Source organism: Dipodomys merriami, unplaced genomic scaffold (genome assembly GCF_024711535.1).
Source record: "Dipodomys merriami isolate MVZ:Mamm:240054 unplaced genomic scaffold, mDipMer1.0.p SCAF_50, whole genome shotgun sequence".
In the NCBI taxonomy this organism is placed as follows: Eukaryota; Metazoa; Chordata; class Mammalia; order Rodentia; family Heteromyidae; genus Dipodomys; species Dipodomys merriami.
Window position 1 is genome coordinate 7,787,424 of NW_027206069.1, and position 70,785 is coordinate 7,858,208.

Sequence of the window (70,785 nt, forward strand, 5' to 3'; positions counted from 1 at the left end):
AAGAGTCTCATGGACTTTCCTGCCCAGGCTGGCTTTGAACCCTGATCCTCAGATCTCAGTCTCCTCAGTAGCTAGGATTACAGACATGAGCCACCTGCACCGGGCCTTTCCAAAGCTTTTCTTTCATTCCTAACTTCTTTTTTTTATACCCCTTTGCTGTAAGTTACTTTTTTTTGTCAGTACTCTGGGCCTGGGTGCTGTCCTTCAGCTCTGTAGCTCAAAGCTAGCACCCTACCACTTGAACCACAGTGCCACTTTGCCTTTTTTCTGCTTATGTGGTGCTGAGGAATCGAACCCAGGGCTTCATGCAGGTGAGGCAAACATTCTATCACTGAGCCAACTTCCTAGCCCTGCTTTAATTTACATTTTTAATAACTGTTTTAAAACCTTTTAACTAAAGTTCCTTTTAATGCAATGTAACAATCCTTTAAAACATTTGTTAACACCTATATCTGATGACCTTCTTTACAGTTTGAGTTTAAGTCTCCCCATTTTCTCCCTAACTTGGCTGCTGGTCACAAGCAACACAGATACTAGTTTAAAATGAAGTAAAAAAAAAAAAACAAATGATTTTAGAAAATATCAATACTAAAAACAAAATCACCATACAAAACTGAAAAGACTACTTTTTCTTACCTCATGCTGATAGTTTTTTGTATTAAAATACCAGATTATCTTGAACATATTTACCCATACACAAACACACACACACATACACACACACACACACACACACACTTGTGCATAAAGGTCTTAAAGAGCACTTAGGTTTTAAAAATGAATATTGGCTGTACGTTTTCTGGAATTCTAGTGACAAGATATTTTTGCTGTTAGCACTATAGAACCATATGGTCAGTGTTAGATAAACAAAAACTTAAAAACAAATACTTTGCCAACAAACAAACAGAATCTCTTACTCTTACTGATAACCAAGACCTGGATGTTTAGATAACTGTGCTAGCATGTCACATTAGCATACAAATTGGCCTTGAATACTTCATAGATGGGTGGAGGAGTAAGCTTGATGGAAGATTTGGGGTTGCATGAAACTGAACCTTCATTCTATTTTTCACCCATTTTTAGACTAAAGCATTTTACATATCAATTTACACTAGCATTTCCAAATCCCTGGGGGGATACGTTGGGAGGCAGTGTGCTTACTATGGGAAGAACCATTTTTCTAGAGACAGAGCCAAGTACAGTTGGTGCAGGCACTATAAGAGCAGAGTGAGACAAAGAAAAGCTAGTGCCACCATAGAAAGAGAGACTGCACAGAACACAGATGGACAAACAGACAAAATGACACCAGATGTCTTCCAGAGACCAGATGGATGTCCTTCTCTGGAGCACCTGACAAGAAACAATCCCCAAAAACCAAATTCAGGAAGACCAGACAAGTTATCTCACCATGAGTTAACTCAGCACAACTAAACCAAAACCCTCTACTGAGGTCTCAAGCCTTGAGGGCCTGTTGGGAGGGTAGTTATCACATCTCATCCCCTTCCACAACAGTGCAGGAAGATGGATCTCCAGAAACAGAAACAGAGAAAAGCAGAAACACAGACTTACCTCCAGAGGTCTCAGGCATGTCACCTGCTGTTGGAGTGGAGGAAGGGCTGCAGGGCCCTGGAATATCTCTGGTGGCACTCCTACAAAATTTCCCATTCTCTGGCAGCCCTACCACTGAGGCTGTCCACTGGTGGCTAAAGGAACCCAAGTGTCTGCCTTTGGTGCTAGGACCTCTCTGGTGCCTCCACATGTTATAGAGGAATTTGAACATGAGATACAGAGAAGTCACATTTTGGAAGTCTTTATTAGAAAGCTGGTGACTACAAGCCAACTTATGTCCCCCAAAAAACTTACAGCCTCAGATGCACTTAATACTGTTAGGATACTGAGCCCTGAGCGTACCAGAGAAAAGAAAGAGCAGAAAACAGTCTCAATAGACCAAATGAATTTTAATGGAGAGTTGAAGAGGGACACTCTGGTGACCTGAGGAGAGTCAGTAGACAAGGCATGGCACAATGGTGGCAGGGATCAAAGGGCCTAAATAGGGTCTTGGGTAGGGGCAGACAGGTAGCTAAAGACTTCCAGAAGTCTCTCTAGTTCATGGTTCAGGTCTCATGGGTCTGGAACCTATTGTGCAAGTCCCTCCCCATCTGCTTCTAAGAATTCAGGTGCCTGTCATCTGGGGGTGAGGGTGGGGAGGTGAATTTCACCTCTAATAGTTTTTGGGAAGTCCCCATCACTGACCAAGATGCTAAGATAGCCCCACTTAGACCCAGTATCCATATTTCAGTCTGTGGTCAAGGGCAAGAAAGTCAAGGCTTTGTCCAACTTTGTCCCTGGCCCTCTGGGTGGTCTTGGCCAGATCCCATCCCTCTCTGGGCCTCAGACCCTTCACTGAAAATAGAGGACAGCAGATAGGATGGGACCAGACCCTGGGAAGGTGGGCACGGGTGTAGTCACCCCAGCTGGAGCAGCCAAAAGGCCACAGGGCTCTGGAATAAATCAGCTGGCGCTTCTCCCATGGAGTTTCCCATTCTCTGGCAGCCCCACCGCTCAGGCTGTCCATCAGTAGCTTCTCCACCTCCCCCCCAGGCCAGCCATGCCTCCTTTCAGCCCAGCAGCCCCAGCAGGGGGCGCCACATCTCATAGCCTCAAAACATTCCACTCCAGCAAGCTGAGATACCCAACTTTGTCCATAAGGCCCTGGTCATTTAGGCCTCTCTGGGCCCAAGCCATACCACTGAGAACAGGGATGACTTGCTCAGAGCCTGGTGGACCGTAGTGGCCCAGTCCAGGTTAGAAGCCAGGATCACTCAAGGGGTCTTGTGCTCATTCTGTAACAAGACCAGCTCTCTGTGGTTAGCGAGCCCTGTGGAGGGAGGAACTTTCCACAGAGCCACACCAAAGTACAGATGGGCAGTAACAGAAATTAAAGAGAGGTGGAAAAATACAGAACTAAATTTAGCACCATCTCAGCTGGCTAGTTTAAGAGAAATATAAAAATGTATTACACAATATGTGGTCAACTCTTTGGGGATTATTAGAGACTTGAAAGCCAGCAAAAGAAGGAGGAAGAGGAGGAGGAGGAGGAGGAGGAGGAGGAGGACGAGGACGAGGACGAGGACAAGGAGAAGGAGGAGGACGAGGAGGAGAAGGAATGAGGAGGTGGAGGGGAAGGAGGGAGAGTAGGAAAGTGCTGGGAAGGAAACAGCTCTGTTCTTTGCTTCGTAGTCTTCCTGTAAAGAAACTTTTACCATATCCAGGTACAGACAAAACTGAACTCTCACTTTTTATCAACATTTTCCCTGTAGGTTATCACCGTCCTAATACTAGGGACCCATAGAAGTATTTAATATTAAGACCAAGATGGGGATTTTAGTTGTGTGAAAATAGTAAACGGTGGGCTACAGGCAATTCTCTGTCCCTCTTACCTCTGTTTCCCCATTGGTAAAGAGAGCAGGTTATAGCCAGGTAGTAGCAACTCATGCCTGCAAACTGAAGACCTGAGGATCCCACTCCAAGGCTATTCCATTCCAGAAAATTTGACAATTTTATCTAGACTTAACCACCAAAAAATTCTGGAGATGGAGCTGTGGATCAAGTGGTAAGTGCATCAGTGCACAGCAAAAAGAAAGAAAGGAAGAAAGGATGAAAGGAAAAAAGAAAGAAAGAAAGGAAAAAAAGAAAGAAAGAAAGAAAGAAAGAAAGGAAGGAAGGAAGGAAGGAAGGAAGGAAGGAAGGAAGGAAGGAAGGAAAGAAGGAAGGAAGGAAGGGAGGGAGGGAAGAAGGGAGGGAAGAAGGAAGGAAGGAAGGAAGAAGAAAATGCTAAGGGACAGTGCCCAGACCCTGTGTTCAAGTACCAGTACTGGTACCAAAAAATAAAAGTGTATGAGCCGGGCACTGATGGCTCATGCGTATAATCCTAGCTACTCAGGAAGTTAACTGAGGATCTCAGTTCAAAGCCAGCCTGGGCAGGAAACTCCTTGAGATTCTTATCTCCAATTAACCACCAGAAAACTGGAAGTGGTGTTGTGGCTCAAGTGGTAGAGCACTAGCCTGGAGCTAAAGAGCTTAGGGACAGCACCCAGGCCCAGGGTTCAAGCCCCACACCAACCAAGAAAAAAAGGGTATGTGTGTGTGTATAGGTGTGTATATGTTTGTCGGGAGGAGGGATAGAGACAGAGAAAAAGAGAGAGCGCAAGTCATATATATGTGGGTGCAGTCTGTGAATCAGGATGTGTTTGTATCTGAAGCAGAGGGAGTTTGTGGGACAAAGCTGACTGTGCTCCTGGTTGTGACCTTGACTGTGACCTTCCCAAGGCAGAGTTTGCTCTCAAAGGCTCAGCCACAGGCCATGCCACTCCTGAATGCCTCATCCCAGTTATGAGACACATTTCCTTCACCTGACTGCCCCTGCTGGTGGGTGTTCACCCATACCAGCCCCTGACACCAACCATAGCAGCCCTCTTGTGAAGATCTGGCTGAGTGCTCCCAGCTGGCCCCCTGGACACAGAGGCAGAAGGAAGACCAGGGAGTTTCCAGGACTGGTCCTGGATCAGCTTCCTCCTGTTTAAGCACAGGACAGTGCCAGGTTCCCCACAAGGCTGTGACAAGCATGGAGAACTCCAGTGTGATAGGGAAACAGAGTGGGGCAGGTAGCACTACTGCACATTGTCTATAGCTTGCCTCATCTTTGTTCAGTGGTGATAATGAGACCCAGGCAGGCTCCATCCAATGTCTGATGCACCGAGTTGCTCTTGGATGGTGTCAAGGAGCTGATGGGGTGATTGTGGCCCTGCCTTGGGGCTGAGTTCTTTTCTCTGTCCTGCAGGACAATGCCATCCTCTTTCTCCTGCTGCTGGCCAGCCTGTGCTGCTTGTTCCCCAGCTGCCTGACTGAAGATGTTCAGGAGACTGCTGCTTCCCAGCAGGACCAGGAACACCCAGCCTTTCACAGGATTGCTTTGAAGTTGGACATGTTTGCCTTCTGCCTGTACTGGAATCTATTCACGCAACCCAACGTAACAGATTTCTTCTTCTCTCCTGTGAACATCGCCGCAGCCTTGGCCATGCTCTCCCTGGGCACCAAGGATGCCACCCACTCTGAGATCCTGAGGGGCCTGGGCTTCAACATCACAGAGATGCCAGAGGCAGACGTCCATGCGGACTTCCTTCCAGAGCCTCCTCCACACCCTCAACAAGCCCAGCAACCAGCTCAAGCTGACCACGGGCAGCAGCCTATTCATCAACAAGAACCTGAAGCTCCTGGAGCCGTTTTCAACAGATGTCAAGAACCTGTACCAGTCAAAGGCCTTCACCGTTGACTTCACTGATCCTGAAGAAGCCAAGAAGCAGATCAACCAATACATGGAGAAGGGCACACAGGGGAAAATTGTGGATCTGGTGAAAGACTTGGACAAGGACACTGTGCTTGCCCTGGCGAATTACATTCTCTTTAAAGGTAAGGCTGCACAGCCAGCCCAGCTGGTTCCCATGGAAACACACCAGTCAGTGCCCCCAAAGGGTTAGTTGGGAGGCTGATTCACAGAGGAGAGGAGCCCCAGTGAGCAGGTGCCAAAATATGACTGGTAATCCAAACTCTCTTTGTAATGCTCCTCTTAATCATCATATATGCAAATGCAGGTGTCCCCTGATCAGCCAGGAGGGCAGCCTCCCATGTGACATAGAAATTCCATGTCTCCTCTTGTAGTAACTCAGTCCCTGGGGTGGTCAGGATGGCTAAGCCCAGGTCTCCTGTGCTTGACGCAGCTGAGCTCCAAGTCTCAACACAGACACCAGGGTCTCCTGGATCTCCTGCCCTCCCTTAATCTAAGCCCAGCCACCTGTGTTCCCATCCAATCCAGGCAAATGGGAGAAATTCAATGCGACGGAAGTCAGAGTCAAGGCGAATCCCCAGGTTAAACTGAAGACACAGTTCCTGGAGGGCTTAATGCAACTGCATTATTGCGACACGCTGTCCACCTGGGTGATGCTGACGGACTCCCTGGGTGATACTGCCACCGTCATCATCATGATGACAGAAAACAGCATGCAACGACTCATGGCCATGCTCCTTGTGGACAGAATTGACAAGTGTCTGAGGAGCACCATCGGAAGGTGACACCTCAGTCAGGGACCAGCCCCCAGCCCACAAGAGCACAGACCTCTTAGCCATGTCAGGGATGGTTGAACTCTCAGGACAGGACAAGGGAGGTATTGCCAGCCCTTGGCCCTAGCTAAGGGTGTGACCTTGTGCTGAAAGACAAAGCCAGTGCTCAGTTCAGAAGCAGCAGGGACCTGGGAAGAGACAGTGCCAAGAGTGGGGAGCCCGGGGCTGGGAAGGTGGCTCAGTGGTAGAGCGCTTGCCTTGCATGCACAAGGCTTTGGGTTCGATTTCTCAGCACCACATAAGCAGAAAAAGCCAGAGTAGCACTGTGGCTCAAATGGTAGAGCACTTGCCTTGAGCTGAAGAGCTGAGGGATAGTGCCCAGGCCCAGAGTTCAGGCCACATGACTGACAAAAAAAAAAACAAGAGTGGGAAGCCTGTGCTCTGTTCAGAGACGTCCTCCCCAGAGGACAGACCTTCCCCAGACCCACTGTCCAGTGCAGGGGCAGCACAGCAGAACAGGCCATAGCACCAAGGTCTGTGATGGGTTGAACTCTGGCACAGTGGACAGTGGACTAAGGCAGAGAGTCCGGGATGGCCATGGGAACGTCTGGCTGCAAAGGCCCAGAAGATGGAAGGCCAGCATGAGACAGTGCTGGACACTCAGGCAGGAGGCTCCACAGATCTGACCCCAGACCAGTGGTTTATCCACTCCTAGGTGTCCATCACCCTAGAGCCTGGCCCTCGGGTCAGCACACACTGGTGCATCAGCAGGGCCTGTTGCATGGAAGAGTGGTGAACGCTGTGAGACACAGAAGCACAGCAGACACAAGGCAAGGCCAACCTTGAGCAGAAGGGTCACCACTGCCTCAGAACCCGTTGTAGGGTCTGAGGGCCAGTAACTAACAGAGGCCAAGCCTTCAGCATCGGGGATCATTTTCTCTCCTAGATGAGAGGTGGACAGCACTCCGCTGTTTGTGCACAGGTCCCCAGGAGATGAAGTTCAGGAACGTCCCTGGCAGAGGACACAGGGCAGGATGGCCTTGACTCTAGGACATGAGGATTCCACTGGCATTGGGCATAGAAGAAACAAGATTGTAACACACTAAGGAGCTTCTATCCTGCTGTGGGTGGAACATGGGCACCGTGGGTAGAAAAGCTGGAAAAGAAGCCAGCCTCCCATGGCATTCCTGGCACATTGGGAGAGATGCTGAAATCCTCCTTTGTGATCTTGCCCTCATGGCAGAATTGAAGAAATGCGTTTGCCCAAACTGTCCATCTCTGGAACCTATGACCTGGAGCCAGTCCTGAGAGTGCTGGGCATCAGGACGGTCTTCAGCAACGGTGCTGACCTTTCCAAGGTCACCAAGGATGCCCCACTGAAGCCCTCCAAGGTGAGGTCACCCGATGAGGGCATTTTCCCAGGTGGCTTCTGGGTGTTAAGTGGATCTTGGGGTTCATAGCTGGGGCACAGGGCTGAGGAAGGGGCCACATCACCACTAAGGTCCAGGCTGAGCTCTGAGGGCTCGTGAGAGGGCGGGTGCAGGAGACAGTTGGGAAGGCGGCCTCCCATTTGGCTCATGTGCTGGGAAACTGCTCAGAGGTGTCTCTCAGACCCTCACGCTCTTCTTCACCCAGAACCCAGGAGTCCTTGGGGCTCATTTCTCCACTCAGTTTAGAATTACTGACCTCAGAGAATGTTCTAGAATTTTCCACAGGCACCATCTAGAAGGGCTGTTTCACTACCAAATCTAAATTAGAAACATCAGCTCCTCACAAAGCCTTTTTTTTTGTTCATGAAAGAGAAAATACCGAAAGACATGAGTGCAGCACGTCTGCACAAGGTGGGAACAGGGTCCTGTGAAGGTCACCTTCAGACCTGTCCAACGAGCTCCCAGCATTCAATGAGGGGGAGCCATGTGCAGGAGACATGGAGTGCAGGGCGTCTCCACTCTGAGCTCTGGGTGGGAGAGATGAAGGGAGCAGCCAGGTGAAGCTAGGGTTGGACAGACAGAGGCCTGTGTGACCAGTGGTGAGGGTGGGTGGGCAGCAGGACTTTCCTGCTGAGACGCTCTAGGGAGGCCGTCCCTGGAGCTGTCTGCAGCGTGGGTCTGGGCTGGGTGGTGTGCAGAGCATGAGAGCACAGGTCAGAACCCATCTGCACATCTCTCCTGCAGGCTGTGCACAAGGCTGTGCTGACCGTGGACGAGAAAGGAATCGAGGCCACAGCGGCCACCTTCTCAGAAGCCATTCCCTTGTCTCTTCCCCCTGAGGTGAATAATTCCCTGCCATTCTTCATTACAATCTATGATAAAAAGACTAAGATTCCTCTCTTCCTGGGCAAATATTCATACGCCCCAGGGCCGTGACCTCTCTAAGCAGGACCCTTCCTTGATGGCATTAAACACAGGCCAAGCTGGTCCAGGCCTCATTCAGCATAACCTTTGCATCTATCACGATGTGGTCTCTGTGTCGTCCTTTGCACCTGAGAGCTTGTGTGGATTCCAGGTCCCCAGTCCTTCACTGTCCTTCACATTCACGAGTCCCTGGGCTGGGCAGGCAGGACTGGCACAGGACCATGTCAGAGACCTCAGTCCATGGCCCTGAATCCATCTGAGCCTTATAACTGCATTTAATCTGGGAATTCTGGGGTCCTATGGCTCAGACACCAGCATTAGGCCCAGGATCCACCACGTCCCAAGTCCCTGTGGGAGTGCTCCCCACACCCACTCCCTCTCCACAGCCACTTCCATAGAGATGGCTGTGCCCACCCAATCCTACTCTCTCTGTTCCCGGAGCCTCCAGCCCATCCTTGGTATCCATGCTCCTGTCCAGCCCTGGCATCAGCGGCTGTCTCTTCTGCCCCTGAAGGGAGAGGACCCCATCCCTTCTCCTCCCCTTGTCATCTCAGTCCTGGCCTGGACTCCACATCTGTTAAGCATAGCCCAGGGAGGTGGGCAGAGCCTTCACTCAGCTCTGTCCTTGTGATCCAACTGGTGACACTCAGCTACTGAGGCTCTCACCTCTTCTCCCCTATGGCCTCTATCATGGCCACTGTCATACTACCAGCTAACTCAAGTCCCACTTGCCAGACAATTACCAATGGGGGCACATCGGCCATGGAAATGGCTGAGGACTGATAAGCCTCTAACAAGAAGAGAATCAGGGGATGGGAATAATTGAATTATTATTCAGTCTTTTACAGGAAGGAAGGCAGCAAAGGTTGGGTTATTGTTCTTATTTCAGGATAGAATTGTTCATTGCCATTTGACTGTTTGCTAGGGACTTCATTCTGTCTTCTATCTGGGAACAAACAACTGAGGGTGGAGTGGCCAACCAAGGCCATTGTGTGTGTGTGTGTGTGTGTGTGTGTGTGTGTGTGTGTGTGTGTGTGTGTGTGTGTGTGTCTGTGTCCTTGTCTGTGAATGTATAGGTGTGGTTGTAAGAGCATACTTGCCTGCTCTGTGTGTGTATAGGCGAAGGGGGTGAACAACAAGGAAAAAATAGGTCAGCTTTTTAAAGAACTTTAACTGCTATAGTTGTCTTTCCATAGAGCCTTTTAGAAATAAAAGGGAATGTCCAGGCTCCACCTTTCAAACTCTTTCAAAGCCTCAGAATACTTCATTCCCAGATAGTTGTATTCAAGTGCAGTTAAAAACAAACAAACAAAAAAACAAACAGCTCCTGCCCTGGAGGCCAGCCCAAGGCCTGATTTCACCAGGCTCATTTAGAAGCACTGCTCATTTCACCAAGCTCATTTATAACCAGTCATTTTGAAGACAACAACACTGAGGCACAGTGAGATTAAATGCAGCTCATTGCAATGCAAAGACACACCAGGACATGGGCAGTGCTCCTGCAGGTGCTGCTGACTTTGCAGCCTGAGAGGACTCAGTGGCAAACCCACTGGGGTAGGGAAGGAAGAGAAACGGAGAGGCAGAAGGGAGAATGAGGTAAGGGCTGGGGTTGCTCCCTAGGCAGGCAGGACTGTGAGCCCAGATGTGGTCCTACTCCATCTCCCCAGTGTACTGCAGATGTAGCCTTTGCCATGGAAACCCTGGCTTCATAGCAGCCCTCTCTGTCTCCTCTTCTCTGTGTCCCACAAGGTGGTGATTGACATGAATGAGAAAGGAATGGAGGCAGGGGCTGCCTCCGGCCTCCTCTCCCAGCCCTCGCCTCTGAATGTGACCTGGACACCACATGCCCACTTCAGCAGGCCTTTCTTGCTGCTCCTTTGGGAGGTGACCACCCAGAGTCTACTCTTTCTGGGGAAAGTGGTCAACCCGGCTGCAGGGTGACTGTGATGAGGGCCAGGGGTGTCTTTTCTACCCAACTGAACAGAAAAGCCAGCCCCCACCTGTGTGGCAGGACCCTTGCAGGCCAGAGCATCATGTTCCGATTCTAATAAAGCTGGCATTGGGTCTGTGAGCACTGAGGATCTGCGCTGAGGAGGAGGGCGCTCCCCAGAGCCGCTTCTCGCCATTCGCCCCAGCACCACCTCACCCCTGGCACTAGCTGAGACGAGGAAACACTCATGTCCCAGTCCTCTTGCAGATATCTGCTGAGTGTCCTTTGAGTAAGGGACACTGTAAAGACACCGGGGACCTGAGGACAAATGAGCAAATGCACTCTTCTATGGTGTCATCACCAAGACGTTGAGAACTAGATCACTGTGCTGGGTCAGACTAGTGCACTCCTGGGGCAGCTAAGGCAAATGAGAAAAGAGCATCAGAGCATCAGAGCTGAGTCACTCTAAAACCAAGGGAAGTGTGAGGCCAGAAGGATGATAAACGTAGGACAGAATGTGGTTGGTGGGTGCATTTGGGGCTGTGTTCTGTGAAGATGGAGCCCCCTTCAGAAAACAGAAGTTCAGCACCCCCACACATGCATCTGTAATGAGTCGGGGCACGGGTGCCAACTTAGTCATGTCGCATATGCACGCATCTGACACCTGACACGCACCTGAAATCTCCCCTGTGAAAATGACCCCGGGAGCAAAGGGTTGCTAGCTGTATGCTGGATCTTTGAGTGTGGAGAAGAGGAGATTTTATTCACTGAGTGTTCAAAACCAGGATGTTGTTCAGATTCTAATAGAACAGGAATCTGGAAGCAGACATGCCATACTCCAGTTCAGACCCCAATCTCTCCAGCAGTTCTCCAATGGTAGTACACATAAGAACTGTGTGCTAAAAGAACATGGATGACCAAGGTTGGTGAGTGTTGGCTGTGACTTTGAACCAAGATCCTTCACGAAACCCTGTTCACTTGAGTAGGGGTCCTTGATGCGACAGACCAGCTCGGTCGGAGCACTGGGACCAACGGGACAGGGATCTCGGGATAGCTGGGCAAGGAGTTGGCGAAGTGACAAACAGACACAGACTCAAATGAGTTGCATCTGAGTGTATTTTTATTGAGGAGAATTAACATTTTTATACAGTGTGTGACTGTGATATAAATTTTTTTGTTTATTTAAGCACGTAATCAATTTTTTAAAAAGGCAAAGCATTGATGAATTACATGAAAATTGATGACTATGCCACCAATTGTTTGAGCTAAGTGGAGCGAAACAAGTCTAGCATATTGTTTAATAGAATGCGTCATCTATTCAGCCTTTTTATGTTTAATCATTAAACCTAAGACAGGGCTGTACTTATATTGTACTCTTTTTATTTTTTCATATATTTTCAAGTCCCTTTGAAACCATCCTAAAAACCACTTTTAGGTTAAGTCAGGCATTCTTCATTTCCTATTATTTTAATCCCAATATTTATACACATAAATTTCTAATTGTTGTTTTAAACTATCTTATTGTTGTTTAAATAATAAACACCATAATAATCTAGATCTACCTAATCTTTGTACAAAATCTAATGAGTTTCAAAATACTCTTTTTTTTCTTTTACATTTATCCAACTATTTTTATCTTTATAAGCTCCTGTATAAGGAAATGGTTCGTCGGTGGTTCAGGAAATGTGATGTTACTAACTTTACATTTTGTGTGAAACCACCATCTATTCCCTATAACGTAAGTTGGACTAAACTTAATCATAACTGATGGGGAAATCTTTCTTTTTTTTATAATCAGAGGTCCCCTTTTTTTTTATAACTCTCTGAACTACTGGGATAACTCTTTCTAACTTAGTTTAATTCATTGATTTTGTCTGTTGTGACATATCTGGAAATTTTAAGTCTCTATATTTACTATGCGTGAGCCGCAAAACCGCTTGTGAAAGTTGTAGGAGTTTTTGGAGGCAGCGTCACATCAGATGATAGATTGATTGGGGGATTGCCCACATTTAATCTTTGGTCCTAGTCTTTATTACTTAGAGAAGCCGTCTCTATTGGACTGGAAAGATACAACATGCTCTGTTTGCGGATCAATAGAAAAATAGCCATATCGAGAATAAAGGCATCGAATGTACAGCCAAAAAGAATATAATAAGAATAAAGGTAGAGGCTATAAAGGTGCAGCCAAGTGTATGGGAAGCCTGCAGGCATGCTTCCTTGAAGCTCTTTGTCTAACGTGTCTCTCACGCAGACTCCGCGGGAGGTGGCATGGCACCTTGACATAAACCAGGGACCCAAGAATCCTATTGCTCTAAAGTCCAAATGCAAACATTGGGTCTTAACACCAAGATGTGACCCCACACAAAAGCCAGTGGCAGGTGGGAGATGAGGGGAGGTAAGGAGAGGGAGATGTGGGAGAAAACAGAAAGAGATTATGGTTACCCCACACCCACACTGCAGGAGCTGTGGTCCAGGTGAGAAAGAAAGCTCTCCCCAGGGATCTAGACAGACAGACCTACTAATGTCAGGAAGCAATTAGCCAACTGCACTTCACCCAGAGATGGGGCAGAGACTTGCACTGACATTTTAACCCTCTGAGTCTGTAAAGTTCCCAAATCTGTGTTGCTAGCACAGCTGTGGGCCAGTAGTGTGACTGTCTACAAATAATGAAATAACACCAGGGTGGCCTGGGCTGGGAAGTGCCTTGGCTTCCACATGCCCGTTACAGAGTTATTAACGAAACAACATTGAAACTCAGATTCTGCCATCTGCCTTCCCAGCCTCATATCTAAGACGAGGCATGCTCCTCACAGCCATTCAAATCCAGATAACAGGAACCCTCACCTACCTTTTACCACACACCTTTTACCTGGAGAGAAGCCTTGAGAGGAAAAGATGTCGGCCTTCCCCAGAGTCAGGCGCCCTCTGCTGGGTACAGAGTGGCATTGACCTATCCCTCTCCTTGTAGACTGAGTTTTAAAAAGGCTTAAAATAGTCAGATATAAGACAAAGCATCTGTAACCCTAGCTACTACTCAGGAGGCTGAGATCCAAGGATCACAGTTCAAAGCCAGCCCAGGCATAAAGGTCTGTGAGACTCTTATTTCCAATAAACTACTCAGAAAAAGCTGTGGATGAAGTGGTAGAGTGCTAGCTTTGAGCCAAAGAAGCTCAGAATCAGCTCCCAGTCCCTGAGTTCAAGTCCTAGGACACACACACACACACACACACACACACACACACACACACACATGCGATTTTATTTTATACTAGAAGTATACAAACATGTTGCCATTTACTTAATATTTAAACTATCAGGGTTATTCTGTGGTTTTACTTACTCTATTTGGAGCCCAGGGAGGCATACTTTTCTTTTCGTGGATTAGAAGGAAGAAAGTTACATGATGCTGAAGAATAGGCCAGCCAGCATCATGGTAGAGGGAGGAGTATTCAGAAAGAAGTTGTGAGCTAGATCCTTGTGTCTACGACATGAACAAATCCTAAGGAGCTTCGTGGGGAATTAGAAACGTGGCTCAGTTGTCCCAGTGTCCAGGTGGGCATGCAACCTCTTGCCACACTGTGGGTGAGGCCCCAGCTGATCACAGAGGTAGGACGGGCCCAGCGAGGCCTGGCCCAGAACTGCACAGCTGGTTGTCTCTTGTTTGGAACCACTAATGTGGAAGGAAGGCGTGATGCAGCAAAAGGTAACAGAGGCAATCGTGGGTTTGCCTCAAGAAGGCTGTGCTGAGATCACATGACACATTGCCGTTCCCGAGTGCCATGTCCTGGCAGGTCCACCCTCACTGTTCTCCCCAAGGTCTGAAGGAACAAGTGTTGGGGTACCTACTCAGGTCAAGGGACCCTGTAGGCCTAAAGGGCTCCGGAACTGGGAATGATAGAATTACATATGAGGTGAATGCTGATGGCTCACACCTGTAACCCTAGCTACTCAGGTGGCTGGGATCTGAGGACCATGGTTTAAAGCCAGCCCAGACAGGAAAGCCACCAAAAAATGGGAAGTGGATTTGTGGCTTAAGAAGTAGAGCACTCACCTTGAACAAAAACACACAGAGACAGTGCCCAGGCCCTGAGTTCGAGCCCTAAGACAGCCCACACACAAAAAAATGAGGTGTGGATCTTGGTGAAGGTAATTCACCCATTGTCCCACAACCTGGAAGCAGAGAGAAGAAACCAGTTTTCTGGTTCAGCACCAACTTAGTGGCTTCATGGTGGGTCCAGGAGCTAAAAGTTCCTCAGGCTGGTTCAGTCATGGTGGGTGTGCTTTAAGGACAGGGCCGTGTTAAGGAGGGCAGCTTCCCAATCCACCCTACAAAATCTGCTCCTGTTAATGTTTAAATTACAACAGATAGTAACAATAGGGGCTGGGAATGTGGCTTAGTGGTAGAGTGCTTGCCTAGCATGCACCAAGCTTGGGTTTGATTCCTCAGCACCACATAAACAGAAAGAGTAACAGATACAAGAATGGACATCAGAACACTGGTAACAGCAAACACAGGCGAGGATGAGTGAAGCCACCATTTCCAGTGGGGTGCAAACTGGTACAGCCACCTTAGGGACAGTTTGGCAATCATCAGGGTCCCTGAGAGACCAGGCAGAGACTTCTGTGTGAATCAAGCCCAGGACTCCATGCATGCTAAGATATCTCTACCACTGAGCTCTGCACTGTTTCCGAGGGTTGCCAGTCCCACAGCAGGGCATTCTATCCACTTCATCTCATATATTATGTTCCAATATTCTCCATAGAGGGGGCTCAGGAGGGTCCTTCATAGAGGAAATGATTGCTTCCAATATCCTGGAATTTAAAAAAGAGAAAGGTTAAAAAAAAAACTCTGCCTGTGGGTCATGAAAATTATAAGAAGAATGAGAATTCCAATGGCTTTTCCTCCACTTCTAATAATATGAGAAGTAGTTGGAAATAACTCAGAACCACTAAGAATTCTGGGAAGCATATTGCTTCAACTTTTCAGTGTCTGCCTTGTGACTTGCAGAGCTGAGCAATGATTTGGGACATAGCTCTAACTGTGATCTTTATAGTTCATTAGTCTGAGTGCCACAGAAGCTATTACCACAGGTCGGGTGTGCATGGGGACCGTTTTGCCATTATCTCTGGAAAACTGACTGTCACATACTCATCAGCCCAAGACAAGCCCCTCTATGCCCTCCCATTGTCCTCCAACTCTTCATTCTAATGTTAATTTGTGTCACTAGGCCTATCAGTTAGAAACAGCAGAAATCTATCTGTCTGTCTGTTGTCTAGATGTTAAATCCAATCTCTACAACTTTCTGAGTGACTTAAGTGAATTATTTAAACTAAGCCTCAGTTGCCCTATGGCAAAATGGGGATATGAATATCTTTGTTTTGTCTGAATACCTGTCTCCTAAGTGTGCTAACTTAGCACACACTTTGCACATACCAACCCATGGAACCATACCATAACCTTTAACACATTTGCAATCAGCACCTTTCTTTTACACATAAAAGAATGGCAGCGCTGAACTATTCAGGAGCTTTTAGCTGTAATTTGGGTTCTTGAAAACCCCACTCTGAGACTTTACATAAACAGGCTATTAGAGAATGCTCTCTGGAACTGGTGTGAAGCAGCAAGCAAACCAGGCTTGGACAGATAAAGAATTTCAGTGTAAACTACAATGGCTGAATGCTAGGCCCTGCAAGGATGTTCAACCAGGAAAATGGAAGTCACTGATTTCTGGAGAATTCTGTTTATTCTTGCCCAGCCATTTCACTATGATTTAATTACTACCTGTATATCTTTAAAATAAGTTTGAAAGGCAAAAGGAACGGGATGTGATATTTGTCAAGTTAGTGTTTCATAATTAGAAACTTGCTCAATCCTCACCACGGCCCCAGGAATAGGGGGTCGGGATCCCCACCTCCAGTCCACAGGAAAAAGACCCACTTCTGGTCCCAGGGTCTCAGTATGGCAGATCCAGGAGGTGTCCAACATCTGTCTGACTTTGTCTCCACTGTAGTCAGGAAAGCAGGAGAGGAAAGGCCCAGAAGAGAGAGCCACCCCTTTTCCAAAGAAGCATACTTCACCCTATAACTAGCATTTCACCCAAGAGAAAAAAAGTGCATTCATGTATGCAAAGACTTGCACACTAAAATGCACAAATACTCTTGGAAGCTTCAGTCAGAACAGTCTAAATGAGACCCAACCCAGCTGCCCATCAATAAAGAACTGGATGTGGGATCCCCCCCATAGATCAGGCCTCAGCAAAAGCAGAGAGAATTCTGAGGCATACGATTGTTACGTGAGCCACAATAACACCATGCAGGATGAAGTAGCCAGACAAAAAAAGCACATGCTAGCCACCCAACAAACAAGTTGGGTGACACAGCCACTGTTTGCAGAGTAGCCTCAGGTTATGGACATAGGGCCTTGGACAGAGGATTGTTCCCGGTCTTGCTCAGCGTGCGGGTACACTAATGTACACCAGTGTAGAAACGCATTGGACAACACTTTTAGGATTTGGACTTCTACCATATGTGTACCTAAGTTAAGATCAAGCAATATGAAGTAAAGGAAGTAAAGAGACCCTGGCATGTAGAAATGTGGCAGGGGCGGTGTGGAGAGGCACAAGGTCTTCCTGGGGGCTGATCTTCTATGCCCCCTCTGGCACTCAGCCACCCAGGAGATGTGCCAAGTCCTCTTTACGGAGCTGTGTACACAGATTGGCCAAGAGGGTGCCAGGAAGCAATCAGAATTCAGGTTGCTTTTCTGGGAATAGGTGGGGCAAGGAGGTCTAGGTGAGAGGCCAGGTCCTGGCCAAGGGGAGCCCTAAGGGACCACCAGAGATTGGGAGGAGGAGCAGGTACAATGCAATGGGGGCTTCTGGTCATCACAGCTCAGCTTTCCCTCTGTTTCCTCACCAGGACCTGCTTCCCTTTCCTCAGTGGGAAAAGGGGAAGGGCAGTACTAGGTGTGGTGGAAGCTACCGACCTGCCTGCCCTCCTCGCTCCAGTCTTCTCTTCCAGCTCACAAACAAAGCAACTGAGTTTGTTTTCTTTCTTGTATTGTCTTTCCTTCCTTCCTTCCTTCTTTCCTTCCTTCTTTCTTTCTTTCTTTCGTTCTCTCTCTTTCTTTCTCTCTCTTTCTTTCTGTCTTTCTCTCTTTCTTTTTTTTTGGGGGGGGGGTCCAGTCGTGGGGCCTGAACTCTGGGCCTGGGCGCTGTCCCTCAGCTCTTCAGCTCAAGGCGAGCACTCTACCACTTGAGCCACAGCGCCACTTCTGGCTTTTTTTCTTTTTGCTTATGTGGTGCTGAGGAATCGAACCCAGGGCCTCAGACATGCAAGGCAAGCCCTCTACCACTGAGCCACCTCCCCAGCCCCTCTTTCTTTCTTTCCTTCCTTCCTTCTTTCTTTTTAATCTTTTTACTGAGTTTTGGTCTCACCATAAGCCCTGTAGTTACCTGCAGTCTAGGAATGTAGCCAAGCTTTGGGGTCATATGCTACTCCACCTGATCCCCCAATGTCACAAAGCCTGGTTAGAATTTCCCTCCATTGAATATCAATACCAAATTTCAAACTCTACTACAAAGCCATAGTAATCAAAACAGCTTGGTACTGGCATAAGAACAGACCTCAGGACCAATGGAATAGAATTGAAAACCCAGAAATGAGCCTACAGACCCAAAGCCATCTAATCTTCGATAAGGGAGCTAAAAAAAATAGAATGGAAGAAAGACAGCCTCTTCAGTAAATGGTGCTGGCAAAATTGGTTAACTACTTGTAGAAAACTAAAGCTAGATCCTTATATATCACCCTGCACCAGAATTAACTCCAAATGGATCAAAGACCTCAGAGTCAAAGCAGACACTCTGAAAACATTACAGTATGGAATAGGAGAAACCCTAGGTCTCCTTGGCACAGGCCGAAATTTTCTTAATAGAGACCCAGAAACACAACAAATCAAAGAAAGGTTGGGCAAATGGGATTGCATGAAATTGCAGAGCTTCTGCATGGCAAAGGACATAGCTAGCAATATGAATAGAAAGCCCACGGATTGGGAGAAGATCTTCACTAGAAATACAACAGACAAGGGTCTCATATCTAAAATATACCTGGAACTCAAAAAATTAAACCCCCCAACAACAAATCTTCAAAGAAACAACTGCCCAATAAATAAGTGGGCTAAAGACTTAAAGAGAAACTTCTCTGAAGAGGAAAGAAGGATGGCCAATAGACACATGAAGAAATGCTCAACCTCCCTAGCCATAAAAGAAATGCAAATCAAAACAACATTGAGATACCACCTCACCCCAGTTAGAATGACTATAACCAAGAACTCTAATAACAACAGATGCTGGAGGGAATGTGGACAGAAGGGAAACTTACTGCATTGTTGGTGGGAGTGTAAACTTGTTCAACCACTTTGGAAAGCAGTATGGAAGTTCCTCAAAAGACTCCACATAGAGCTCTCCTATGACCCAGCAATCCCACTTTTGGGCATTTACCCAAATGTTCACAAACAAGATCACACTAAATCTACCAGCACGACTGTTTATTGCAGCATTATTTACCATAGCTAAGATATGGAACCAACCCAGATGCCCCTCAGTAGATGAATGGATCAAGAAATTGTGGTATATATACACAATGGAATTCTATGCCTCCATCAGAAAGAATGACATTGCCTCATTTGTTAGGCAATGGGAAGACTTGGAAAAAATTATATTAAGTGAAATAAGCCAAACCCAAAGAAACATAGGTCCCATGGTTTCTCTTATTTGCAATAACTAGTATATGTCTGAGTCAAGTAGAAAAGGTCAGATAAGTTGATGTTAGGGAAATGAACCCTAAGATATGTATTCAAATGTTTTTTTTTTCATGCAATTGTTTCTAACACATTTATAAGAGTATTTCTTTGTTGCTTTGTATATCCCTCCCCCATGGTATAACACTTGCTTTCACTGTATTTGATGTCACTATAATTTGTGGATGGGAAGGGGAAAAAACAAATCGTTTAAATAGAGATACGGGTGGACCCATTGCAACAATGAGACGTACAAGTTGTTATTTCAAAAACGAACTTTACAGCTTTGGGGGGGGGGAGGATGGGAAGGGATGGGAAGGGGAAACAAAGGAGGAGGCAACAATTCTTGATAAGAAATGTACTCATTATCTTGCCCATGCAATTGCAATCCCTCTGTAGAGTATTTTCACACTAAAAAGAATGTCTCTCCATCCTTTATCAGCTTTGTGGTGGCCTAGTGCTCATTGCTTGGCCCCCTAAGATCCTTCTTTGACTTGTCTAATCACTAAAGTATGAAATTCAGAGGTGCCATGTAAGGAGAACAATGACAGTGTGTTACATGCTCAGAGTCAAGTAGAGCAGGTGCCAAGTGTGCAAGGACATCGGCTGTCACTGTCACGTTAACAGAGGTGGTGTGTGCAAATAGCTGTGATACATCAAACATGGAGGAAGGGAGGGAGGTGAGAAGGGAGGAGGATACGATCAGCATCATGCTAACTTGCTAGGCCTCAGTGTCACTAACATCAAAATCAAAATGGATGTAGAAAGGCTAAGAAAGAATAAGGGATCATGTCTGGAATTGAAGCTTCCTTCTGCACAATCTTATACCTTGAAAGGTTTGAGAAAGCCTGGACAACCATAAGCTTGACTCCAGTGCTGTGTGTTGGGCTCCAATCACTGCAGCTGTATCTGTTTTCCCTGCCCCAAAGAAGGCTCTTTTTCCATAAAGGCCTGGGTCCTGATTCATCTTGTGGAGCTCAGCCTACTTCCAACTCCCATTCTCCTACGTGCTCTGTACCCTATTGTCCTGCCCCTCCCCCACCCTCATGAAACTCTGTTTTCTCCAAAGCTTGTTGGTGTTTGTGGTATGCCACAAACCCTCTTGGCCAATTTGTACCTGGGTGTACTGTGCTGGGTTAGTGGATCCAACTACATCCTTTAGAACCTAGCAGGCAGTACGTGATTTGGACAAGTCTGTGAGGATCGAAGAGGTGACGCCAGTGTTGGAGTGTGTGTTGGAAATGACAGCAGTGGAGGACTCAGAGAAGACAAGCAAACAGAAATGCTCTGGTAAACAAGAAAAGTCTACAGGGCCAATGGATCCACCTCCTGCCAGCCTCTGAGCTGGGCAAGTTCCGGGAAGCACAGCTCTGTGGTGTGACCCACCTCCCCAGGGCTGAGCTATGGACAACAAGGCCCAGAGGCCTGCTGCCTGCCCTCAGCGCTGGGGCCAGGGGAGTCCTGCTCGCCCAGCCAGCCCTGCCTGCGCTTCCCTGAGGTCCTGGCCACCCCCTGATGTTTTTCTTCCCAATAGGAGCTCAGCACCCCATGTCCTGGGATGGGAGAGGATGGGGGTGGGGTAGGCAGTGTCAGTGCCATTGATGGAGGGGAAAAAGGCAACAGGAACCTCCGCAGGTGGAAAGAGCCCACTCAACAGGGCAAAGTGACAAACTGTCCAGAACGTTCATCCTGGGTAGAGTGAAATGGGACAGGTTGACTCTTAACCTTTGCCAGATTCACGATGTCCTTCCTGCTCAGAATATGAAAAGAGCAGAGATAAAGCAAGGTGCAAGGAAGGACCATGCCAAGAAGAGGTTCCCTACCTCCATGTGGAAGGGGCGGAGCTGAGCTTCATCTTCCCTGCCTCTGTTCACCCTGTTGCTGGCCACAGCCCACAGACTCCCCTTCTTTGCTCTAGCTGGGGAAGCATGTGTGGTGACATGATGCAGCGATGAGTAGGCATATTGTTCCAGAACATGCTGGAACTGTCCCCACACAGGAAACCACCCCACAGGTCACCCACAACCAGGATGTTGCAAAGGGGGGATTGGCAAGAGCCAAGTAGGAGGGAAGAAGATGGTGCCACACAGTTCCTCTCCCAGAAGACAGAGGCTGAAGCAGCAGGCTGGAGAAGGGGCACAGGGTGGCCACCGTGCCAACGTCAGAGACTCTGTGTGAAACTTCCCCCAGACCTTTTCTCCATCTGCCTCATAGCAGTGTGAGAAAGAAGCCCATTGCTTGCTGCCTTACAGATGGGGAAGCGGAGCCTCAGAGAGGGGAAGGAAGATCTTCTCTGAATGTGTGTCTTCGTGCTCAAGGGTGCCACATGGCCCTAGTACATCACTGGAGCTCAGGAAGATACGAAGCACACCCAGCCCACATCCTCAGGGAGTGAAATGGGCAGGAGTCCTCTGAAAGGGGAACGGGCGCCATTTTGGAGAAGTAGAACCTTGATCTGAGGAGAATGCTGCTCCTCTAGCTGGGGCCAAACACAGACTTCACTGTGCTGAGCCCCATCAGGAAGACTTCCCAGGTCCATCACCCACCAAGACCACGGGTAGTTAGCAAGATTGTCAGCCATGATGGGCCAGAGGCTGCCTGAATCCATGCCACCTTGTCACCTCCCCATCCCACAGGAGGAGTGGCCCTTATGGCCCTATTCATAGAGAGGACAACTCTGTAACAGAGTTTAGGTGTCTTGACTAAGAGCTCACAAAAAGGTAGTGGAATGGGACTTGAACCAAAGAGCCTCAGCCACTGAAGACAGCTTTGCTCTGTTTGCGTGTTTATCAGGTAGATTGTGGTCTCCTGGGACAGCCTCCCTTGAGCACCTAGCGCATCCATCTGTCCTTCCTGTTGCCACGTCACAGTTCGTGCTCAGCACTGTGACCTCACACCACATGGCTCCTGTCTCTAGGCTAAGGGGGGTCACTAGCCTATGGGATGTCCCCAGGATGCGTTCACTGTGGGAAATCAGCTCAGAAGACAAAGTAGATGATGTCAGAAAGTAGTGGCAAGATGTCCCCAGTGAGGCCTGTTTTGTGGGTCAACCCCTATAGTATGGGCCCCATCATCTGTGAGACCCATCACATCTTGCATCCTTGCTCATTTCCCCAGATCATCAGAGCCCTCGATGAGCCAGGGGAGAGTGAGGGCTGAGCATGCAGCCCTTGACTACACAGATCAAGCCAGTTCCTCACCCTTCCCAACTCCCAGCTGCCTCGACTCTGTGTCCTTCTACCTCCCAATGCCTCAGCGCCAACCTGTGACCCTCTCTGCACTCAGCCAGGGCCCCCCTGGCACACACAGCACACAGCCCCTTGCCAGATGCAGGGGCTGCTGCTGGGCACTGCAGGGCAAGGCAGGCTTCTTCTCTCTGCAGCTGGCCAGGAAACCTTGCCAAGGTGCTGGGCGGGGTTCTGTGCCAGAAGGCAAAGCCTGTTATTCTAGAGATCTGAGCAAGTGCCATTGTTCCTCTAACGGAGGTTGGGGAACAGTTCCTCTTAGAAGTCAGTGTGGGCAGCCATCTTTCCGGGTCACACAGCTCAGACACGGCAGGTCCTGAAGGTGGCCCAGAGGCCTGCCAGGGCCAGGAAGAGCTGGTTTCCTGTGCACCTGCAGAGGGAGGTCCCTTCCTCTCTCAGCTCCTGGCCTTTCCTGGACCACGTCCCTGGGCCATGCTGGCAGAAGAGGAAGCTGGGAGCTTGGGTGGTGCGTGGCCCTCACTGCAGCCCTGGGAGTGCTGATCTGACCTGCCCAGCTCTGAGGAGAGGTCTGGGCTACAGGCAGCTTCGACAGAGACACCAGGAATTCCAGGTAGGGGATCTTCCAGCACCTCTAGGCCACTCACCTACCTGCAGGTGCTGAGTGTGGGAAAACAGGACACACAGGGCACCTGTGGCTGCCCACCTAGCACAGATGGGAGGCGCAGCCGGGCTTCCAGAGAGGCCATTATAAGATGGGAAACTGGAGGCCCAAGATGAGAGGGGGGGTGAGGAGCAGAGAGTAGGGGCCAGCCTGCAGCCCAGCCTCAGCCTGGCTTCCCAAGCCTGAGTGCACGCAGGGACAGAGCCTTGACAAAGACTAGAAGCCAGTGATGGGGGCCTCATGGGAGAGAGAGCAAGGAGAATCGCTGAGGCCAGTGTCCCTTTTCCTGCAAGGGGAGTGGGGTGCAGAGTCTCCCACAGAGTCACTGGGGACACCCACACAGAGTGTGCCTAGAGGAAGCACCTCAACCCCACCCACCACCAGGCGCCATCACAAAGGACTGCCTGAGCGCCCTGGGCACCAGGCTCTGGGCGGCCTTGAACTCTGCATCCAGGCCTCCCACAGACCACCAAGGTACCTACTGTCATGGTCCCCGTTTTACAGATGGGGACACGGAGGCACAGAGAGGTCTCAGAAATACCCGAAGTCTCTCCCACAATGAGTAGGTCCCCACCATGGAACTGGACAGCCCCATGATCCCCCTGGCAGAGCTCACCATGGAGGGATTGCCATGCTGGTGAGAGAGAGGAGTGTGAAATGCTCCAGGGTCCACCCCACACCTGCATAGCTGCCCTGGCCATGGGCCAGCCCGGGTCTACACAGGAGAGTCAGGCCCCCATCCAGGGTTTACAAAAGTCCACCATCAGTGAAGTCCCACTGGCTCTGACCTTGGACTGCAAAGCCACCAGCCCTGCCCTGGATGAGGTCTCCATCCCAGGAAACAGTCAGGTGGCCAATGCATCTCACTGGGCTTCCCAGAGGCAGAAACAGGCCAGGACAGGGGACATGGCACCTCATCCTGCTCAGAGCTGCTGGATGGCAGCGTGGACAGCGCCTGGACCGACCCAATCAAAGCCCCTCCCCCACACAGGGGGCCCTGTACTCAAGTTCTGTGTATGTCCTGACCAGCACATTGTGAATATGGGACCTCAGCCAAAAACACAGGGGGAACGGGTCACACAGGCAAAGCCATATCATTTCCCGGAGGCCATCTAACTAGTGCCACCCACTCCACCTTGGGCCCAGGAAGATATGGACATTGGCCAGGGTGTCACAACTCCCCATGGCTGTGGGGCCCAGGGCCAGGCACTGTCCATGGGATGACAGCAGTGTGGGCGGGCACGAGGCTCAGCACTTAGCCAATGGACTTAGTCCATAAGTCTGTTTGCTCTTCTGCTACTTGGGGTGACCTGGGTTAATATTCACTAGCAGCCTCCCCAGACCCCTCTCCATCCCCTGCTTAAATACAGCTGAGGACAGGGCTGTGTTCCTCAGCATCTGTCTCTGACACCCCTGGCACAGTGAGCCGTAAGTATGCCCGCCCTCGGGGAGAGCTCAATGGGCCCCCGGGTCCCAGCAGGCAGCAGACCTGGGCCCCAGGGAGGCAGATGGGATAGGGCTGGCTGCAGCCAGGCGAGGTGGTCATGGTAACGCAGGCCCTGTGGTCCTGCCCTCTTCCCAGACCTCCCAGTTCCTGGGCAGTCTCCTGGTGAGGCATAGGCTTGGCAGGAGATGCCCTGTCCCCAGGCCAGGGAAGCCAAGACTGGGCCACAGCAGTGCCTGGGTTTAAAGGTGCCTCTTGCTACTGACACCACTTCTGGGATGCAGGGAGGTGGGAGGGCGGGGGTTGCTCTGTGTACAGATAGGGTAAGGCCAGAGGGGACGCCAGGGGCCCAGGCTCATCCCTATCTCATGAGGAAGACCCCCATGGGGCCTCTGCCTGCAGGCCTCCATGGCTCCCAGGTGCCTGGCCTGTCATGTTTACCACAGCGGCCCTGTCATTCTTCCTGCAACCAGGTCACCCCCAAGCCTTGCTGTCCACGTCTTCTGACTCCACCTTAGCGTACAGAGAAGGTGGAGTGCTAGGTTCTAGAATTTAATTTCTAGGATAAAGTCCTAGCTCTACGCCACTTGGCTCTGTCGTGAGTTACTAAACCTGCTTGGCCTCAGTGTTTCCTCCTAGAAGACTGTATGATGAGAGCTTGGATGTCCCGGGGTGAGCGCTGAGGGAGGACTGGATGGAGGCACACAGGGCACTCGGGGTGGTGGCAGCGCTGGTGCTCCACATGAGCTTCGCCTGGGGTCAGGAGGCAGACAGGAAATGTTCTTGTGTGGGGAATGTTTCGGGCTCAGGGGTGGTCCACTGCTCAGCAGGAGCTGGTTTATGCCAAGGGGAACGGTGTAGGTATCCAGGAAGCAATTGGCTGGGTCTCGGGTGAGCGTTCACGCCAGGGGTAGAGGCCTCCGCACGTGTCTGTGCCCGCCTGGTCAGGGTCTTGTTTGTGCTGCTGCTCTTCCTTCAGAGGTTCTCCTCCCACAGTGGAGTCAGAGGCTCAGGGAGGCTCTGCCCAGGGGCCAGCAGTGAGAGGCAGGGCGGGCCCACACCAGCGCTTGTTCAGTGCCTGGATGCAAATGATCTCGCTGTGGCCTGGTTTCAGCAGCAGGGCTCAATCCTGCCGCCTGGTCTGTGGTCAAGGGCAGGACAGACAAAGCTTTGTCCTGCTTTGTCTCTGGCCCTCTGGGTAGATGTGACCAGACCTGACCCTCTCTGGGTCACAGACCCTTCACTGAGAATAGAGGGCAGCAGAGAGGATGGGACAGGACGTGGTTAGGTGGGTGGAGGTGCAGTCACCCTTTCTCCTCCTCCCCCAGCCCAGAAGCTCCAGCAGGGGCTCCACAGCTCAGTTCTTTAAAGATTCTGCTCAGGAAACTGAGATAACCCAACTTTGTTCATAAGGACCTGTATGATTTAGGCCTCTCTGAGCTCTGAATCACATAGCTAAGGACAGGGATGACCAAGGACAGTGCTAGCTCAGAGCAGTGGTCTGGTCCAGGTTTGAAGCCAGGGTAACTCAAGGGGTCTTTTCCCCATCTGGGGTATTTGACCTCCCCATGGTCACTAGGCCTGTGAAGGGAGGAACTTTCCAGAGAGCTGTGCCACAGTGCAGACAGAAATCTAAAAGAGGTGGAAAAACACAGAACTAAATTTATCACCATCTCCACTGGCTAGTTTAAGAGAAATGCCAAAATGTCAAGATGTATTATGCAATATGTGGTTCAGCTCTTTGGGGGTTATTTAGAGACTTGAAGGCCAGCAAAAAACAACAGCAGAGTTCTGGGAAGAAAGCAGCTCTGTGCCAGGACCATGTGTAGTATTTAGTATTAGGACCAAGATGGGAATTTTAGTTGTGTGAAAATAGTAAATGGTAGGCTACAGGCACTCTTCCCTCTGTTTGTCCATCTGGAAAGAGAGCAGGTTATAGCCAGGCAGAGGTGGCTCACGCCTCTAAACTGGGACCCTGAGGATCCCGACTTAAAGCTATTCCAGGCAGGAAAATCCCAGACACTTTTATCTCCAGTTAACCACCAAAAAATTCTAGAAGTGGAGCTATGGTTCAAGTGGTAAGAGCAAAAACCAAAGCAACAAAAAACAAAAACAAAAACTAAGTGATAGCATCCAGGCCTTGAGTTTAAGCACCAGTACCAATACAAAACAGTGTGTGTGTGTGGAGGAGGGAGGAGAGACAGAGAGACAGAGAGAGCGCACAGGTCATATAAATGTGGGTGCACTGGGTTCAGGATGTTTGAAGCAGAGGGAGTTTGTGGGAAAAAACTGACTGTGCTCCTAGGTGTGACCTTGACTGTGACCTTCCCAAGGCAGAGTTTGCTCTCAAAGGCTCAGCCAAAGACCATGCCACTCCTTCATGCGTCATCCCAATCTTGAGATACACTTCCTTCACCTGACTGCCCCTGCTGGTGGGTGTTCACCCCATGCCAGCTCCTGAGACCATCCATGGCAGGGCTCCTGTGAAGACCTAGCTAAGTCCTAGCCAGTCTGCTGTGCAGGCAGAAGGAGGACCAAGGAGTTTCCAGGACTGGTCCTGGCTCTGCTTCCTCCTATGTAAGCACAGGACAGGGGCTGAGACAAGCAGAGAGCTTCAGTGTGACAAAGGAACAGGGCTGGGCAGCAGGCACTATTGTACCTCATCTATAGCTTGACTCATTTTTGTTCGGTGGCAAAAACACAGCACAGGGCTTTGATGCTCATGCATGGTGAGGAACCGATGGGATGATTGTGGCCCTGCCTTGGGGCTGTGTCCCTTTCTCTGTCCTGCAGGACAATGCCGTCCTCTTTCTCCTGGGGCTTCCTGTTGCTGGCCAGCCTGTGCTGCTTATTTCCCGGCCACTTGGCTGAAAATGTTCAGGAGACTGCTGCTTCCCAGCAGGAGCTGAAACACCCAGCCTTTCACAGGATCACCCCAAATCTGGCTGACTTCGCCTTCAGCCTTTACCGGGAACTGGCTAAGCAATCCAATACCACCAATATCTTCTTCTCTCCTGTGAACATTGCCGCCGCCTTTGCCATGCTCTCCCTGGGCACCAAGGGTCCCACCCACTCAGAGATCCTGGAGGGCCTGGGCTTCAACATCACAGAGATGCCAGAGGCAGACATCCACGCAGGCTTCCAGAGCCTCCTCCACACCCTCAACAAGCCCAGCAACGAGCTCAAGCTGACCACAGGCAGTGGCTTGTTTATCCATGAGAGCCTGAAACTCCTGGGGCCATTTTCGATGGATGTCAAGAACCTGTACCAGTCAGAGGCCTTCACCGTTGACTTCACTGACCCCGAAGAAGCCAAGAAGCAGATCAACAAATACGTAGAGAAGGGCACACAGGGGAAAATTGTGGATCTGGTGAAAGACCTGGACAAAGACACCGTGCTCGCCCTGGTGAATTACATTCTCTTTAAAGGTAAGGCTGCACAGCCAGCCCAGCTGGTTCCCATGGACACATACCAGTCAGTGCCCCAAAGGGTTAATTGGGAGGCAGATTCACAGAGGAGAGGAGCCTCAGTGAGCAGGTGCCAAAATATGACTGATAATCCAAACTCTCTTTGTGATGCTCCTCTTAATAATCATATATGCAAATGCAGGTGTCCCCTGATCAGTCAGGAGGGCGGCCTCCCATGTGACACAGAAATTCCCTATCTCCTCTCATCACTGAGTCCCCGGGGTGGCCAGGACAGCTGAGCCCAGACAGATCTCCTGTGCTTGACACAGCTGAGCTCCAAGTCTCACCACAGACACCAGAGTCTCCTGGATCCCCTGGCCTCCCTAAACCTAAGCCCAATCACCTGTGTCCCCCTCCAATCCAGGCAAGTGGGACAAACCTTTCAACCCAGAGCAAACCAGCGAGGGGGACTTCCATGTGGATGAGGACACCGTGGTGAAGGTGCCCATGATGCACCGGCTGGGCATGTTCCGAGTCCATTACTACAGCGAGCTGTCCAGCTGGGTCCTACTGATGGACTACCAGGGCAATGCCACCGCCATCTTCTTCCTGCCAGACCAGGGCAAGATGCCACACCTGGAGGCCACACTTACCACATGCATCATTAAACAGTTCCTGTGCAATACTGACATAAGGTGACACCTCAGGCGGGGACTAGCCCAAGAGCCCAAACCTCTGAGCCATGTCACGGCTGACCATCAGGACAGGACAGGAGGGCGGGAGGTGGGGGAGCAGCTCTTAGCCCTAGCCAACTGTGTGACCTTGGCCTGAAAGACACAGAGTGTGCTCAGTTCAGGGAGAAGCAGCAGGGGCTTGGGAAGAGACAGTGCTCAGAGTGGGGAGCCCGCACACTGTTTGGGGACGTCCTCCCCAGAGGACAGACCTTCCCCATCCCCAGTGTCCAGTGCAGGGACAGCACAGCAGAACAGGCCACAGCACCAAGGCCTGTGATGGGTCGAACTCTGGCACAGTGGACAGTGGATTAAGGTGGAGGGTCCAGGATGGCCATGGGAAGGTTTGAATTTAAGGTCCAGAACAGTGAAGGCCAGCATGAGACAGTGATGGACACTCAGGCAGGAAGCTCCATGGCTCTGACCCCAGACCAGTGGTTTATCCACTTCTAGGTGTCCATCACCCTAGAGCCTGGCCCTCGGGTCAGGACACACTGGGGCATCAGCAGTGAGCAGGGCCTGCTACACAGAAGAGTGGTGAACGCTGTGAGACACAGAAACACAGCAGACACAAGGCAAGGCCGACCGTGAGCAGAGGGGTCACCACTCCACTCCAGCTGACTCCTCTTAAGACCCAGAACCAGGCTGTGCACAGACCACAAGGTCAGGCCAAGGCCAGAACCAGTTGCAGAGCCTGAGGGCCAGACACTAACAGAGGCCCAGCCTTCAGCATCAGGGGACATTTTCTCTCCTTGAAGAGAGGTGGACAGCACTCTGCTGCTTGTGCACAGATGAAGTCCAGGTGTGTCCCTTGCAGAGGTCAGATGACCAACCACACAGGACAGGATGTCTCTGAGTCCAGGAGCTCACTCTGCATCTGCCTGCAGAGCGTCTGGAAGAGGCAATTCAGCCTCTTCCAGGACATGGGGAATCCACTGATATTAAACTCCACTGTCACTGGGCATAGAAGAAACAAGAGTGTAACACACTAAGGAGCGTCTATCCTGCTGTGGGTGGAGCATGGGCAAGGTGGATGGAAAAGCCAGAAAAGAAGCCAGCCTCCCATGGCATTTCTGGCACATTGGGAAAGATGCTGAAATCGTTATTTGTGATCTTTCCCTCATGGCAGCTCTGCAGATATATACTTCCCCAAACTGTCCATCTCTGGAACCTACGACCTGGAGCCAGTCCTGAGAGCACTGGGCATCACCACGGTCTTCAGCAACAATGCTGACCTTTCCAAGGTCACCGAGGATGCCCCACTGAAGGTCTCCAAGGTGAGGTCACCCAATGAGGGCATTTTCCCAGGTGGCTTCTGGGTGTTAAGTGGATCTTGGGCTTCATAGCTGGGGCATGGGGCTGAGGAAGGGGCCACATCACCACTAAGGTCCAGGCTGAGCTCTGAGGGCTCGTGAGAGGGCGGGTGCAGGAGACAGTGGGGAAGGCGGCCTCCCATTTGGCTTATGTGCTGGGAAACTGCTCAGAGGTGTCTCTCAGACCCTCACTCTCTACTTCACCCAGAACCCAGGAGTCCTTGGGGCTCATTTCTCCACTCAGTTTAGAATTACTGACCTCAGAGAATGTTCTAGAGTTTTCCACAGGCACCATCTAGAAGGGCTGTTTCACTACCAAATCTAAATTAGGAACATCAGTTCCTCCCAAAGCCTTTTGTTCACGAAAGAGAAAATACTGAAAAACATGAGTGCAGCACGTCTGCACACGGTGGGAACAGGGTCCTGTGAAGGTCACCTTCAGACCTGTCCAACGAGCTCCCAGCATTCAATGAGGGGGAGCCATGTGCAGGAGACATGGAGTGCAGGGCGTCTCCACTCTGAGCTCTGGGTGGGAGAGACGAAGGAAGCAGCCAGGTGAAGCTAGGGTTGGACAGACAGAGGCCTGTGTGGCCAGTGGTGAGGGTGGGTGGGCAGCAGGACTTTCCTGCTGAGACGCTCTAGGGAGGCCGTCCCTGGAGCTGTCTGCAGCGTGGGTCTGGACTGGGTGGTGTGCGAGGTGTGAGACACAGGTCAGAACCCATGTCCACATCTCTCCTTAGGCTGTGCACAAGGCTGTGCTGACCCTGGACGAGAAAGGAACCGAGGCTGCAGGGGCCACCGTTTTGGAAGCCATTCCCATGTCTCTTCCCCCTGAGGTGGTATTTAACCGCCCATTCCTTGCCCTATTCATTGATATCGAGACTGAGATTCCCCTCTTTGTGGGCAAAGTGGTGAACCCCACACAGCAGTGACTTCTCTGGGCAGGTCCCTTCCTTGATGGCATTAAACACAGGCCAAGCTGGCCCATTCAGCGTAACCTTCGCATCTGTCTCCATGTGGTCTCTGTGACGTCCTTAGCACCCAGGAGCATGTGTGGACTCCAGGTCCCAGTGTCCCTCACTGTCCTTCACATTCACGAGTCCCTGGGCTGGGCAGGCAGGACTGGCACAGGACCCTGGTAGGGACCTCAGTCCATGGCCCTGAATCCATCTGAACCCTAGAACTGCATTTGGTCTGGGAATTCTGGGGTCCTATGGCTCAGACACCAGCATTAGGCCCAGGATCTACCACGTCCCAAGTCCCTGTGGGAGTGCTCCCCACACCCACTCCCTCCCCACAGCCACTCCCGCAGAGATGGCTGTGCCCACCCAATGCTGCCTTCTCTGTTCCCGGAGCCTCCAGCCCAGCCTTGGTATCCATGCTCTTGTCTAGCCCTGGCATCATCGGCTGCCTCTCCTGCCCCTGAATTGGAGAGGACCCCATCCTCTTTCCTCCCCTTGTCAGCTCAGTCCTGGCCTGGACTCCACATCTGCCTGAGACTCACTGAGCATAGCCCAGGGAGGTCGAGTGGAGCTTTCCTGCATGGGCAGCTGTGGACACCCAGCTCTGTCCTTGTGATCCAGCCAATGCCTCCCCTCTCCCACTGAGCAGGAAGATGCAATCTCAGCCTCTGTCTCCTCCTCAAACTCTACCACCAACTCAAGGCCACTTCCAATGTGTCTCTTTCTCTTCCCTGGTGTTGGGAACTGGGCAGTGCCCTAGATGCTTCTAGAAGGTCAGTCCCAAGGGCTCCTGGGCTATAGGAGAGGAAGGCCAGCAGCTGAGGCCCTGCCCTGGGCAGAGCCACCCTGGGCTGCCCATGGCCCCCCTCATGGTCTTCAGGACAACCCAGGTTTTCTGTCATGCAGGAGGCTGTGCTGGAGCAGCCCTTGTCATGGGACAGGCAGGGGAGGAGGAGGTCAGCATGTCCACCACACACCCTATGCAGACCCCTGAGGCACACCCAACAAACATCCATCACGTAGCGTGTCTCCACACTCCCTGCAGCAACAGTGCTGCTCCTGCTCCTGCTCAACCTCAGAGGGCACAGGGCATGGGTGCAGGGCTGAGCTTGCTCCTCTGCCTGTGTCCAACAGGGGAGATGAGGAGATAAGTCACTGGTGGGAAGGAGGGAAGACTAAAGGGCATGAGAGTCCACCCACTGCTGCACAAAGTCTGACTCCACAGGCTGGACGTTTTCATTTCCCTGCCTGCCCACCCCTCTCCCAGGCAGTGAGCTCTGAGAGAAAGGAGCTCTGGGCAGTGGGCAAAGCTGTGTCTTCCTGAGCTCAGCTCCCTCCTTAACCTGCTTGGGGCAACTTCTGTCCCTCCATGAGAAAGCCAGAGGCCCATGAGGGCTTTCCCACAACCCAAACCCACGCTTGCTACTGAAAGCCAAGGATAGGTTCACCTGAAGCTGCAGGGGAGGTCCCTGTTTGGGGGGCAGGGCGGGGGGAGGATTGGTGCCTTCTTGTGGTGGCACACCAAACTGCAGGCCCTGACCCAGCACTGGCTTTGAGGTGGGGTTGGGGGGGGGGCGCTCCCTCAGGACAGGTTCCTAGACCACCCATCCCACCCCTGTCCAGGGTTCTGAATCAGAAGAATGACCAGGAAATCCTGTGATTCTCCCCTCCCCAAAACCTCTCTTCTGGAGACTCCAGGGCCATACTTGTAAGAAGACTGGTTTCTCACAAAAAGCAGGTGAATCCTTCTTGTCCCAGCACCTCTGAGACCTCATGGGGCCTGCTGTGCTGTGCGTATCAGGGTAGCACAGGCCGGAGCAGCTCAGAGATGGGCCTGGTAGCATCATGGGGACGGCAGCCCATCATGCAGCAGCCGGGCCTGGCACGCCGACCCTGGGAGGGCCGAGGCCAGCGTTGGGTGCCCGCTGCCTGAGGCAGCCTGGACTGCTGCACACCACCCTGCCCCTGCTTCACCCACCCTGCTGCGCTCCTGCTGTGTTCAGAGCGCACGCTGCCCCTGGAGCAGAGCCTCGGGTCTCCTCACCCACCGTCACTGCCAACTTCTGCTGGGCGCCTTCTCGGGGCCAGGCTGTCCTCAGACGGGGCGGAGGGGCTGGCAGTGACAGCACTCCTCATCCCCTGGGACCCACGGTGATGGCGGGGACGCCCTCCACATCACACAGCTTCTCACTGCTGAAGTGCAGAGACTCCATCCTCTCTCGGTACTTGGCTCTTGTCTACAAGAAAAACGAGCTTTGGAGCCCAAATAGCACCGAGTGCAGCTTCCAGTGTGGCGGGAACAGTGGCAGACACATGCTCACCAACTGTGACCCTCACAGAGGCAGGCAGTGTGGATAAAACCACAGCCTCCCCCAGCAGCCTGTGAGGTTGGCTGGATGGCCACGAGGATCCCGCCCTCTGCCCTCCTCGCTTCCTGATGGCCCTGTCCCGCTGGTCCCACTGGCTTCAAACACTGCAGAGAACAGCCAGACCCATAAGTGACAGCACTCGGCACACTGGCACCTGACTAGATTTGGGGCTTATTTCTAGAGCAGTGAATCTCTAGGGATGTAGGAAATGATGCCCCCACACTCTTCACATGTCCCCAAGACATGAGCTCGAGAGACAGTCAGTGCTGTGCAGTTCCCTGGTCTTGGCGACACAGGCCAGGAGCTGGCCCTGGCTCACTGATAGAGCCACCATTGCTGGGCTCGCGTGTGTCCAGAGTCCCTCATCTGAAGCACCTCAGTCTTTAACAACAGTAACTACCAACTTTGCTCTCATATCTATTCATACCTGGAATCCTTCAAAGCATGAAGAACTTCTGGAACAAGGATTACCCTGCGCCCTGAGGCCGCCCTTAGAAGTTCCATCTGCTCAACAAGACACAGAAGCACACAGACACGAGGCCAAACTGTGCAGAACTGTCACCACCAGGTGGTTCTAGACCCACCCCCAGCCTGGTACCTGCACCAGGGGCCAAGCAGCTGAGATGGGCCGGGTCACTGAGCGCAAGGTCGGTCCTTCCCTCTACACAGACTCACCCCACGGCCCCACCTTGACCCCAGAAATCCACAGCTGTGCCCCATCCCGGAGGCCATGCTGGCCTTCATGGAGCAGATGTCCCTGAGTTGTCCTAGCAAAGCTTCCCTGGGGTTGGCTGATCCTGAGGAGAGGATGACGCAGCCTCCTGAGGACTCAGGCAGCCAAATGGGTGTCATGGGAGGTGACCTTCTAAGGGACTTCAGGACAAGGTGCTGCTGGGATGTTTGAGTTCTTGTCACCGAGAGCTTCTTTCTCGTCTTTCCTGAATAACTGGTCAGTCGTTTTGCATCTACCCATGTGGTCCACTTCTGACGTGTGTAGGTCATCTGAGCACGCCAGGCGGCACCAATGTCCTCACAGCCAGGGCCTGTATCAGGGGTCAGAAACAGAGATCCTCAGGCTTTCCAGGCCAGCTTGGCCTGGAAATTATTATACAGCATGCTGCACTTGACTGTAACCACCTTTCCTAATCAAAACGAACAGGATTTGAGATCCCAATGTAAAAGTTTCTAGGGCAGGGACCATGATGGAGATCTGGTCTGTGATCTCAGCAGGTGGCAATTCTTAGAGGCCCCCACAGTGCATTTATCACACTAGGCTCTTGACATGAGCGAATCCGTTCAGCGGCTTTCTGAGGTAGAGATTGAAGGGCCATAGACCTTCCATCCTCCATGCTTCAAGATGGCCTGGCACCACATACTGTTCAGGGAAGAATGGCCAGGCCCTGGGGTCACAGCAGCACATGCACACAGACATCTGGTCAGGTGCGGGTTGGGGGGAGATTCAGGTTCATTTCCTGTTTGCATAGGAATTGAGGGAGGAAGTTGGCCATTCAGTTGACCGTTCATCCCAAGACCTCCAGGTGTCCTCTGTAGGCTCTGCTCAGTGAGTCATTCTCCACTGGGCTCCTGCTGAGCTGTGGACCTTCCCTGGGAGGCTGAGAATTCTATCTCCATAGAGGGGAAACTAAGGCAGCTAGTTGCTCTTGTGCAGGCAGTCACAGAGCCCAGGTTCAGTCCAGACCCAGGCTGAGCTTTAACCAGCCTGCTGGTCATAGCCACAACATAAAGTAAGGGTCCCTAGGCCCCTAGGCACTGGTGCCCCCATCTCCCTCCCATGTTCTCCACAGTCCCATGGCAAAAGTGTGAGAGGTCAGTGCTGCTGTCCAGCCCAAGATCCCCTCAGTGAGTCCTTCTCCATCCACCTCCTGCTGAGCTGTTCAGGTCGGTGCTGAGAGCTGCCGGCCAGGCTCAGCATCCCCACTCCACACAGGGGAATAGAAGCACCCGTATGCTGCTCTTGTGGGCAGAACCAGAAACCAAGCATGTGGGGCTTGGCTGGCCTGCTATTCCAGACAGAGCCTGGAAGAAGAGCCTTGCCCTACACTCCCAGCACACAGTAGGTCCTCAGGGTGAGCACTGAGTAGGGCTGATCTGGTGGGCCTGTTCCTCCTTGTCTTTTCCTCCCAAGCCTGAGCTGTCGCGGGGTCTTCAGTGTGGATCTGATCTCTCCCTGCAGAGGCTGAGGAGCCCCCCCCAGGGCCAGGCCTGCCCCCTCTTCTTTCCCAGCATGGACCCAGCCTCAGGTTCCTTCTATGGGTCTCAGTCCCTTTGGAGGTCAGCCTTAGTGATAGAGCCAGGCCTTGGGCCATGGATCCTTAACCCCTTCCCCATTCACTTAAGGAGAGAAGGGAGCCCTATGAACTCTAGCCTTTAGTACTGTTCCCTAGAATTTTAGAGCTCTGTCTATGGGAGTTCCCTCTGCTTGCCCCAGCCACCTACCCTTGAGAACTTGGATCCCTGGTCTCCTGCTAGGACCTCCAGGCCTGCCAGGGAGAGGTGTGTTCATTAACTCCTCACATAACCCTGCTGCCCTCCTGTGCCCTCCTCCCTCCTGCTTATCTGGGTTCAGGCCCTAGACGCCCTTTCAGTCCCTTGCTGTCCAAAAGGCAACAAGTCTGCAAACCTCCCCTGCAAGCTGACCTCTCAGGTCATACCAGTGGGTGGGAGGGAGTGAGGGGGGACACATTTTGACCTGGGGGCGGGGATTTTGATGTGCACGTTTATTGCCTTCAATTCTATAACATCTTCCTTAAAAAAAATAAGGCTTAGAGAACATTAAATATTTACTGTGAATCATAAGGTGTCACACAGCCCAGGTTAGAAACCCAGTCTCTGTCCCTCTCTTTGTACCCCCCACAGCCATTTTTTGCAGTTTCTCCCTTCAAGGCTGGGCTTGCATGGATTATTTGAGCTGCCTAGAGACCTCAGACCATGTGCCGAGGGACATAGATCCCTGCTGTCTTCAGTGCCCCTGCTCCAGCCTCAGCTAGCTCCCACCCAGCCTTAGAGGAAACATTATCACAAGGAGCACCTAGCAGCAACACAGAACAGAGACCTGCCCGGCCCCAGCCCCGCTGCCTCTGCTAGCCAGGCTGCCTTGAGCCAGCCACTGAACCATGCTGAACCTCATTTTTTTGTTCCATCCTGTAAAACAGCGGTTGAGACACCTTGAGACCAAAGTTGAGGGCTATAAATATGGCAGACATCCTGGCTGTCTGATAGTTGCTGCTGCTGCTGCTCTTCTTCTTTTTCTTCTTCTTCTTTTTCTTCTTCTTCTTCGTCTTCTTCGTCTTCTGCTTCTTCTGCTTCTTCTGCTTCTGCTTCTTCTGCTTCTGCTTCTTCTGCTTCTGCTTCTTCTGCTTCTTCTGCTTCTGCTTCTTCTTTGTTTTTTGTTTGTTTGGTTGGTTGGTTTTTGTTTTTGTTTTTATTTGGTCATGGGCCTGAACTCTAGGCCTGGACTCTGTCCCTCAGCTCAAGGCTGGCATTCTACCACTTAAGCCACAGCACCACTTCCAGCTTTTTCTGCTCATGTGGTGCTGAGGAATTGAACCCAGGGCCTCATGCGTGCGAGGCAAGCACTCTACCACTGAGCCACCTTCCCAGGCCTTGGTCAAATAGCCCCTGGGTCCAGAATTTTACAGATGCCAACAAAAATCTAATTCACATCAAAATGAGCACCGTGAAAGCTGAGGGGAGACACATGAAGTATGTGCCTAGTGTGGACTAAGGCAGGCTAGGGTCCTCACAGCAGCTCCGGGCTTGGGGTTCCTCCTCAGTGAGTCCAAGATGGTGACAGTTCCCCCTTAGGACTGTCGGAAGAAACTGAGGAATCCTTTCATGTAAGGAAAGTGCTAGGTAGATAGTGTGTTGCCTGTATGCATTACTGTCTTGAATTTGGACATAGGATACTCAATGAACTGATGTTGTTCCATGAAGCCAGTCATTGTTTAGTGGGTTTTAACTCAGGGGTTGGATTTCCTTCTCTGTCGTGCAAGGCAATGCTATCTTCTACTTCTCATGCTCTTGCTCGTAGGCCTGTGCTGCCTCATGCTGCCTTGTTCACAGGTCCCAGGCTGAGGATCGCTAAAAATAAGATGCAATCCACCCCACCTTCCAGCACAGAGGGCATCCAGGCTGCCAGAGTATCTCAGACGGTACTTACCCAGTCATCCTGCAACTTCCTTCAAGAGTTACCTCATTGCTCAAAACCCACCCTCATCTTCTTAGCCCCAGGGAATATCAGTGCTGTCCCTGAGGACCAAGAGAGACTCACATCCAGATCCAGAAGCAACTGAGTCTCAGACCCACAAAATCCTTCCAGCACCTTCTCCACACTGCAACCTGCACCAGCTGACCACAGGCAGCAGCCTATCCGCTGACCAGTGTCTGGAGCTCATAGACACAGATCATCAAGCTGGTGGGTACAGATCATCAAGAAGCTGTGTCGCTCAGAAGCTGTCTCTACAATCTTCAGGTACCTCAAGGGAGCTGGGCAGCAGAACAACCACCATGTGAAGAGGGAATTCAAGGGTAAGAGGGAAACACTGGCCTTCCCTGGGCCCAGCAAATAATGTACACGTGTTCCAGCTTCCACTGCCTCATCTTTTTGACCCCACAAACAGGAATGGTGTAGAGCATCCCAACCTGGGCTCCTTCAATGCTTTCCTCAGATGTAATCCAATGATTATCATGAATCATTAATGTTAATGGATGGTTAAGCTAAAACCAATTATATTAGCTGGGCACTGAGGCCCAGGCTTGTCCCCCTGCTATTTTAGGGAAGCTGAGTTAGAAAGGATTAAGGCTCTGGGCCAGCCCAGAAGAAGCTGAGTGTGATGGTGTGTGCCTGTCATCCCAGGGATGGCAGGTTACCCAGAATGGGAGGATTGAGGTCCAGACACTGACCTGGACCAAAAGTGAGGCTCCATTTCAAAATAACTAGTGTAAGAAAAGGACTAGAGGTTTGACTTAGTAGCACACCATCTGCCCAGCAGGCATGAAGAGTTCAAACCATAGTGCATAGGGGAAAAAAATCAATTATTCCGTTTTCTGTGCCAAAACTAACAAATCCTTCACTATATTAATGCTCATTGGACATCTCTAAAAGGAAAGCAATATAAAATGAAATGTTTCCAAACTGCATGAATTATTGCAGAGTAAATAAGGCAAAAATTTTTATGGAATGCATGGAGAAAGGTCAGTGTCAAGAGAGTGTTAGTTTGGGGTCTGGACACAGTCTCTGTCATCTGCCTCTGCACATTGAATAAGCCAGATCCTTTCTTTTGAGTCACTATCCTCTTACTGTGGACAGAGCTATACCTTTGGTGTCTCATTATGAATGAATTCACAGTTACTTATAGGACTTAGTGAGGCCATATTGCTTAGCTAACTTTGATCCTTAGCCAGCCTGGCAAGCCTGAGTACCTAGATTCAAAGCCACGCTGACACATACCAACTAGGTGGCCCAAGATATGTTTTCTAACCAGGGGGAAGTGATTGGAGGTATTCGTGTGGTCTAGTAGTGCCCCTGGAGTACCCCCTTTGCACAAGAGTCTCAGGGAAGTGCTTCTTCAATATTCCTTTCACCATGCTCAGAATCCCAGGCTCTCAGCGGCCATTGTAGCCATGGCTCAATAGGCCTAGCTATCACTGGAGCTGTTGGCTGAGTTTGGAGTCGTGGATGTGACATTGGTTTTGCAGGAATACAGAAATCAAGTGTTGTCAGAGCACTGAGGCTGGGAGGCCAGCAAAGTGTGTCAGGGTCAGCAACTCCACAAGGAACCCCAGCGAGGACAATGAAGGAGTATGTGAGGGTGAAGCTGAAGCCTAAGATGTAATGGAGATCCCAGCTTAGGTCAATGTAGATTCCATGCCAAGGAAAGCCAGGAACAATGAGCCTACGTAGTCAGCTCAAGAGAGGGTGTGGTCTGTAATACAGCAAGCCCACAGAGGGAGATTTCACCATCCACGGGAGCTCAGATCACAACACCAAGTGCCAGATATGGAGCAACAGCATTTAAGTTTTATCCTGCTATGTTTTAGTCCTGCCTTGGTCCGATGCTTCTTTCCTGTGATGTGTTCCTTCCTTTCAGAGTGAGAATGCTTCCCCTGGGCTGTGGTATATTGGAAGTATGTAGTTTTTCTTTGGGGTTTTACATGGGCTTAAGCTAAGAGTTTGCCTTGAGTCTCTAAGAAGATTTTGAATTTGGATATTTGGACATTTGGACAATGTTGGCACTGTTAATGTTACACAGACTCTTGAAGCTGGACTGAATGTATTTTGTATTAGGAGATGGACATGAGCATCTTGGGGTCTAGGAGTTGAATGTGGGTTAAAGTGATATACACTTGGGCACCATGTTGACGATGGTTGGATGTATGATGGTTGATCTTGATCGTCATTCTGATTAGATTAAGAAACAACCAGTAGTTTCACACTTCTAGGTGTGTCTCTGAAGGTGTTTCTGGGTACAATTAGGTCCTGGAGATTCTGAGGGTTCTGACTGGATGAATGGCTTAATCCAAGGGTAGGTTCAACATTTAAACCAACTACTGAGATTGGTATAACTGCAGAAGGTGGAGCTAGGTTGGAGGAAGCAGGTCACGTGGGGGTTTGGTCTTGAAAGTGATCATTTGCTCTAGTTATCATTTGGTCTTGATGCTCTGCTCACCTTCCTGTCCACTGTGGTACAAGTTGCTGCTTTGCAATCCCCGCCCCTTCCATGATAGACGAAGCCACCAAAAATGGAGAATAAAATAAAAGCAAATCCTCCCTTTCAATTGCTTCTCTCAAATATTCTGTCATGGTGAAGAGAAAACGGACTAACAGACACACAGGCATCTGGAAGGTGCCTAAGATCCAACACATAGTGTCCCTGGGTACCTAGAGACAGAGGAACAGAGTGTCCTCATGACCTTTGGATAGAATCTAAGACCTGAAGGCATGAGAGTGAGTAGGACGGTTGGCAGGTACTCTATAGTGAGCCCTTCTCCTGAGCTGAAGGGAAGGTGCTGTGAGCTCCCAGTCTGGCTGAGCATCTCTATTCCACAGAAGAGAAACCAAAGCACCCAACTGCTGCTCTTAATGGGTAGAGCTCAAAGCTGAGCCTAGGTAACTGGGTCTTGGCCAGCTTGCTAGGCAGAGACAGAGTCAGAGAAGAGCCTCACTCTGCGCTCCCACCGTATCGTAGGTCTACAGGGTGAGCACTAGGCATGGATTCTTCTTGCTGTGGCCTCCCAGGTCTGGGTTGGCACGCGGCCTCCTGCCCCCATCTGCTCTTGCAGGAACAAAAGCTAACCTTAAGTAGCACCTGCTCTTTTTCCCCAGCATGGAGTTGGCCTTTCTCTTCCTATTCAGGTCCTTTGGAACTTGAGCACTAGCCACTGACCCAAGCTTTGTTTTTGTTTTTGCTTTTGTTAGATTTAAAGAAAATCCTTCTTAGGGAGAGAGTGAGGTCCTTTTAGTCCTGGCTCTTTAAAACCTGTTTCCCAGAATCCCACAGCATGGTCTAGCGTCCTTTCTTTTTGCTTCTTGGCCTCACTGTCCTGCCCCCAGAGACCCTTAGCGTTTGATCTCTTGATTGAAATTCCTGATCCCCAAGGAAGCGGTATATTCATTAACTCCTCAGATAACCTGGCTGCCCTGTGCCCTCCTCCCTCTTTCTTTCTTATCTGGGTTCATGACCCTACTCCTTTACCTACTGGTACCTCACTGACTCTCTTCCCCATGACCCCTGCCCTTTTGCTCACCTAATGTGAAGAGTAGTTATTTCCAAGCACGACTCTCTGTGATAGGAGAGCCAGCAACGGTAGGAAAGAGTCTCTCCGGAGGCATCTACACCTTGTGAGGTACCATGCAGAGGGGAGAATACTCCAAGTTAAATTCAAAGTGAACGATGTTCTTTGGACCTCTAGAAGGACAAACATTAAAATATAGAAAACATAAACGTGTCCGACAAAAGCATGGACTAATTTCTAAACAAGTCAATAAAAAAAGAAGTCATAAAAGCAAGAACTGATATATTTGTTTTTGTAAATGTAAACAGCATAGAAAAAAGTGTCAATCAACTTACCAAGAAGAAATAGCAATTATAAATATAATTACACCAAACATCAGAGCTCCTAAACACATGAAGCAAATATAATGTTAAACCAATAGCAAGAAAACCTATTCCAACAGTAGAAGAATTTACTATACTGCTTTATATCAAGAGGTGATCAGACAGAAGGCCACAGACCAGTTAGACCCAGACACACCTAAAGCATACAACTAAACAGTAGCATTGTACATGTTGTCTCCAAGTGCACATGGGTTATTCAAGGCAGGCCTTAAAACATCTCTTTACTCATTTAAAAACAACCATATCATCTAAAAAATCTGTCTTGATTGCAACTGAAATAAACTGAAAATCAAGAGCAGAAGAAAAACTAGAAAAATCAACAAATACAAGCAAACTGTTCTCTTAAACAGCTAACGAGACAGAAAATACTAGTATATAAGGTTGAAAATTCCTGAGCCAAATGAAAATCAAAATACAATCAGAACATACTGGATGTGGCAAACGCAGTGCTAAGAACACTTGCTCACAAATCAAAGTCTGACAAACACTTAAGAATTAGACAAAAAGAGGACAAACTAAAACCAAAGCTCATAGTTGAAATGAAACTGAAAATTAGAGCCAAGATCTACAAAAACAGATGATTTTTCATGAGAATGTCAATAATAGATGATTAGGAGACAATGGAGAATAGCATTAAAAAGCAATAAAATCAAGTTATTCTTCCAAAAGAAGATTGACAACTCCTTTGCTGAGTTGAATAAAACAAAAAGAAAAGAATTTGTACCAATCCTCCTTAAGCTCTTCCAAAAAATTAAAGAGAAGGGAACAATTTCTATCTTATTCTATGAAACCATGATTACCTTGATGGCAAAACCAAATAAAAACAAGAAAACTAGATATTAATGTGAGCACTGGAGAAGCTGAGACCAGAAGATGGTGAGCTCAAACCCAGCCTGGGCTTTCACATAGTGAAATGCTGCTATCCCCTCACCACCACCCCTCAAAAAAAAAACCCAAGTGAGCACATGATTCATGGTCTAGAAAATGAGTGACTTTGATACCTGGACATCTAGCCCCCATGACTGGGGACATGTCTTGTGACAATAGGGCTGAAGGTCTCCTATTGATACCTGGCAGCATTCAGAATGCTGCCATACATCCTTTCCCACACAGCACACAGGTCAGCCCTATGCACACAAAAAAAGACACTATAGCCTGTAATGTATCAGGTTTGAGAAGACAAGGCCAGGATAAAGGATCAAGGGGAGAGATGGGTGAGTATGTGGATGATAGATAGATGAATGATGGACGGATGATTGGATGGATGGGTAAATAGATGAGTAGATGGGTCAGTATGTGGATGATGGGTAGGAGTTTCTTTAAAATACTGAAAATTGAATTACTGTTTGCTCCAATGATTCAACTTCCGATCCAAAACAGTTGAGGGAAGAATCTTGAAGAGACACTTGAACACTCATGTGTTTTTACATTTGTTGCTTATACACATTCCTATGGGATAAATACCCAGTAGTAGGCTTCCTGAGATGAAAAGTGTATTTTCAGGTGAGATGGAACTCAGTGGTCCAGTGCTCACTCGGCACGGGATACACCATGGTGCTCAGTATTACCTCCCAAAATATGTAAGATTGCTTTTCTGTTAACTTTGATAGATGTTAACAAATGGTCTTCTGATGACAATGTACCAATTTAGACTCCTTCACGTAATATGTGAGTGTTTCTCATATAAGTTTGATGGGTAGAAAATGGCACTCTAAATTCAATTTGCATTTCTTCAAATTATAAATGAAACTTAGAATTCTTGAACATTTCCATTGTACATTTTTATTTATTTCCTTCTCTCTTTTCCTGTAGACTATCTGCTTAAATCCTTGGCTGATTTTGTATTGGATCACTTATTGCTTTCTTTTATTATTTGTTTATCTACAAACATGTCTACTCATGCGTACAGTGCATCTTGATAAGTCACCTCTTTCCTCATGCTCCCTTTTTCGCCCACCTACCCCTCCCCCACCAGTCACATCCTTTCCAGATATATGCTTCGGGGATTGTGACTCCATTCATCTACCATTCCCTTTTCCAGACATCTACCTCCTTCCACTAAAATCTCCCACAATTCATGACATATGTCAACAACCCAATATCATTTTGTTAAAACTGCATTAATTGCTCAAAAGGTTTACGCCATGGAGTTTCACTCCTGCATATACTATATTTTATTCAACTTGGTCATTTTCTATGCAGATGTTCCTGTATGTGTTTACATGGGAAGTTGTAATTTGAGATGTAACATCCACATATAAGAGAAAACATGTGTCCCCAGCCCCATTTTTTTCTAGATTGATCCATTTTCCTACAAAGGAAATAATAAAAATTATGTTCTTTTTCATGGTAGCATTATTTGAAAAGTAAACATAAATAAGAGGGACTCTATTTAACAGATATAAGTTATATAAATCTAATCCTACCGTGGAGCAATCATGCAGCCTTTAAAAAGGTTCAATGTGAGTCAGGCACTGGTGGCTCATGCCTGTAATCCTAGTTACCCAGAAGACTGAGATCTGAGGATTGCGGTTCAAAGCCAGCTTGGGAAGAAAAGTCCTCATGAGACTCTTATCTCCTATAAACTACTCAAAAAAGCCAGAAGTAGCACTGTAGCTCAAGTAGTAGAGCGCTAGCCTTGTAGCACAGAAAGGCTCAGGGATAGCTCCCAGGTGCTGAGTTCAAGTCCCAGGACCAGCAAAAACAAACAAACAAACAAATAAGGTTCAATGTGAGCTGGTATGGAAAGAGATTTAACAGTGAAAGCTATAATGAAAAGGAAATATGGAATCGAATTCCTATATGATTCCTATGAACATGCAGGTTCCTTCATGGGTATTCATAGTTTACTAGGTATGTATTTTTTCCAAGCACTACCATGAAGCTGTAAACAAAGCAGACAAGATAGCTGCCTACAGCAGTGCCTTGAGAACTGCACTGTGACTCACCAGCTAAGTCAACCCACGCGCACCATAGGAGAGGTGATGACTTCTATAGTAAGAAGTGTACAGTGATAGGAGAAGGGAGTCCTAGGGTACAAGGCTCTCTGCGGAATGGTGGTCAGGAAGGACCACTTCTTTGCAGTTACTTTAACCACTGAGAAGATAGCATCTGAGTCCCAAGTCCCAAGAAAATACCATTCAGGTATTGAAAGAAGACAATCTAGGCAAGGTGAACCAGAACCTTGGGCATGAGATGTGTTTGACCAGGTAAAGGGAAGTCAGGAGGCAGTGTGCTCAGAGCAGTAGAGAGGGGGAGGAAGAGGTCGGAAGGGGAGAAAAAGCAAGAGGTTGGGAAGGATAGGTGCGAAGGTTGAAAGAGGTGACATTGATTAAGGGGCATTGCATTCACAAACTGTTTCAGCAACTCCTTTGTACAACTGACTTAGGTTTTTAACAGGATCATACAAGTCAATATATATGTATATTTTCATTAATAAATATACATATTTCATAAAATAACTCATGGAGGCTTTCAGCAGGGTGGAATCATAGACCATTTAATTTTCTTCTTTGTAGTTTTCTGTTTTAAAAAGTATACCAACTTATAATTGAACAATTGAATGACAGGAAGTACTGGGGATGAGAGAGGATAGGTTGACCCGTACACACCAAAAGCAGTTGTATCCTTAGATGGGGTCCAGGGCTTAAAGGAGCACGTCCATTCAATGAATTTCCCTGGTGGGAGCTAGTTTGTGTTAGAGGAGAATGGATTTGGGAAAAATCTGGTCACATCTTTACTGCAGAACTTCTCAGATCTTTTTACATATTACCATGCAAGTAGAAGAAACAAGATTCAATGTTTTGACCACGGAGCCTGCCTGTCCACAAACCATCTGTCACACACAGCGGAATACACTCTGCACAGGCTGCTGTAGGTGAAGAAGCTCTTAAAAGGGACTGGTGAGGGCAGATCCAAAGACAGGCAGCTCACTTCAGCAGGGGTGAGGGGAATCTGCTGGAGGGGTAGGGGGGCAAGATCAGCACAGACAATTGCAGGGATTACTTTTCCATCATGCTCCTCTGTTGCCCTTCTGAACTGGCATGCCTTTGCCCTCAGAGCAGTGACGCAGATGCCCTCAGTTGTCTACCTGAGACGCAATGGCATGTACTGAAAAGGCTCACAGGGCAACGTGGAGTTGGATCTACTTGGTTAACCATGACGTTCCAGCAGCAAGTGGTATGACTATTTCCCAGAGTCCCAGACCATTTGCTTCCTTTCTGGGCATTAGCCAGAAAGCAACTAAGGCACAAGAGATGAGAGCGAGTGATTGTGGGGAGAGGTGGCCAGACTCAACGATTGCACAAGCCCACATTACCTTGGGCCTGTTAATATTAACTCAACCTTCAGCTGGGGAAAGCATCAACCCCAGAGTCACTGCCCAAACAAGTTGTTTTGCTCATCTGGTTGGCAGAAATCAACAAGGCTCCTCATTTGGGACCCGAACAAGGCCCTCATTAATACAGCTTTCATCTGCCACTACCTGTTGGGGAGATGGTTCACTGGAGTGCAGGCACTGGTAGAAAACTGAGTGGGGCAGAAATCCAGGCAAAACATGAACTGTCAACCCCATGGCTTCCAAATGGTCACCATCTTCATTCATCTCAATAACTGATCCCTCAACACGCATTCTAGTAATATCTTTCTTCCTCCTGGGCATTCCTGTATGAGGTATCGAGAAATATGTTTTGATTGCTAGTCATTGTTCCCAGAAATTAGGCTGATGTGAGTTCAACCAATTAATCATTTGTTCAACCATCTTATAGTGAGTGAACTTTTATTCACGAATCATCTTATACTATGTACCTCCTTCCCCCGCATTCCAGTTGAGGGCTACACATCGTGCGATGTGTGGGTTCCATCTACGTTCAGTGAACACTATTTAAATGAGATGCTTCTTTGTAAAGGAATCGGGGGCTTTGTAGTTAGGTACTTTGTTGTTCAGTCACTGATTCTGAGGACTGTCGGAGGGCACAATGTGGACAGTAGAACAGGTGGTGCAGAACAACATGTGTGCACAGCAGAGGACTTGGAATCCAAACCATAGTCAGCTTGCTCAGTGGCACACCTATCGTATGGCAGCATCTATCTGGTCAAAGAAGAATGTCTTGTTGCTGCTGTTTGTTATTGCTAGTGGTTTATGTTCTTAGCACAAACATGCCAGCCATCTAGAGTCTGGAACAAAACAAGCAGTTAAAATGTGAATGGCAGAATCGACATGGTAAATTTAGTGTGTCCACTGTAAAAAAATATTTAAACTTGGGTAGGTGTTTCATTTTTTTCTTCCATAGTAAAAATTCAGAGGGGTAGGGAGCGTTCAACATCCCTTGTCATGTCACAAATGGGCTCAGAAAGGACGATTGGATTTTCTTCTTCCAAATTCATGTTGAAATCTTAACTCTAATAGCTCAGAATGTGACCATATATTTCGGAGGTAGTGTCCTTAATAGAGATAAACAAGCTCAAATAAGATGATTGGGGTGATAGCCTTAAACACACAGAATGTGACCATATTATGGAGGTTGTATCCTTAAAGAGAGATCAAGCTCAAATAAGATGATTTGGGTGATAGCCTTACACACAAGATGGAATGACATGAATGTGGAGGAGCATTGTGTGAAGCTGCAGAGATACCAGGTGCACCTGAAGAAGGTGATCTCTAAGCTAAGGGGAGTGGTCTGGACTAAATCCTTTGCTCAGATCTCTCAGAAGGAACCAACTCTGCCAACAGAACTTCTTGCCTTCTAAATTTCAAGATAATACATTCCAGTTGTTTAGTTTGTGGCATTCAATCTGGAAGCACTAGTAAACTAGTATAGTGTAATCTGTACTAAAGCAGGCATATGATGTCTTAAGGTGTCCTGATCACATCCTTGAACTTGAACTTGAGTTCTTCTTGTAAGGAAGACTTTTGGTAGAGTTCCCATTGCCTTTGGGAGCATGGCACATGTGCTTGTGGAAATGAGCATGGACTAATGTTTGCCTTTGGAAGAAGAGAGTAAATGGGTGGAGTGGTTGTTTATTGGGACCTAACGCCCAGCTAAATGTCCAATAAGGAAGCTTTATACATAGTGTTTGCCCTTGTTGACTTTTGATGCTCAATGAATTTTTCTGAATACAGTATCAGATAAGATCATTTAAAACCTCAACAATCTGTCACAGCAACCAATTTGTTGGCATTTGGCTTCCATTAATTAATCAGTCACTAATCAATTTTGGTAAGCCCTCGAACTCTACTATTTCTCAACAAAGGCATGGGTAATCCTCAGTTGTTTATAGGATTGTTGGGAGGATTAAATAATCATCCAATTAAATAATCCTCCATTAAATAACTGCTCCAAGGTCACAGCAGTTGCTCAAGAAATGGAAATGAGAATCCTGAAGCTGGGCTGGATAAGCTTCATAAAGATTAGTAAACAGGCTCAAAGGCTTGTTTGTTCAATAAACAGGTCACCAATGGTGAAGGTCAGAATCAATATTCAGCTGATAGCAGATGTTTATCCCCATGAGAACTGTGAAATCATAAGGAATAAGACAGAATACTGACTCTCACTCTGCTTTAGCTTTAGCTAGGAATAGCTTTTGGTAAATCTTTTGGTAAATCTTTCTTGGTAAATCTTTCTTGAAACCTCTACTTCTAACATGAGTGTTAGATGCTACTAAAAGTAGCAAGCACCTGGACTTTGTGGCATTCCTTCTGTTCTGAATAGAGTTATTACTAATTGAGGGGAAAAGCAATCACTTTTGTCAAACTAAACTGTCTCAGTCCTTTAACCAGTCACCATTCTGTGCTGATGTTCCTTGGTGCTGATGTTTCTTGGAATTCTCTGCTTCTTGACTTCAGTTGTAACTATCATCTGTATTGTTTGTAATCAGCCAGTCAAGTCAAAGGTATGAGTCCTTACCAACCAGGTTAAAGAATACCACTCCCCCAACTGAGAGGGAACTTTCCACTGACTTTACCAACCTCCTCCAACTGTAACCATCAGCGGGCCTATTCCTACCCAGCTATGAGAAGAAACATGTGCACCTTGGCCTCCAAAAGGACAGCCTTCCCCCTCCCTGCAACAAGTAGGAGCCTTTTTACTAATGGTTAGAGTGCTCTCTAACTTCCTTGTATTACCTTATCACCCTGGTAACCAATTGTAAAAAAATGTGAACCTGACTCCTTAGCAACAAAAGAGATAATGTCACCCTTTGGGTTACTCCTTTGATCTATCACTCTGCCTCGCTCTGGGAAGAGCAGCAGAACACTCTTCTATACAGAAGCAAATTGCCTTGATGAAATCTCCTATATCTTTTGTGTGTCTATATCTTCTGACGCTGGAGTGCCCTGTGTGTGTTTCCAACATAACCACCATGATTCTAGTTCCTTCTTTGTTCAGCTTCAGAATCCCCAGGATAATGATCCGGGAATCTTTATAATAGATCCAAGATGGCAGCCTAGATGGAAACCATTTGCCATCCTGTCACATGGGGTCTTTAAAAGGATGGCTAGGTCCTAGGTTTTCTGAGTCTGATCTTGTTCTTGGATAGAAATTGACTTCCTTTTTCACTTTCCAAGGGTTTTCAGTGGTAAACATGTGGGATCTTTTACTCTATGGAGTCTTATATCATGAATTGTCCTACTGTTCCATACCCCCTCTCCCAGAGACAAACCCATGATCCTCACTAGGACTTTGGTCCTAAATTTTAGTAACTTCAATTTTAAGTAGCACCTTACTATCCTCTCCCTTGTTGGAACTCCTATATATCTGGAATAGTTTGAACATGATTTGTCCCTGCTTCCATTCAAAAGACGGATCCCTAATATTTCATGGTCATGGCATTAAGAAGGGGAAAACTAAATCCAACAATGGTGCTTAAAGGTGATTAGGTTTAGAAAAGATCCTTAGGGTGGAAGCCTCAAGATCTCCCCAGGTAAGAAGAGAAAGAGAATCTAATCATACAAACAGACATGTATGAGTTTGGTGTCTTGTCATATAATATTCTGAGCTCTCTTGGGACTGCCAGCAAGGAGGACATGGTCAGAACTGAGCCAATGTCAACACCATGCTCCTGAGCCTCTTCTTCGTTATTACCTCCCTGCTTCAAGTATTTCACTGTTGTCATGAGTCTTTGTACAACATTCCAGAACAGGATTAATCTGTATTGCTTACAAGTTATCTCATTATTTCCTCTGCCCATCTCCCAACAGTCATGGCTAACAGATTAAGATGCTCTCCCACGAAGACAAAGACTTTGAAATGCTTTCTCAACCTGTTCTCCATTATCCCAGACATATCCTATCCTGCTAATTGCTTGACATTGACGTATTAGTTAAAAATTTGGCCAGGTCTCAAGTGGTAGAGCCCTAGCCTTGAGCTGAAGAGCTGAGGGACAGCGCCCAGGCGCAGAGTTCAGGCCCCACGACCAGACCCCCCCCCCAAAAAAAAATTTGGCCAGGTCATGTCAAGAAAGGTATCTAAAGAAACTCTAGGGAAAATTATTAAGTTGAGAAAAATTTACTTCAGTGCAAGTGTGTGTGTGTGTGTGTGTGTGTGTGTGTGTGTGTGTGTGTGTGTGTGTGTGTGTGTGTGTGTGTGTTTATAGAGCTCAGATTCAAATTGGTGCTGTGCAGACTACTTTCCTCTGATTACTGTACCTCTGCAGCAACCCCAGGATCAATTTCCAAGAAATCACCTGCTCCACAGTCAGTTGAAAATCTGAAGATCTGACTGTCACATTACTCAGCATGTCAAGCTCGTCTCAGTCTCTATGAGCTGTTAGCGTTGGAACAAATTTCTCAGGTTTTGTTGAGTTTACCTGCAAACTACAAGTAGAACTTCCTCGTGGGGTGGTTTTAATACAGAGCACACATTCTACTAAATAAATGACACTCAGCAAACACTTTAGAATAGCTATTCTCTCTACACATATTCTGACTCTCTTTATTAGTCCTGGGACTGTCAGTGCTTGGGTGTTTACATAAGGAAATTAAATACTGTTTATGCCTGGTGTTATGAGAAGGGAGCCAAGATGATGGCCGGGAGGAATATGGTATGAACACAATGAAGCGCTAAGTTCTTGAGGACATGGCCCGGAGTTGCTTAGCCAGTGTTGCCTGTCTGTTCTTTTTCACTGTGAATAACCTGCCCCTCCTTAGGGGGCATCTCAAGCCCACCCTCTCCCAGGAATCTCCACTGAGCACTGACTCCTCTTTGTCTTTGTGCATTCCAGTTAAATGTTGTTAGTTCAACAGAACCTTGTCAATCCAGGATTCTTTCAGCCAATCCAGAGTCTCTTATTTCAGAAATTTTCCTGTGCCTGTATCTCTACTCCAGAAATATGAGGATGGACACAAAAGGCACCAAGGCCTTCGAGTGAGACCTATGTGTTGAAGGCAGCTATCAGAGGTGCTCTTGCATAATCTCTCATTAATGCCCACCCATAGTCACACTTACAATATAGCAGGTACTTCAGGAGTAGATAGATGGGTTGAATGGGTGAATGGGGGGTGGGTTATTGGGTAGATGGATAGATGGATGGATGGATGGATGGATGGATGGATGAACGATAGATGATGGATGTTGGATGGATCATGGATGAATCATGGATGGATGATAAATGAGGGATGATGGATGGATAAATGGATGGATGACGGATGGATAAATGGACGGATGATGGATAGATGAGTGGATGGGTGGGAGGGAGAGAAGAAATAAGGGAAGATGGGGAATCACTTCCCTAACCAAGGATGCTCCCATCCTTGTTCCTCTCAGCTTGACAGTACAGTGTGACTCCTCCCAACTTGGAAGTCTCTGTTCCTCCGTGTCTGCACATATCACTGAGCACCACACACTGCTGGGACATTTGCCTGTGGAGGGAACGAGCTGGCCTTCCCACATGACTGAGCCCCAGGATCGGCAGTTACCCTGGTGCCCTCCCACTCCCCAGCCCAGAACAGCTTCCCACAGAGGCCAGTTTTAAAGGTGCATCAGACTCTGGACACACAGCCTGTAAGTACAACTTACCTGCCGCTGGCCTCTGGTCTGGCCCCCGGACTCCATTAGCCCCTGCAGACTGTGGGCAATGTGGGTGGGGGACACACTGAGTCCCCTGCCCCTTCAGGGCAGCATACCCCACAGGCCAGGAGGTCATGTGCATGTAGACTGGATTGTGAGGGAGCACCTTACTCTGAAATAGAGAGCTGAAGATGGATAAAATCAAGCCCCTTTCTTTGGAGGCAGCAGACCCAGGTGGGAGTCCTGACTTAGCCACTAGCTGACCATTGACTTTGAAGAGGCCTCTTCCCTTACCTGGGACCAATTTGTTTTTTGAAGAGATGGGTTGTGAGCCCCTCCTCTGAAGGTTCAGGGACAGAACTTTAAGGAAAAGAATACAGAGAGAAGTCTAGAAGGCATTAAGGGAAAAAGGGAGACAGACATGCAGAGGTGTCACACAGAGGGCTAAAGCAGAGAGTTTCCCTAAGCAGGAGGAGCAAAGAAAAGCTAGAGGAAGCTGGAGCAGGGCAGGATGAACCTGTGGTCAAGACAGGTAGAGGTATGAAGCCGAAGAAACACTGAGGACTGGGACAAACACCTGGCTTCTCTCTTCCAGGACTTCCGCCATCAAAGCCAAGAGGAAACTGGTGGGCAGGACATCCTGGCAGTACAGACCGGCCCGCAGAGCACAAGGGAGGACCTAGGCCAGAGACTGGCAGCCAGATCAGGTGAGCAGATGAACAAGTGCTTTGACTTTTTACTGTGGGTATATGGGGATTATAATCAGAGCACGGAAACATTCTGATCACAAGCTACAAACACCTGCAGAGTGGTAGGAGGGCTGTTTTCCTAACATTTGCGATGGGGCTTTTACCCCTTGTTCTAAACAATAACTAACTTCTGTAACTTCTTTTTTTTTAATCTTTTAATACTTATATAGAGGAGTTGCCACTTAACAAACAGTTTGTGAATACAATGCATTTCTATCAGTACCCTCGCATCCCTCCTCTACCTACCCCTTCCCTTACTTTCTTTAATTTTGTAGTATAGTCAGTCAATTCTTGACTGCATTCTCTCTGCACATGTGTGGTTTGATGGCACATCTGTTGCATTCCACGCAGTCTCTTCTCCCAGCAGGCCTCAGGCAGTGACGAGCAACAGGTAGCCCTACCTCCATTCATCCCTGACACTTCCATGGTTCCTGATTCAGAGTCAGGCCCCCAGCCCAGGTCTGCCTGACTCCAAAGCCCAGTGTATCCAAACACTCGCTGCTCCCCATTTAAGCTAACCACCCATGTGGGCCCTTGGTGGAAGGACAGAGCAGTAGGAAGCCTTTGGGGGTGACAGGCCTTGCTGTGCTTTGTGGCTGAACTGGGTGATAGTACTGTTTCTTTGTGTAGGATGACGCACCCCATTCTGTTCCTCTGGCTGCTGGTGGCAAATCTGGATCCTCATGCCTGTGGCCAAGGGATCCCTGACCAGGAAAATTCTTCCACATCAGAGAACCAGAAGGCTGCTTCCTTCCTGAACAACTGGAGCTTTGCATTCAGCCTGTACATCCAGTTGGTAATCTCCAACCCAGGCACCAATGTGCTCTTTTCTCCACTCAGCTTCTCCATTCCCCTCACACTGCTGGCCCTCCAGGCCAAGCCGGAAGCCCGAGATCACACCCTACAGAGTCTGGGATACTTCACCACGGCCCCCAAGGCCCAGGCCCACACGCACTACGGCCAGCTCCTGCAAGCCCTCCTGCCGCCCCCTGGGAAGTGCCAGGTGGACACGGGCAGTGTGCTGTTTGTGAACAGCTATCAAAACCTGGAGCAGAAGTTTGTTCAGACAGCCCAGAATCTGTACCACACCGAGGTCTTCCTTGCCTCCCTGGGGAACACTCAGAGAGTCAAGCAACAGGTTGAGGCAGCCTTGCAGAAAAAGACCCACGGCAAGATCAAAAACCTTCTTCTGGACCTGGAGTCACATTCTGTCATGATCCTGGCCAACTATATTTTCTTTAAAGGTAAATAAACCTCTACTAGTCATGTGGAAACCCTCTTCACATGTGATTGTCCAAGATACAATTTCCTTTCCTCACCCTACATTGCTTTTCCTGGGCCTCTTCAAGGCTTCATTCTGTGGATTCCCTTCTCTCTCCCATCTCTTCAGCCTCTCTCTTCTGCAACCTTCCTCTGAACACCCAAACTCTAGTTCCCCCTTATAGCTATAATCCCCTAGTCTCCCTTTTCTGATACAACCGAACTTTTCAAAGGAGGAACCTTCATCCTGGACTAACTACACAATTTTCAAGGCCAAGTAACAGATGACTAGGTGGGTCTCTTCAGTCCCCCAAATTGCAGAGCCGTGACCTCATAGCAGCAAACTCCCTGCAGATCACTGTGAGATCCCAGGGTTATATCATCCTTGAAGTCAGCCCTGCCCACGTGAACTGGGCCATGCTACCTCCTGTTCCATAGCACGTGAGTCTCCCTTCTAGCTCCATTACTCTCTGGTCCCATATGGTTTGACCAAGTGCCTCCCACCCATTGCACAAAAGACCCTCTTGACTACCCTTCCACACTCATGGTGCCTGGCTGAATCTGGCAGTGTGGTTGACATGCCTCCAGATGCTCCCCTCTCCTGGGGTCCCTGTGGCCTTCTGACCCACCTCGCCCTCCCTCTGCCCCAGTCTTTCTCCTTCTCACATGCAGCCCACTCCCATGTTGATATGCCATAGAGTTCTTCCTGGGCCTGTTTTTCTTATGTGAGTCTCTCAGGCATCTGGGCCACTGGCAGCCTCTAACCTCCCAATTGGAGCCTCCAACTCTGTCTACATTCCCACACCCTACCAGCCACCTGGTCACCTCTTTCTATAAAGCTTAGCATGTCCCAAGCCTGAAGAGTTTCTTCCTTCTATCTCCTCCACCCTTTAAAGCTGTCTTTTCTTGCTCCTTTTCTTCCAAATCTCAGTACTCAGCCCCAAATTCAGCCCAATCCAGTACTTCAAGCCCATCCTACACCGCCCCCCACCTAACTAGTCAGGCCTTCTGTGTCTCCTCACACCACAGGCCTAAAGAGAGTCTACAAGCCATGGTCTTCACCCATCGGACCTCCCTTCCCACTGACCATTGTTCTGTCCAATGGTCACTATTCTAGACCAAAGTCCATTATCTCTCACCAAAACCACTGCAACTGCTCCTTGGCTGGCCTTTCTGTCTGCAGCTTGCCTCCTCCCCAGTACCTCTAGCCCAGTCTCCATGCTCAATTTGGGTTGACTCTTCTCTTTGACCTTGTATTTCAGCTTAGACCCTTTCAGTGCCCCTGCTCCCCATGGAGCCCTTAGAATGTCTTGCAGGAACCAGAGGGGCTGGCCCAGCTGGCTCTTCACCTACATTTCTCATTGCTCACGCTACCCTACCCTCCCTCCATCAAGACAGGCCTGCCCTGAGTTGTGGGAGCCCTGGCTCCTGCTGGCCCTAACATGCCACTGCCATTGTTTGAAGTGTCCTTGGCTCCTCACTTCTCCCAGCCAGAAAGGACACGCCCTTCATAGCCTGCTCAGAAATCAACTCCAGAACGACCTCCTGACGAGCTCCTCTAAAAGAGGAGGCTGTCGGCTTTAGGAATACCAACAAAATGAGACATCATTGTATTCAATAGTGATCGTGTCTCTGCCACTCAGGTTTAACTGGAAACCCTCTATTAGATTCTTCCCATTGCAGTTTGGGCCATGCTTCCTGGACATTCAAATGGAGGTAGCCAAGACAGCCAGTGGGAGGTGGGCCTGGTGCTCATGAGAGGAATGGCCTGGGAAAGAGAGAGCCTGGGGAAGAGGAGCCTTCAGTGGACAGGTCAGTTAGCCTGGGGATGGGGGTCACCAGGCCTCCCTCCTGTATTCTTCCTTCTCTGAGGACACACGGTACTGTGATGTTCTGAATACTACCGCAAGCACAGAGGCTCCTTTGCCCAAGACAGTGTACAGTTTTGTAGCATACTTGCTTTTGCTACAGCTGGCCACTGTGAGGACTCAGAGCTCAGAAGATCAGCTGCCTGGCTCTCCTCAGCATCTCCTGCACTAGCCGGAGCCCACAGCTTCATCCCTACTGCCCTGAAAGGCTCACCATATGTCCCTGGGGATCCAGACATCCTAGTTCCTGCCTAGAGCCTCAGCTAGCAGGGTAGGAAGGCAGGAAGCTGGCTAATGGGAGACAGAGTGGGTTCACCCTCTCCTAGCACTAAAACTCACAGACCTGCCTTCTAGCTTCTCCGCAGGATGTCAGAGAAGGGACCACTAGCCTACAGGTATATATTTTTTATCTGTTTATTTTAATCATTCAGCGTGTTTACTTGTAGATTTATAGGCACATTCTGGTTACTGCAAATGAAGAAAACTAGGCAGCCTGTGTTTCTTTGACTCTGGCTTCCTTTGCTTAATATAAAGCAGTATGGAGGTTCCTTAAAAGACAAAACATAAAGCTTCCCCATGACCCAGCAATCCTTCTCCTGGGCATTTATCCAATGGACCACAACCCAGGCCACACTAAAGCCACCAGAACAACCATGTTCACTGCAACACTGCTTACCATAGCCAACCTAGATGTCCCTCAGTGGATGAATGGATCAAGAACATGTGGTATAGATACACAATGGAATTCTACTCATCCATCAGAAAGAATGATATTGTACCATTAGTAAGGAAATGGAAAGACTTGGAAAAATAATATCAAGCAATGTAACACTAGCTTTATTTCTATCCATGGCAGACATCAGTCTCCTTGTTTACCCTGCTCCTTGCATTCCCCTAGTCTCTCATGTAGCCTGTATCTTAGACCACAGAAGCGGTACCTGGCAGCTGGCAGCTGGCAGCCTGAGCATCTGTCTCCCTTTGATTTCAGGGAATTGGAAATATCGCTTTGACCCAAAGCTCACTGAGATCAGACCCTTCTGGGTGAGTGAGGAGCTCACAATACAAGTGCCCACCATGCAGCGGCTGGGCTGGTTCCAGCTCCAGCACCGCTCAAGCCTGCATAGCCATATCCTGCGGTTGCCCTATGCCTGCAGACTCACTGCTGTCTTCATCCTTCCTGATGTGGGGAGGACCAGGGAGGTGGAGGAGGTGCTGATGGAGGAGAAGTTTGACACGTGGACCCGACCCTTCCCGCCAAGGTAAGACCCCAGTTACCTCTGCTCCTTGACCAATGGGATTCTCCCCACAGTCCCCCAGCCATGGGTCTGAGCTAGGACACCTGTGGATGAAATCACAGACCAGTAATTAGTCAGGATGCAAGCGCTCGGTTCTCCATGAGAGGGGAGAGAATTGGGTGAGCCAGCTCAGCAAAGATAGCCCCATCTAAATCATCTTTATCCCCTCTCCCATGTCCTCCCATTTATAATTTGCATACTTGAACTGTATGCACTTAGAAAGCTAAGACTCAGCGCATCCCAGGCAGGATTTGAATGTGGCCCACACTGTGAGGAGGACCTCTGAATAAATGGCAGCTGGTGTGATAGTCACCAGGGATCAGGACTGCGGTATGCAGGGCCATCCCGAAGCAGCTCAGCTCTGACACACTCTGGGATCAACTTGCTTGTTTTACTCAAGTGCTAGAGGTCTTTGCTCCTCAAAATCTGACCAGCAACATTATCTTTATCTGTGAGCTTGCCCCAATTTTAAGATCTTAGTTTCCATCTCACACTTGCAAATCCAACTTTTCATTTCATCAGAACCTAGGTGATTCATGTGTACATGAAAGACTGAGAAACCAAGCTGGGTACCAGTGGCTCAGGCCTGTAAGCCTAGCTACTTAGGAGGCTGAGTGTGGAAGGATTGCTGTTCCAAGTCAGCTCTGGGTAGAAAAGACCAGGAGACTCTGTCTCAAGGTAAGAAGTTGGGCATGGTGACAAGCACCTGTCATCCTAGCTTCAATGGAAAGTTTAAAATAGGTGGATCACTGTCTAGACAGAAAATAAGATCTTATCAAAAAATAAACATTGCAAAAAAAGAGCTGGAAGTGTGGGTCAATACTAGACCACCTGCCTAGTAGGCACAAAGCAACAAACACAAAATTGAGAAATCTTGATCCAGACCTCAGGTAAATCCCGAGGCTTCCAGGCCAACCTTCCAGTTCCCTATCACTACAAACCACCAAGTGCTGAGCTGGGTGATTTCCACACCTGTCCCCAGGCCGCCATCCTGCCCTTGTCTCTGTGTTATAGGAAGTCTGGCAACAACATTCTGGATGCCATGCATAAGATGTCAGCCTTCCAGCCTCCTTGTGACAGAATCTGTCCCCAGTCATTGCCAGATACCAATCGTTTTCCAGATGAAGGATCATACAGTGAGCTTTAGAAGGCAGAATCTGCCACTGTCCTCAGCCCTGCAGCTTCCTTGTTCCCCCAAATGCCTGTGTGAAAAGACATGGAATTGAGACTCTTAGAGAATTTTCTCATGTCTCCAAGGCCCCTCCCAGGCCTGTGGTGTGGCTCTCTGTTGCTCAGTTCATTCAGTTCTATACATGGAGCCATGAAGAGGCTCTGGATGGAGAAGGAAGAATACACACTTCCTTGTGGTTAAAGCAGTTGAGAAACTAAAGCTGGGCCCTAGGCACACAGACACCACCCAGCTGCTACGCAGGAAGGGTCTCTGAGTCAACTTGGATTTGCCTCTGTGTGTGTGTGTGTGTGTGTGTGTGTGTGTGTGTGTGTGTGTGTGTGTGTATGCTAGTTCTGGGGCTTGAACCTGAGGCTTCATGCTCTTGCTTTTTTGCTCAAGGCTACCAGTACTATCACTTGAGCCAACCTCCATTTCTGACTTTTTCGTTATTTGAAGATAAGAATCTCCTCAATTTGTCTACCTTGGCTGGCTTTGAACCCACACCTCAGCCTGGTGAGTAGCTAGGATTACAGGAGTGAGCTACCAGCTCTTAGCTTATGCTTTTGAGGAACAAATTTGGAAGGTAACCACAGGAGCAAGCAGGAAAATGTGGCAGGCAGTTTCTGCCCTGGGGCCCTTAAGCTGTTTTAGAGACAAGGAAATAGGAAAAGATAGACAGTCAAACAGACAATCTGACAGCCTTTCTCGTTTTGCTGGCTACAACCCCTCTGAAAAACAGCAGCACCGCTTCGGTTAGGAGTCAGTCCTAGCGTTTTCAGAAATGGTGTGACTTTGGGCAAACTCTTAGCCTCCTCCTGCCCTGCCCTGTTATCTCATTTGCAAAGTAGACACCATGGGCAGCTGTCCCCAGAGTTCCCAGGAGGGGGAAAGGAAGCTGGCTGGGGATACCTGCTTACTGCGGGCTGAGAGTCCACACACCGCCATCTATCCCACTCCACTCATCTGTGTGGAGATCACCAAAAATAGCACTGAAGCCATTTTCTCCTCTCTTCCCTCGGAGTAGCAGGAGGAAGCTGTATTTCCCTAAATTCTCCTTTCTGGGGAGAACGCAACTGGAGCAGGGTGCATTGCTGGCCAACAGTGTGGATCTTTTCAGTTACCGCACAGGCCTCTCCGGAATCACAGCACAAGCCACGCCCATGAAGGTCTCCAGGGTAAGTTCAAAGGCCATGGGGATGTACTGTTTATATGGATGAGTGTGTTTTTTACCTTCCTGGTTTTGAGCAGGACCCAACTGCCACCCTCCACCCCAAGGCTGTCCCCTGCTTGGTGGAAATGGTGAAGTAAAACATCAGCCCCACCCGCTGTCGTGAGCACAGCTGTCTGTCTCAGAGGCAACCAAGGGAGGGGGCATGCCAAGCTCACTCTTTGGAAGGAGGCAGTGGGGAACCTCAGGCTGGGTGCCTGTGCAGTCTGACCCCTCCGGCCCAGAGATGGACACCCCGCATTACACAAGTCTTGAAGAGAGTTGCGCAGGGATGGGCTGTCTGATAGTAAATTGCATGGGGAGGAGAGCCTACATAACACAAGAATGGAGTGGAATCTTCCCCAAAGAAAGAATCTTGAAGTTTTAATGGCAAAGAGAACAGAAGGAGAAAGTGGCCACAAGTACTGGCTGGCTTTGGGCAAAAGCAAATGACAGGGGAGGGCTGTGAGTGGTCATGGGTGGGGAGGGCCATGGATGAGCAGGGCTGGGGAGGGCCATGGGTCCAGCTCCTGGGCCGAGGGCCACAGGACCTTGATCACCAAGCTGAGGTGCTTGGCTGGTCATGCAATGTGTGAGTGAGGAAGCAGGCTCCTAGTGGAATCTGAGCATGAGAGTTCCAGCCCATGGAAGGGACCATGTCTCAGCTACCGAGGCCAGCAGAGGACAAGCTAGAGAGGGACCATCAAGAAAGAAACAGGGTATGGAAAGAAGGGTCAGAAAACAAGGGCTTTTAGAAGGTAGAATGCCAGCACTTGGCAGCTTGCAGGAGTGTATAGGGTCAATAAAAAGAAAAGAATTTTCTGGAAGTCAGGGAGTGTGTGACAAGCTGCCGGGGCATCACAGGAACACGGTGAGCTCTTCCCCAGACACCCAAGCTACCTGTGGGTGAGCGAGTGAGTTAGAGCAGGAGACCAGGCAGGAAGGGAGCCTGAGGGCTTCAGTGTCCTGGAGCTGTATAAATGATTACACTGAGTCATTACCAGGAGATGTTCCAGGTCCTGTCTCTAGTCTGGACAGTACCAGGACTGGATTCTGAATTTCCTGGGCCAGGACCACATGGAGGGTCCAGGGTGGAGGGCAGGAAGTGCAGTACCTACTTGGTGAACACTGTGACCCTTGGTCCCCAAAGGCAGAGCACAGGGCTGAACTGACTGTGGACGAAGGAGGAGAAGAAGAGGAAGACATCAAGGACCTCGGCTCATTTCCCAGGCAATTCATCCCTGCCTTCCACTTCAACAGGCCCTTCCTGTTGCTGATCATTGAGGAAGTCAGCCACAACCTTCTCTTCATGGGGAAGGTGGTAAATCCCAATGTAACTTTGTAGGTGACAAGGGAATGCTCTCTGGTCCCCAATCCCCATCCCCAGTGGGCTTCTGAAGGAAAAGGAAGACCAAGAGCAACTCTCAGGGTGCACCTGGCCCAGGTACACAGTTCACAGGTCCATTTTCCGATCTTAGCTCAAAGCCATATCCAGTGATTGTTCCCTTCACAGGTGATTGAACCAAGGTACAAAACACAACTTTGCACAATCAGAAGCTAAGCTCACTCCCCAATATCCTTCGTGTGATGGTCAGCTATGTCACTCTTTAGGCCTTTACCAGCTTCATGTTCTCTTTTGGCTTCTCAGCTTTTCCTTCCCTTCTGATTTCCTCAGACCCTTACCACTCAGATTTTAGTACAGCTACCTTTCTTCATAGGATCAACTGCATGAATCAATAAGTGACAACCTTACAAGTGGTGTTTGGGTGGACAGGTGTATCCCTGGAAGGGCTGGGAAACCACTGAGAGTATCTGGGGGGTATGTTTGTGAGATTAGGGAGAGCAGGATTGTTCATCATGGCTGCCTGATGGCTCCTGACATGTGTAGGTTTGCAGAGTGTCATGAGTCTCAGTCTCTTCAAGGTGGCTGGGAGACAGGGCCTGCAGAGAATGTCTCTGGGTATCTTTGATGAAAGAGGTTACTCAATATTCTGTCATATGTGAATGCTTGCATACTTCAGCTGTTCCCCTAAGAGATGACCCAGCAGAAAGATGTTCAGTGGCTCTACATCTCCAGCCCTTACACACTCCATCCTAAATAAAGACTTCCTTCCATCACCTTTGAGTCTTTGCCTCACACTTTGTTGGTCCCAAATCACTTTAGCTACTGACCTGATTACTTCTTTCACTGGCAAAATACATGCAATCCCTTGCCTACCCAGAGGATATGAGATAGATAGATAGATAGATAGATAGATAGATAGATAGATAGATAGATAGATAGATAGATAGATAGATAGATAGACAGACAGACAGACAGACAGAGAGGCAGTTAATCATATCCTCTTCCAGCTAATACACCATTGCTTGAAAAACTATCCAAGTTGGGGTAACCAACCATTTCAGCTTGCCTGGAAATAAAAGGTTTGTAGAACATGGAATTTTGAGTTTCATGACAAGAAAGTCAAGGATATGCTAAAATCAGGAACTAGGTTGTGGAGATGTTGGCACAGCTCTATAATTAAAAGTTATTGAATTATAGGCTGAAACAGTAAATTTTATAGTTTTTAATCTCAATGAAGCAGTTAAAATTTTTAGAAACTAATATGCTTAGGAAGAAATTTCATTGCTTTTAATTTACATATTAGCATACAAAGTTTAAAAAGTTTATGAGATAATCACCATCTCAAGAAGTTAGAAAAAGAGCTGGGCGCCGGTGGCTCACGCCTGCAATCCTAGCTACTCAGAGGGCTGAGATCTGAGGATTACGGTTCAAAGCCAGCCCGGGCAGAGAAGTTCATGAAACTCATCTCCAGTAAACCACCAGAAAACCAGAAGTGGCCCTTTGGCTCAAGTGGTAGAGCACTAGCCTTGAGCTGAAATGCTGAGGTACAGCACTCAGGCCCAGAGTTCAAGCCTCACAACCGACAAAAAAAAAAAAAAAAAAAGAAGTTAGAAAAAGAAATACATATCAACTAGAATGATATAGAAGAATGCAAAAACAAAGCAAACTCTCGCAAAAAGAACAAAGCTGGAAGCACCACATTTTCTGATTTCAAACCATATCACAAACTCTCGGTATCAGAAACAGCATGGTATAGGCATAAATACAGATACTTAGACCAATGGAACAAACCTAGTGTCTATGTCCAATTGATTTTCAACAAAAGTGTTAAGAACACACAATAGGAAGAGGACAACTGCATTCAATGTACCTACATAAAGATGAATCAAACCCTTACCTTATATATGAGAATCATCTCAAAAGGATTAGAAACTTAGATGTTAGACCAGAGACTGTAAAACTATTTTTTAAAAAGTCTTAGCAAAGGGTTTTTGTATGTTTTGTTTTTTCCAAAAAAAACATAAGCAAAAATAGAAAAAATAAGATTGCTTTAAATTAAAAAGTTTCTATGAAGCAAAGTAAACAAATAGGGTGAAAATACAACCTACACATTGAGTAAAAGTATTTATAAACCACACATCCAATAATAGGTTAATACCCAAAATACATAAATAATTCCAACCACTAAAGGGCAAGAAACTAAATAACCTAATTTTTAAAATGTGCAAAAGACCTCAATAAACATCTCTTAAAAGAAGAGAGACCTGGCTTTGAGTCTATAGCTCTTGTTCGCGACTGCTCCATGGGGTTCTTGTGGTGACTGAATAAGTCAGTACACACTCAACACCAGAGCTGGCACAGGATGTCAGCTCAATAAGAGCAACTCCTCTCCCCTTGATGTGGCTCTGTGCTCAGTGCTTTACATGATGCTAGACGGCCAGACTACAGGAGGTACTGGAGGCAAGAAGTCAAGGAGAAGGGAGATAAAAAGGGATTATTCTTCCCAGGCTGACACTTAATGAGCAAAGGTATGGAAACTAAGGCCAAATTAACACCACCTCCATACTATAATTCTGCATATCTAGGAGAATGAGGACTAAGGGAGGGCTGGAGAACCACCTGGCTCAAGAACTTCTCAAAGCCTGAGCTTGCGGGTAGGACAGATGGTCCCAGAGGGAATCCATGTAGTTATGTTGAATCACAACAGCCAAAAGGCAAGCTGCAGTACCAGGGAGAATCCACTCAAGTCCAGCCAAAGAAACCCAAGGTCCAAGAGAGCATTTGTAATGCTGGAGTACACCCAGCCAAACCATGCCACCTCCATGGTGGCTACCAGTACTGGCTGGCATCCCTCTTTGTTAACACAACTCTTGATCCCTTAAGTCAACAGCTAGGCAGAGCTCAGAAAAGTCATCCAAGAGTTTTTTCTGGAAAATCTGGCTTGACCTGTCCCATACCAGGCCAGGCATGGGCCCTGTTTTTCTGTAGACAAGATTCCAAAGAGCACAGTTTTGGTTATAGCTAGATAAGTCCCAAGGCTAAGCTACCCCTAGGTCTAATTTTGTGGTGGGCAGATATGTGACAGTGGGACTCAGAAGAACATGTTTCTCATTGTTTCTTTCAGAAGATGAAGGGTCATTTGTGGTTGGTTTCAGCCATGAGCTCCTGACAGATGTGGGGTAACCCCCTGAAAGGCTAGGGGTCAGATTCTCAAGTAAGAACCAGCAGCAGGATCTGGCCCAGTGGCTGGGGAAGCCTGATGGGTGAAGCCCAACCCTTGAAGACAACTGGGCTTTGATGGTAGCAGGGTGCAGGTCTCATTTACCAGGAGGCCATGCCTACATATTGATAAGATTAAATGATGATATCCAAATAGCAAAAATAATATTATTGAAAATTTCACTAATCAGGGGCTGGGAAGGTGGCTCAGTGGTATAATGCTTGCCTTGCATGCTCGAGGCCCTGGGTTCAATTCCTCAGCACCACATAAGAAAAAAGAAAAAAGCCGGAAGTGGTGTTGTGGCTCAAGTGGTAGAGTGCTAGCCTTGAGCTGAAGAGCTGAGGGACAGTGCCCAGACCCAGAGTTCAGGCCCCATGACCGGACCCCCCCCCCCCAAAAAAAGTTCACTAATCATCAAAGACATGCAACTTGAAATTATCATGTGGTAACTATACATACAATAATGGTTAAAATGAAAAATGATGGGAAGCATTTATTATCAGAAAGGCTGCAAAACAACATATCACTCATGTACTATTGTTAGGACTCTGGATCAGTTCAATTCTAAATGGTACCTACTAAGTATATAACTCAGTGATTTCTATCTGTTGCTATAGAACAACAATTCCAAATTAAAATGGTTAAAAGGTAAACAATTTTATTATAGGCCACAATTTTCAGGTCTGGCAGAAAAGGTCTGAGGGGCTCTTTTACTTCATATGGCACCAAACAGGATCACTCAGAAATATTCAGTGGATGGCTGATATAGTCTAGAGGATACAAGATGGTTTCACTTACCTGTGGTACCCTGGTATAGAACATCTAAAAGGCAAGTTCCAGCTGTGGCCCTCTCTCCACAAGTTCTCTCATAGTTTCTCCACATTGTCTTTTTACCAGAGTAGTTGGGTATCTTACATGAGCTACAAGAAAGGTAATGAACAAAGAAGATAACTTAGGAAGAAGTCCTGGACCCACCAGGTACTGGTGGCTCACACTTGTTATCCTAACTCAGGAGGCTGAAATCTGAAGATCACAGCTCAAAGCCAGTCCAGGCAGGAAAATCTGCAAGGCTCTTACCTCCAATAAACTACTCAGAAAAAGCTGGAAGTGGCACTGTGGCTCAAGTGGTAGAGCACTAGTCTTGAGCACAGAAAGGTTCAGGGACAAAGCCTAGGCCCTGAATTCAGCCCCAGGGCCAGCAGGAAAAAAAAGTTCTAGAACATCACTTATGCTATAACCTACTGGTTGGGAATGTCACTATGACAAGACAAGGTTCATAAGGAGAAGAGGAACAGCTTCCATCTCTTGATGAGGGCCTCAGAGTACTCTCAGAGAGAAAGAAGAAATAGATGGAAAGAGGAGCAAGAAGATGGATGAAAAAAGCAGCATGATTTTTACTCTGCAAATGAAAAGAATCCAGCAACACAAAAGGGACCAGACTCAGAGAAGAAACATATGCATGGTGTCTTGAGGACTGAAATCAACTACTGTCAGTAGGAACTTGTCCTTCTAATCCTTACATCACCACTATGTCATCACCCCATCTTAATGAAGCTGCAATATATCATCACCTGGAAGTGTATAGGAGATTGAAATCTCAACTTCTCAGTCCAGATGGGTATTTTCCAGTGAAAGATCACATTTATGAATAAATAATGGTACATGTCTACCTAAAAAACAATAGCAAGTGAAAATGAAGGGGAAAAAGTCTAAATTATGAAGTAAATAAAACAAACATAAGAAAATGACTAAAAGACTAAAGGAACAGATGGTTTATAAAACTGGACAAAGTCAAGTAGAATTCAAAAAATAATAGAAAACAAATAAATAAGAGCAAAAACAACAATCAGCTGAATGAACTATAAAAGGCAAAAGAAGAAATGAGAGAGAAAATAAGCAGATGGAAACTTGGGTGGGGGAGGGAGGCAAACTGGAATACTATAAGTGAAGAGCTCAACTGTGAAAGCAACAAGAAAAGCAAGCACGCAAGCAAGCAAGCAAGCAAGCAAGCAAGCAAGCAAGCAAGCAAGCAAACAAGCAAGCAAGCAAGCAAGCAAACAAGCAAGCAAGCAAGCAAGAAAGAAAGAAAGAAAGAAAGAAAGAAAGAAAGAAAGAAAGAAAGAAAGAAAGAAAGAAAGAAAGAAAGAAAGAGAAAGAAAGAGAGAGAGAGAAAAGAAAGAAGGGAGAGGGAGAGAAGGAGGGAGGGAGGGAAGGAAGGAAGGAAGGAAGGAAGGAAGGAAGGAAGGAAGGAAGGAGGGAAAGAAGGAAGAAGGGAGGGAGGGAAGGAAAGAAGGAGGGAGAGAAGGAAGGAGGGAAGGAAGAAAAGAACCTCAATACAAATCTATGTAGTAGAACAGAAAAGGTTGAAAACAAGGTATCATTGGTTGAAGAAAAAACAAGAAATTAGATCAAACACTCGGACATTAACACAAAAAACATAATATTCTAACAGGATTTAGAAGACCTCTCAGACTAAGACTGTCCTAGACATATACTAATTATTACAAATGAGGAAAACCATGGAGCCTATGTTTCTTTAAGTCTGGCCTACTTCACTTAATATGACTTTTTTGAGGATCACAATATGTCAATAGCTATGTGCATGTGACCATGTAAAATGATGCTAATCAAAATGAACTTCAAGATATGGAAAAAAGAGATCTTTTTTGTTGTTGACTTTGTTGTCATCAATGTACTGTATCAAATTATTTCTTTCTACTTTATTTTATTTTTCTTTTCTTTTTCCCTTTGGTTTAAGCCCAGTAGTCACTGTTTTTTGGTTCTAGTACCCTGTGTCTGTATATACATTTATGTGATTAGGGGAAGGGAAAGGGATTAACAAAATGGTGAAACAAGGACAAAGGGTGACCCAATGCCACAATGATACTCACAAGACACTATATTGGAGATGAACTTTACAACTTGGGGGAGTGGGAAGGAGATAGTGGGAGAAAAACCAAGGAGTGGATAGCAATGTTTGACCTTACTGATGTAACTGTAACCCCTCTCTGTACAGCACCTGTACAACAAAATAAAATGTATTTTTTAAAATGACAAAAAAAATAAGACCTATCAGACAGTCAAAAGATCAAACCTACAAATTATGGGGATAGATGAGGAAAAAGAAACAAAAACTAAAAGCACTGAAAGCCCATCAAGAATAACAAACCTAGCAGTAAACTTTCCCAACTTCTTTGAGAATGTCATCTGTGTGATAGAGACTTATAGAACTTCAAACAGGTAAGATCAGAGAAGAAACACTTCTAGATGCATCATAGTGAAAATACTAGATATAGAGAATATGAAAAGCTGCAAAAAATAAAGAGAAGACAAATAACTTACAATGGCAAGCCCATTAGAATAACAGTAGATTTCTCAACACAGACCCTAAGTACAAAGAGTGAACAAAAAGACATAAGGTAAGCCTTGAAAAACAATTGACAATCTAGTTTACTTTACCAAGTGAAGCTATCCATTAAAACTGATGGCGATATAAACCCTTCCTTCATAACTTCTAAACGAGCACTGCAAAGCATATTAGGGGAATCCTACCCACAGAAGAAAACCAAAAACAGAAAAACACAGCAAAAAATAACCCTAGAAGAGCTTCACAGAACAAGAAGAAAGAAGAGAGCCTCACACACAAAAAAGACAGGAAGTACAGTAAACTCTTAATACTGAATATTAATGGTCTTCTCTCCAATTAAATGGCGCAGTTGAAAACTTGGATCAAAGTCCAACCTTATTGCCTGCAGAAATCCATCTGGGGGGGAGGGGGGAAACCAAAACATTAAAAAAAAAAAGTCCCAAGCAAATAGATGTTGAGAACATGTAGCAATAGATAAACTTAGCTGATAAAATGAACTGCAAACTAAAATCAGTCAGAAAAGTCAAAGAAGGTCACTTCATATTAATATAGGGAATGATCTATTAAAATAAAAGTACAGTTATTAAATATATTCACTAGATAGCAGGACAACATTGTTCATTAAACAAACATTTCTGAACTTACAAGCTCTGATAGACCCTAGCACAATAATAATGGGAGATATTAATATGCCATTCTTATCAATAAATATTACCCAAACCAAAAATTCAATAAAGAAACAACAGAATTAAGTGATCCCATAGACAAAGTGGATTTAACAGAGAATTTCACTGAGTTGCTAAAGCACACATACTTTTCTCAGTAGCCCATGGAACTTTCTCCAAAATATATATCCTAGGACACCAAGTCTGAGAAAATATGTATAAACTTAAATAACTATTTGTATTCTTTCAGAGCATAATGGAAATAGGGTTCAGCAGCACCACATACTACAGAAAACATTTAAGCACATGAATAGTGAACAATACACTGCTGAATGGCATCAGTCAGTCACTGAAGAAATAAGGAGAAATCAAAAAGTTTATAGAAGCCAGGTGCCAGTGGCTCATGCCTATAATCCTAGCTGCTCAGGAGGCTGAGATCTGAGGATCCCGGTGCAAAGCCAGCCCAGGCAGGAAAGGCCATGAAACTCTTATCTCCAATAAACCACCAGAAAACCAGAAGAGGCGCTGTGGCTCAAATGGTAGAGTGCTAGTCTTGAGCTGAAGAGCTGAGGGACAGCACTCAGGTCCAGAGGTCATGCCCCATGACCGGAAAAAAAAAAGTTCCTAGAAATTAATTAAAATGAAAGCACATCCTACCATCTTATCAGAAAAGCACAGCATTTAAATAGCCTTATGAAACAACTCATACTTCTGGAAAAACAGGTGCAAACCAAACTCTAAACTAGTAATAGGGAGAAACAGTAAAACATAGGGAGAACATTAATGAATTTAAGACTAAAAACAATGCAAAGAATAAATAAGAGAAAAAGTGGATTCTCTGAAAAAGTAATTAAGTTTAATAAGTCTTTAGCTCCTTTGATGAAATACAGGAGAAAAGAGACTCAAATAAAAAATTAGAAGTGAAAAGGGAGCTATCACAATGTATTAAAAACAAAAAGCAATGGCTCATGAGGAAATATTTTGAAAACCTATAATCAAGTAAGCTGGTCAGTATAGAAGAAATAGATTGATATTTAGCTAAGTTGACTCACCAAAACTGAACCAAGAGGTACAAGCTATAACAAGTAAAAAAAATGGAAGCAATAATAAAGAAAATGTCTAGACAAAATAGACTTACCACTAAATTCAACTAGACCTTCAAAGAACTAACACAAATACTCCTCAAACTTTTCCACAAAATAGAAAAAGGTCATTCCATCCATGGGACGATCATACCCAGAGTTCTTCTGAGCAAAAGGTTGGACTACAGGGGAGAAAAATTCAACAACCAGTTACAGTCAAATACCCTGGAAACTCATTCTATTGAAGGGTTAAAGTTTTGAGGCAGTGACCACTTGTTCCTTGTTTCTAACAGATCAACACGTGGTGGTAATCCAAACACCTGGTTGGTTGTGTGCCTTTATAAGACCTGCAAATCCTTAGCTCAGGGCTCTCCTCTTAGGCTCCGCTGTGTCAGGGTGTAGGACGAGGCCCGAGCTGCAGCCCGTTTAAATGTCAGAGTGTAGGACGAGACCCGAGCTGCAGCCCATCTAAATAAAATCTGGCTTTTGAATTTCAGAATGTCTGACTCTCAGTGGTCTTCTTGGTGGGGTCCTGCGACTTGGGCACAACATATTAGTGGGGGCTCATCCGGGATCCCTCCAAAGACTGCCCCCAAGACTTCAGACTCCAAAGGTAAAACAACGCTGTCAAATTTGTCTTGTCCTGTCGTCTGTCTGTCCATTTTACTTTTGTTTTCCTTTGTGAGGACGGCCACTCCGATTCGTATTGTGTAAAGGGTTGTTGAAGTGGACACACTTGCGCGACAACCCTGGAGGAACTGGGAGACATCCCAGATCCTCTTGTGGGAGGGGGGGTCCTTGGAACCCCACCGTGAGAATTGTGGGGCATGGGTCAGTTCAATGTTGGGCCGGAACTGACCAAGAGGGCCTCCTAACTGAGGCCCAACTCGACCACTGTGGTCCACTCCTTCTGCTGTGGGGCGTGTGGAACCCCACCATGACAGGAGTCAACGGACCAATTCGGGAGATCTCCACTTCATAAGCTTTTTTTTGTAACTGTCAGGCCTGCGTGTGTTTTGTTTGTACTGTTTATTGTTTTTTGGGCTGTACGACTGATGGGACTGGAAACCATGGGCACCACTCCAGCTAGCCCCCTAGACTTACAAAAAGAAACTGAGAAAGAGGAAAAGAAAAGGTACCCCCTGGTTTTTCAGGGAGATAATTTGGAAGAAGAAATGTTTCCTCCCCCATACTCCCCTTCCCAGGTTCCTTTTGCAGAACCTGAGAATGATCAAGAGGAGGAAGGGAGCTATAGAACCCTGGGCACCTGCCCTTAAAGTTTCTGGATGGCCAGTCACTCGACAATGCCGTGGCATCAACCCCCCTTCCAATGCAGCTGTTTTTCCCTTACGTGCCGTAGGTCCTGTGGATGCAGATGGTCAATAGCAACTCCAATATTGGCCATTTTCTACCAGTGATCTATACAACTGGTGCACCCAAAATGCCCCCTTTTCTGAGAAACCCCAGGATTTAATTCATTTGCTTAAAACTATTCTCTTTACTCATCAGCCCACTTGGGATGATTGTAGTCAGTTTTACAGGTCCTTTTTACCACCAAAGAGAGAGATTGTATCTGAGAGGCAGCCCGGAAACATATCCCTGGCCCCACAGGAGCGCCCATCACGGATCCTGCCCTGATCGTGCCTATTTTCCTGAGATCCAACCAACATGGGACTACAATACGGTTGAAGGTAGAGAGCGACTCCTCGTCTACCGCCAGGCTCTGTTGGCAGGTCTCAAGGTGGCGGCTCACCGACCTACTAACATGACCAAAGTTTATGATGTTAAACTGGGAGGAAGTGAAAGTACGGCAGCATATCTTGAGCAGCTCATGGAAGCTTTTAGTCAATATACCCCGTATGATCTTGAGACCCAGGAGTCGGCTCAGATGATTATGTTTGTCTATATAAATCAAGCTGCACCAGACATAAAGCAAAAGTTGCAGGCTCTAGACAGACTTGGTGAAAAGTCTATTAGAGATCTAGTAGGCACGGCAGAAAAGGTTTACAATAAGAGAGGGACAGAGAAGCAAAGACAGGAAAGGAAGGACAGAGAACTTGAGCATGAAAAGAGAGACCGGGCCAAGGAAAAGAGGCCAGACTTGGACTCACCACTATTGCATGCTG

General features: G+C 47.9%; 2 protein-coding genes and 1 pseudogene across 3 annotated transcripts; all 3 read left to right on the forward strand.

Moving 5' to 3' along the window:
* The first annotated feature begins 4,624 nt into the window (after positions 1-4,624).
* LOC138810535 (alpha-1-antitrypsin-like) lies at positions 4,625-10,412 on the forward strand (annotated as a pseudogene).
* A 13,976-nt stretch (positions 10,413-24,388) lies between these two features.
* LOC138810483 (alpha-1-antiproteinase-like) lies at positions 24,389-30,954 on the forward strand. Its single transcript, XM_069997655.1, has 5 exons — positions 24,389-24,490; positions 27,300-27,934; positions 28,338-28,608; positions 29,774-29,921; positions 30,698-30,954. The coding sequence occupies exons 2-5, from the start codon at positions 27,304-27,306 to the stop codon at positions 30,887-30,889; spliced, it is 1,242 nt and encodes a 413-aa protein (XP_069853756.1). The 5' UTR covers positions 24,389-24,490; positions 27,300-27,303; the 3' UTR covers positions 30,890-30,954.
* Positions 30,955-51,316: 20,362 nt separating this feature from the next.
* On the forward strand, positions 51,317-61,098 carry LOC138810484 (alpha-1-antitrypsin-like). Of its 2 annotated transcripts, none has more exons than XM_069997657.1 (6): positions 51,317-51,424; positions 52,026-52,137; positions 52,810-53,423; positions 56,296-56,566; positions 58,798-58,948; positions 60,131-61,098. In XM_069997657.1, the coding sequence occupies exons 3-6, from the start codon at positions 52,811-52,813 to the stop codon at positions 60,323-60,325; spliced, it is 1,230 nt and encodes a 409-aa protein (XP_069853758.1). In that variant the 5' UTR covers positions 51,317-51,424; positions 52,026-52,137; position 52,810; the 3' UTR covers positions 60,326-61,098. The 2 variants fall into 2 exon arrangements, with proteins under 2 accessions (XP_069853758.1, XP_069853757.1); XM_069997656.1 differs by lacking the exon at positions 51,317-51,424 and adding an exon at positions 51,496-51,664.
* Positions 61,099-70,785: the final 9,687 nt, after the last annotated feature.

What these genes read in the sequence shown, in the direction of transcription:
- LOC138810483 (XM_069997655.1), top strand. Translation starts at nt 27,304, where the DNA reads ATGCCGTCCTCTTTCTCCTGGGGCTTCCTGTTGCTGGCCAGCCTGTGC. An exon ending in GAATTACATTCTCTTTAAAG is followed by an intron (nt 27,935 to 28,337) that starts GTAAGGCTGCAC and finishes CCTCCAATCCAG; the next exon opens with GCAAGTGGGACAAACCTTTC. An exon ending in CTGTGCAATACTGACATAAG is followed by an intron (nt 28,609 to 29,773) that starts GTGACACCTCAG and finishes CCCTCATGGCAG; the next exon opens with CTCTGCAGATATATACTTCC.
- LOC138810484 (XM_069997656.1), top strand. Translation starts at nt 51,622, where the DNA reads ATGGATAAAATCAAGCCCCTTTCTTTGGAGGCAGCAGACCCAG. An exon ending in GAGACTGGCAGCCAGATCAG is followed by an intron (nt 52,138 to 52,809) that starts GTGAGCAGATGA and finishes TTCTTTGTGTAG; the next exon opens with GATGACGCACCCCATTCTGT. An exon ending in CGCCCATGAAGGTCTCCAGG is followed by an intron (nt 58,949 to 60,130) that starts GTAAGTTCAAAG and finishes TGGTCCCCAAAG; the next exon opens with GCAGAGCACAGGGCTGAACT.